The sequence below is a fragment of the Vombatus ursinus genome, unplaced genomic scaffold (genome assembly GCF_900497805.2).
Source record: "Vombatus ursinus unplaced genomic scaffold, bare-nosed wombat genome assembly UNPS02000582.1, whole genome shotgun sequence".
Taxonomy (NCBI): Eukaryota; Metazoa; Chordata; class Mammalia; order Diprotodontia; family Vombatidae; genus Vombatus; species Vombatus ursinus.
The window spans coordinates 15297040-15369128 of record NW_020940360.1 but is presented as its reverse complement, the minus strand read 5'-3'; the positions used below and the strand labels follow the sequence as shown (position 1 = coordinate 15369128).

The window sequence follows — 72089 nt, the reverse complement described above, 5'->3', positions numbered from 1 at the left end:
TTGTTTTTCTGCCAGATTGCTGCAAAAACTCTAGATCTAGTTAACTATCTCTTAAAATAATAAGAATTAACAGTAACAACAACAACCAGTCTTGCCAAGGACCTCTGTCCATTGTGTGATGATCCACCTTAATTCTTATGATCAATTTTCAGGCTATTTCTCTTGACATAACCGTAATATAGTAGTTACTTCCTTTGGGTGTTCTTAGTCTATTTGCTGTCATTTGCTTTTTAGGACTTGTTCCTATTCCCAATTCTTCTGCATAAACTTTCCTTTGTGAGCTCAAATTACTTTCCTGGGAATATTTCAGGAGCATCCATATATTGCTTCACCTCCTGTCATATAGCCCTACTTCAATCAACCCAATTGCCTATGATATTCTCTCTCCACTTAAAGAGGAGGAATTTAAGTGGGATATAAGACAGAACTTTAAGATCAAAACTTTCTGAAAAATGACCAAAGATGAAGGATTCTACCTATGTCTTGACAGGGAAGCAATGGACCACTCCCCCCCCAAAAAAAAACACAACAGAATGAGGAATATATTTCTAGAAATGGCCAATGAAAGAATTTGCTTTATTTGACTGTTTGCATTTGCTATATGTTTTCCTTTTTGATGTATTTGGTGTGAGATAAATGAAATGAAGAGAAAATAAATATTTTTTCAAAAATAAAGAGGAATATGAAGGACTAGAAAAAACCTCAGAACTTCATTGCACATAGCAATATTAAAAAAAAGATTCTGTAAGGGGTTATTTAGAATAGTAGAGATGGCAATGGATCAAAGATGACTTTGTATTAGGCTTCAAGGCCAGAGAATGGATTATAAGTTCCTTCTAACCTCATAAATTCAATAGGGAAATAGTTACCTGCCCCTCTTTTTGCCTTTGGAAAGGAAGGCAAAGCCAGATTAATAATTTTTGACCTACCTACAAGCAAACAGTTAAGTCTTATGTAAAAGACAATTACTAAATGAGGTCCCTGGCTATTAATTATATGCCAGGAAGGACATCCACTTCCTGATTGATGACACTTCAGTGTAGAAACTACTCTCACCTTCTTTCCTTTTGGGATTCGACCACCACATTATCAGTGCTGCACCTGCATCTTTGTTGTCCCTTGCAGAAATATTCTGTGATACCGTCATCATTTTTAATCATTCTGTGACTATGGGAACCTGCTGGATTTTTTCCAAGGCCAGAGAAGGACACATTATACCCATTAGCCTTTTTCTTGTTTAGATTTTAAAGGCAAGATAGTTAACATTGGACTATCTGACAGAATCACTATCAAGTACTTTTTACGGTAACAACAAATGCACTCTCTGTATGGAGCGCACTATTAACAAGTAGCTGGAGTTCATCTCCAACATGGGATTACTGAATGCACAAATTAAAGCTTATCTAGTAATAAATCAAGATGTTGCTTCAGTTTGTATTTACCAGCTGAAAATGGGAACTAGAAAGTTAAAAACATAGTGATGATAATGTCCATGCCTGTAACAAACTCTATGAAACTGACAGGAATAGAAAATCAGTTATAGCAGTGCATTTTTCATTAGGAGTCAATAGACTCTGCAAAACTGTCAAATGTTAACTAGCTTACCTTCTGCTCTTTGCAAAAAGGTTAATGGATACAGCACATTTTCCACTTTGACTCTGAAAAACAAAGAATGACAAATGGTAGGTTGTGGTATTTGTTTTCCCTCTTCTTTTTTTTTTTTTTTAAAAGCCAACTGTATGTAAAAACTAGAGAGTGAATACCATATCAAAATTCTAAACTTTAAAAATAAAAAGTGTTAGTGGTCCATTCACCATCATCTCAAGTAAAGATTCAGGTGACCTAGAGATACTTTTTTTTTCTGTAAATAGCCAACATTTCCGACTTCTAAGGTATCTGGTTTAGAAATGGGGATTTTATCTCCTGTGAATATAATTGGACAATTTGGGAAAGGATTTCTCGATCTTTGCCCTGATAGATAGGTAGATGAGAGAGACAGACAGGGAGACAGAGAGAAAAAGAAAGAAAAAGAAAGACACACAGAGAGACAGAGACAGAGACAGAGAGAGAGATAGAGAGAGAGAGACAGAGACAGAGAGATAGAGACACAGACATAGAGAGAATTTATGTATCAAGCACTGTGTTAAGCAGCATGCAGAAAAATTAAGCTCAGAAGTCTTTAATTTCTAATACAATTGTTTTTTCATTTGATCAACATAGACACTACATCAGTCCTCTTCCAGTCTTACAGCACATGAGCAATTATTCATAAATCCTTTGTGATAGTGACTGATTTCCATGCAACATCTTGCGGCAGTTCCCACTGAGGACAAAGGTGTGAAATAATAAAGAATATAAATATGAATACATTTAGATTACACAAAACCCTATCTAATATAAATTTTACAAACTCATATTGTTTTGCAACCTTTCCAACACTTATGTTGCCCATTTGAGTTTCCAAATTATTTGTTTATTCTTTTGTTGATTTTGAACTCACCTGGGAGTTTTGTAGTATTTTTTTTTGTTTCTTATCATCATTTGATAAAGGCCCAATATTTTCCTTTATATTTCTTTCAGTCTTGATATATTAAAATAGTAATTTCTCTCAGTTACCTCCATTTTTCTTGGTCATATAGCACCTTTACTGCATTCCCTTTGTTAAATGATCAATATTACATAAATATTTTTGGGAGAGCTTCTATTTGCATTTGAACCCTTTTGTTTAGCCAACATATTTTTTCATATAATTAAAATTCTTCTTGTGTTTAGGGATAATAAAATCTACTGACTAACATAAATTCATCAAGAGAACATGATATTATTACTAATATCTTATGTGACCTTGATAAAAACCCCATAATCCCCATAGTCCACCACGTATATGGTCAACAAAAATATCATTTCAGAAAAGTGCTAGAATAAATGTTCACATTTTCTAATCCTTTTATCAAATTACTATTTTCAGTATAATTTAAATGATATTTCATTACTATCATTTGCAGATTCTATTCTATTCACTTATTGAAAAGGGCAAAAAACAAAACAAAACTCTCATCGCATATAATATACAAAAGATGCACAAGTACATAAAACATCTGAATTGTATATAATGTACATCAAAAAGAAGTTTACAAGTTACTATAGAGTCCTATGTAGAAATATATTTAGTACCCTGCCCTGAATTTTTCAGTGAAAATGCATTTGTATGCAAATTATACTGTACAATGTACACCTGAAAATGTGTTGCTTTGCATTTTTCCTAAGCCTAGCAAAAAAAAAAAAAGTAGTTGTAGGACATCTGAAGGATATTTGATTTGAGAATGCTTTTGGATAAGATTATAAAACAAAATCTAAAAGTCTTGTTATGACTGGCACAGTAATGATATATGATATATTCAGATTGTTTTTAACCAGAATGCAATAAACAAGTCATTTCCACTAGTTTTCTTAACTTGCATTATAACTCATGTCCATATCTATTATGCAATTTAAAAAAGTTTTACATTGTAATTACTATCATATAAACTATTATTTCACAGTTGGAGGTCAGGGGTTCCTGGATAAAAGATGAAGATATCAGAGATTTAAATGAAATTTAGGGGCAGTTTAGCTGACTGATGGGGGTGAAATTATTTTACAGCAAACCTGTTTAGGTGCTTATTGTATCTAAGGGTGTGGAATAGAAAACTACAGGAACATGTGCCTTCATGTTTTGTTCTATTATGAACTATATAGCACGCTGAAAAATCTAGCAAACATATCTGGTGAGTTCCTTTGGAAAAATATAGGGTTTTATTTCACTTACTCTCAAGTTATAAATAAGATTTAACAAAAAAGTCAGATTTTGCCCTATGGTAAGCATCTATCAACAAGTGTCATATGTGAATTATAGTCAAATAAACAAGAAGACAAAATATGCTATCAACATTTATACTGAACAAAGACTTCTTTGCATAATTTGATTGTCTAAACAGTAATATGGAGGGAAATGGGCACTTAAAATTTTCTTTGTTTAACAGATCTGCTTTCTAAAGGCTTAAAGTCAATTGATTCAACTGTCTGGTAAATGTACCATATTTTCCCTAAAATTCATTAGAGGTTGTAGATAAAACTAATGGAAATTTAGTACCTACCAAAATAATTTGAGATGCGGAAATAGAAATTCCATTAACAATTCACATGGTAACACATTAAGATACTGACCATAAATTGTGAGCCCTGGCCCATTACACACGCAGAGCTCTTTACAAAGCCAATGATAGCCCAGTACAATTCACAAGCCCACAGGGAAATAAATCAAGAGGAATAATGGCTACAATACACAACTGTTCATTTTTTTAATTGAAAGTACATATTTCATATCCAAGCCACTGCTTCATTCTATTGCATCCTACTTCAAAGCTGCTTTCTCAGATTTATGGGTAGAGGAAGCCTGCAAAATAACTGCTTGGATACTCTTAGATCACACTTTCTAGACACATTCAATTGCATCATCATACTAAGAATAGAAAAAGAGATTAGATGGTATGAAATAAAGAATATAAGTGCACATGCACACATATATACACACAAATGCACATATGTATATAGACATGTGCATGCATGGGTATGTGTGTATATATGTACATACATGTGTATACCCACTCTTTGCAAGGTCAAGGTTCTTAACATCATTGCATTTATTATTACAGTGAGTAAAGTTTACTATAGACATTCATATCTTCTAGGGGCAGATTTAATCAATTTAATTGTGAGTTACAAAAATACATTGTTAATATTTTACATATAAAAAGAAGCCTTAGAATGGAATTTTTTTGTAATTTAAAGTTCAACTTGATTTATCTAGGCAGATACCACCATGTTGATTGAGGAAGGAAGGAAGGGAGGAAGGAAGGAAGGAAGGAAGGAAGGAAGGAAGGGAGGAAGAAAGGAAGGAAGGAAAGAGCAAGGGAAGGAGGAAGATGTAGAGGAAGGGAGGAAGCAAATAAATACAAGGGATACATAAAGTTGCCAATAAACATAAGAATAAGAATAAATCATTTGCTACATTCCAGGCATCATGCTAAAAACTTTACAAATATTAATTAATTTGAGTCTCACAACAATCCTGGAAAATATGTATTGTATTAATCCTATTTTAAAGGTGGGTAAACTAAGGCAAAGAGATGTCAAGTGACTTATCCTGGGTCACACAGCTATTGTTGGAGGGCAAATTTAAATTCAGTTTTTTTTATTCCAGTCCCAATACTCTATTTGTTGTTCTACTTAAGAGCAGTTTAATTCCAGATAGCTTTGAAAAATACAGTTTTCCAAATATAAATTAAAATAAGCTATTGCTGGTATTTCTGGGTATTTTTTATCCTCATAGTTATCCCAAGTATTCTTCTTCCACCCCTTCCCAGAGAGACATTCCATGTATCAAATAGCATTTTTTTAAGATAGGAAAAACAGCCAAACTGATTGTTATATTTGAAAAAGCCCAGAAACATGCAATGTATAAAACCTGTGGATCACCAATTTCCATAAAAGGCTGGGTTAGGAATGTTCTGTCATATCTCTTCATTCACATCCTGCTTGATCTGTATAATTTTTGATTTTTAGGTATCTAGTTGTCCTTTCCATTTACATTGTTATAGTTACTGTGCATATTATTTTCTTGTCTCTTTTTTCAACTTTTCTCTAAATTAGTTCATATAGATCTCATCATGTTTCTCTGTATTCATAATAGACATTATTTCTAACAGCACAGTAATATTCTGTTACATTCATGTAACACAATTTATTCAGTCATTCTCCAATTGATGGGTATCTACTTTGTTTCCAATTCTTAACTATCATCAAAAAATTCTATAATTATTTTAGATATATGGGAACTATTTTATTATTCATGGATTTCTTGGGATGAAAGCTCAGTAATGGAAATTATGATTCCAATTTCAGACATTTTAGTCACCTTATTTGCATAATTAAAAATCATTTTTCAAATGATTGTGCCATTTAACAGCTCCATCAACAATGTATTAGCATTCCTATCATCCCACAACTCTCCAGGTTTGATTATTTCCATTTTGGGACATTTTTACCAATTTGCAGGGTGTGAGGTAAAATCTGAGGACCATCTTGATTTGCATTTATCTTATTCATAGTTTGGGGCACTCTTTTAAGGAGTTGTAAATACTTTGCAATTCTTCTTTTGAGAAATGTTTGTTCATACACTTTGACCACTTATCAATTGGGGGAGGGGTGTGTGTGTGTGTGTGTGTGTGTGTGTGTGTGTACCGGCCGCGCCGACCTTGTGCCGGCTGCGCCGTGCACTCTCCTCCTATAAGGAGCAGGCTGCCAGAGTCATACTTACCAGTCTTCGGTCCTCAACCAGATAAACACAGAGACAGCCTACCAGGAGGTGCCAACACCCGAGCTTTATTCAGAGGCCATCACAGCAAGGCCAAGCAGGAAGGCCAGAGCAACAGAGCAGGAGCAAAGAGAGCGCGTGATCGGACCACTATCGTTCCTTAAGTACCTACTTAGCCCCTCCTCCTCAGCCCCACGTACTAGTCAATGATTGTAGGGTCAGATACCGTATGGGGCTGTCTGAGTTTAGCGCACCAAGGGAGAGGAAGTGACGCAGGAGGCTAGGACTGGATACAGGAAGGAGGCGTCTGGGATTAGTGCATAGACAAAGGGTACGTGACCTAGGAAGTCAGGCCCAGATACCGGGAGGAGGCGTCTGGGGTCAGTGGTACATTCCCTTTGTGTAGATGACCCAGGAAGTCAGGAAGGACACAGGAAGGAGGCATCTGGGGTTGACGTTGCATATAGGGAGGGGACTAAGCAAAGGGAACTCGTCCTCTGCCGTCCCACTCCCACGTGACACAGACCCCTGCCTCAGGAGCACGTGCTCCGCTACTTCCTTGTATCCTGATCCTTCCCCAGCTTCTCGCATAGCACTGCCCACTGCCTCAGGGCTTCTCCGTATCCAGCCCATCCCAGTTCACCACAACTCCGCCTACCACAGCCCCTGCCTCGACTTCCAAATACCCAGATCCTACCCCAATCTTGCCACAATGTTCACCTGGCAGCAGTCAACATCAGACAATCCCTCACATGTGTGTGTGTGCATGTGTGTGTGTATAAAACATATGTATACATCCTTTATATATCAAGAATACCAAAACCTTATCAGAAAAAAACTATATAATTTTTCCCATTTGATCACTTTTTATCCTAGATGCATTAATTTTGTCCATGCAGAAGCCTTTCAGTTTCAAGTAATTAAAGTTATCCATAATTATCTCTTGTCTAAGAATGTACCTCTTAACCATTGCTGTGAGAGGTATATTATGTGTTTCTCATCTAATATTTATATATAGATATATAATTTTTAAGTAAAAGTTCATGAATACACTTGAAATATATTGTGGAATATGGTATAAGAATTTGGTCTAAACTTAATTTCTCCTTGGCTGCTTTCTAGTTCTCCCATCAAGTTTTATCAAATAAGGATTTTTCTTAGGTAATTGATGTTTTCCACTTTATCAACATCAGGTTTTCTGGTTCTTTTGTTTGTGATTTTCTCTTGATTAGTCTATTTCATTGATCTATCTTTTTTAAACCAATATTAGACTGTATTGCTTACTGTTACCTTATTATATATTTTGGGTTCTGAAAGTGATATTCCCCCTTTATCCTCACTTCTTTTCATCATTTACCTTGATGTTCTAAATCTTTTGTTTTTCCAAATGAATTTTATTAATATTTTACCACATTCTGCAAAGCATTCCATTGATAATTTTATAGGCATGACATTCAAAGCGTAACTTAACTTGGATTGTATTATGAAATTTTTTATACTGTCAGAGCTTTGCCATGAGCATTGAATGTTCCTTTAGCTATTTAAATTGTTCTTTATTTCTTAGAGGACTACTTTGTAATTGAATCTATACAAGTTTTGTGTGTGGTTTGGTAGGTCAATCTCAAGATATTTTATATTTATTTGGAACAAGATTTACCTTTCTTTTATTGTTTCTTGTGATTTGTTATTACTGTATTAAGTTGACATGTGAGAATTTTTTTAGACTGTAACTTTGCTGAAGCTATTGTCTCAATTAGTAGCTTTGCTGATTCTGTAGTATTTTCCAAGTAAACCATGACATTATTAGTAAATAACAATAGCTTTATTTTCATTTTACCTATCTAAAATGCCTTCAATTTATTTCTTTTTTCCTATTGTTGCTTCTAGCATTTACAGAACTACATCAAATAATGCTTGAAAGAGTGGGCATCCTTCACTTCCATGTTATTAATCTGGCCTCAGACACTTGACACTTACTAGCTATGTGACCCTGGGCAAGTCACTTAATCCCAATTGCCTCACCAAAGAAAATAGTGGGCATCCTTCACTCCCATATTCATTGGGAAAAGGTACTATTGCAACACCATTAAATATGTTTGCTCTTGTGTCTAAATGGATACTTTTTTATGATATTTGAAAATGATCCTTCTATGCCTATATTTTGTAGGACTTTTATCATAATGAAATGGTGTACTATGCCAAATGCTTTTTCTGCAACTACTGAAATTGAGTATGTGGTTTTAGATGTTTTAATTTTTAATATAACTATGATGATTATTTTCCTAATATTGAATCATCCCAGTATTCCTGGTAGAAATACTCCTTGGTCATAATGAATGATTTCTTGGATAACTTGCTATATTCTTTTCACTCAGGATTTTATTTAAAGTTTTTGAGTCAATGGTGATTAATTATACTGGCTTATACTTTGGGTTTTTTTCTGTGTTTTATCTTTTCCTGATTAAGATATTAGGACTGTATTTGCCTTATTTAAAAAAAGGATTCTGTTAAGGCAAAAATTCTTTAAAAGTTTGATAAAATTTTCCCATGAAATCATCAGGACTGTGATTCATAACATTTAAAATAATGAATGAGATTTATAGTTTCCTCCATTTTTCTCTAATGTTGTTGGGTTTTTTGTGTAATTTTAGCCTATTTTTCTGTAAAAAAAAAACCCAGTTGTTTCATCACTACTATTACCTTTATCTTTTTTTTAAGGTGACCTTGTTTCCACTGGCTCCCTTTTCTTCCTTCCCCCTTTGGGCTTTTTATATTAGCTCCTTCTACTCTCTTACTTTTCTCTGTTTATATAATTCTCCCCTCCTTTTTTTCCCCCTTTTTTTCCTTCTCACTTAGTCAAGTAGATTCCTCTCGCTATCCTTCCCTTTTAATATTTCTTTTCATTAGATTTTATTTTTGTAATCCTTTCTAAAAAGTATTTCTCATTCCCTCAATTATTAATCTTCACTTTCTGTTTACTATAGACCCTGATACTTTAATTTATGACCTTTACAACTATCTAACCATTCTTTTCTGCATTCCTCATGCAAATCAAAGCTTTTAAGGTAGTTTTTCTGTGTTCTCCCCTCTAGACAATTTCTGTCATCGCCTAATAAATATTTCCCCATGGATTCTCCTTTTCCATTATGCTTCAATCCTAAAACATTGCCAATTATTCCAATATTAGGAAAGGTGTCAGAAAAGACATTGCGCCTTGGTAGAGCACTTCCCATGCCACAATCTTGATGATTTCTCCCACCACTAATCTATATTCTCCACTTGTTACCTTTATTTCCTCGTTTGGCTCAAATTTGCACCCTGGATCCATGTTCCCACACTTCTCATGGTGTTAGTTGCCCCTATTATTTCCAATTTATCCTCTCCAGTATTACAGTATTTAAATTTTGCAAGCCTCCTCTCTTCTCCAGTCACAACCAGTGCAAGACCACCATCTCCCTCCACAAATAGTATCTCCTCATCCACAGAAGCATGCTTCTGTGGAACCCACTCTCACAAACAAAGCAAGGACTACTACTTTCCCCCATTTTCATTCCTTACACTCACCCCTCTCCTGTCTTCCTCACCTGCTGCCCAGTAATCTTCTCTTTCTAAAACCAAAGGATTTACCTTCCCCTAATTGTTAGCCCTTTATTTGACCCCACCATAGGACATACTCCTCTCTATTTCCCTCATTCCCTGATCCCCTTTCAATTACATTTCATATTTAATGCAGTTCCCCAAAAATAAATAAAATAAAACCCGTTGACTCACCTGTAATCAGGATGTCACCATGTTTTGTCTATGCAGTCCAATGCCTCCTTCTTCAATGTTACCTTCAACAGACTTCTTCCTTCACCCCTTTCATGTTGTGTACATTCAGAAAGAGGACATTGGTCTCCCTACTCTCACTCACTTGCTGTGTTTGTCCTTGATTCCTGTGTTTATTCACTACTTCTGTATTTCCTCTGTTTGGAGTATTTAAGAAGCAAATAATTTCTACAGTTTGGATTTTCTATCTAAAATTGTTTAAATACCTCTGCATTTTTAAACACATATCTTTTTAATGTATGGTGAAGCTCAGATTTGCAGGGCAGGTCACCCTGGGTGAACTTCATTGCTCTCTAGAACATATTTTTCTATTCCTTCCTACATTTTCTGTTGGGTACGGAATATTCTGTTGTTATTCAAATTTCATTTCTTTTATATTTGAAGGTCTTTCTCCTGATTACTTGCAGAACTTGTTTCTGAATTGAATTATTAAATTTAATCATAATGTATTTTGGAGTTAGCCGCCTTGTGTTGTTTGTCTGTCTGTTTGTTTTTTGGAGGTGATCTGTGAACTCTTTCAATTTTTATTTTATTTTCTAAGATAAAAGTATCTTCTTTTATTTCTTGCATTGTTATTTCAAAGTGTTTTTGCTTTGTCATATTCTTCTGGGAGACCTATGATACTTAAATTACCTCTATGCAACCTTTTCTTCTATGTATTACTTGGGAAGTGAATATATTTTCTGTTAGTGTTTTTTTTTTTTTTGTTCACTTCTAGATTATTCTTCACTTCTATATATCTGCATTGCCAATCTATTATTCTCACTTTAGGTTTTTGTTAAGACTTGCATTGCTGAATACAGCTTTTTTATTTTGCTCATTATTTTTGCTATGCAATCCATACATTCTGCTCTCATAATTCTTATTTCTGTTTTGAACCATTCAAGAACAGTATGTTGTGTTTTGTGTTCTCCTCACTTTCCACAGAGTTCTTCAACTCTTCAAGTGTTAGGTAATTTTCTTTTCTTTTGAAGTATTTATTCATTGATGCCTGAACTCATAGAGTAGGTCTAGAGACTATGTTTCCTTCTGTTGTTAATATTTATCTCTTGATTTATCTGATAATGCTGAAGATCTTATAATTTTATTCTTCATGAGTTCTTTGATAATTTTAGTCCTTTCTTGATTTAATACAATTGCTTTTTGACTCTCTCTCTTCCAGTGATGAATACCTTGGGGACTGGGGCTCCATGCTTCTCCCCTCTTTCTGTGCTGAACAATTCACAGTTCACTAGCTGAGGTCTGTGCCCCAACTGAGTGGTCAGAAGTAACTCCAACTAGATGCTGCCCTCTGTTCCTTAGTTTTCTGGACCAACACTGGCAATTCTGAGAGCTGCTATACTGTTGCTATAGAGTTGCCCAACTCCCATCAGTAGCTCAGAGCTTTGTGGAACTATAGGTCACCATTACCCCATTCTCTGCATATTTTTGTCCCTGGAGTGCTACAGTTTCACTGGCTGTCTTTGAAGGCACAGACAAACTTCCACAGCTTAGAGCTATAGACTTCATGGCCCTGGAAAGGATAAAGGGAGACCAGGGTAAATTGGAGACATTGTTTTAAGCTATTTGGAGTCCTATGTGGTGAAGCGGTGGTGAGTTCAGGGTCAGTGAGCATCAATTCATATTTTGTTTTGTTTCTTAAATTTCTTTTGAATTCTAAGAGTCCTAGACCTTGGAGACATGTGAAGTTGTTTTGTCTTTGGTGCATACTTTCTCTTTTTTAAACATTTGGTATCTCATGGAGATCAGAGAAAATGTCTAGAACTCCATCTTATTGTTCATGTGACCCATAAGTCCTGTTCCCAAAGTCTTCATGCATTTTTAAGCTATTAAGCCTTATAACAGCACTAAAACTTCTGGAGTACCTTCTACATTTTTGTTGTTGTACAAGACACTAAGTGATTCAGCAAAGAATACTCAGTTTATAGCAAATTTTATCTATTTTGTGATATTAATGTTTAGGCACTTAACATATCATCTACAAACAAATCCTCCAATGTGAAAATATCTTTTGCTATAATGACCAGAACCCTAGCCCTCTTCAGTCAGTTGTGCATCTATTGGAACCCTCCCTTTCCTCCTATTCCATTTTAAAACTCATCTAAATGCAGACATTATTCCTCCGATTCTAAGATGAGGTTTAATGAGCATTATCCAGCAATTCCTTACTTATATGTGAATTACTTCATTCTTAATTTATGAAACAGGTTAATCTAGTCGTTTATTATGGTGCTAAATCTATTACCACAAACATTTCATTGGCTGTAGTTACAGAATAGGGAAATATCCGGATTGCTCATGAGACCACACTTGGAAAAAAATGACCCTCTTGGATATCCTGAGCTCAGAAGATTTACTGCAATTCAATAGAGAAATCAGGAACTCAATGAAAGATGGCATGGGAAAACAAAAAGAAGGGGGGGCTAATTATGAAAATCATGATAGCATGGAGTCCGTCTATTAAATAACACACCTGTGCAATTGTGGGAATTTATAGATATATAATAGTATTGTAATATTCATGAAAAGGGAGATAAAACTATGATATGTGCTAGGAAATTTTAAATAAAACCGAGCCATATTTTGAAGATTACAGAGAGATCAACAATGGCTTTAAAGTCATGCACTCAGCTATGTCATTCAAGAGAATGCAAAGATGTAACAAACTCAAACAAGATAGCAACTCATACCTAAATGTCTGCTAAGATCCCATGCAGATTAAAATCTGGGTTCCTATGATCCTTTTGTATCTATTCATTGCATTGCAAATAAGCTTACTGTTATCAAGCATTTCTTTCAGTTTAAAAACTATAATTGATGTCACACACCATGAGGAAAGTATAGATATTAAATGAGAATAGTAAAATCAGTTCTTGCTTCACAAAATATAAAGTTGCTATGGAACTTCTTAGATATTGTACTATAATTCACCCTTGGAAGAGATTTGAGAAAAATAGACATAAGAGCCTTAAGTTTCTCAAAATAAGTCTAGAATTGCCCTTTCAAATCAGGAGATATACCAATGGAATACACAGGGAATGATTTCATTGTATGCACTTCAGGATTCCTGGTGTTAAGAGCAAACCTATAGGCATCAACAACCATCTTCATCTCATGTGGACTATTTATATGCATGTACAATGCATGCTTTAATGTTCCTAAATACAGCCCATTGCAAAGGCCCCAGAAGAAGAATCAGTGAAGATTATTCAGAAAAAATAGGCACTAGACCAGCAGACAATTTTCTGCAAAGAGCAATAAGAAGATACAATAGAAAGGTCATGACCTTCATTCTTCATCTCTCTACTACTTGATAGCTTATTCTTGATTTAAGCTCTTGTAACTAAAACATAGATCTTTAAATTTTTTTTTAAAATGTTACATATTGGGGGCTGCTTGACAAGTTGAGAGAGTCACACAGAGGGTATTGGCTCCTTCTTTGGAACAAAAGTTGTCTTGTGTGATTTACTTTAGAAACCTTCTGAGTACCTCAATTCACCATTTGAGTTTATCAGTTGATTCAAAACATATCAGAACTCAAAGGGAATGTGCATTGTAAAATGGATTTTATAAGTATATTGATTATTCGTGTTTCTTCCATAATGTGCCTTAGACTTGCTATCAAATAAAGTTCCAGATAACTCTAAATGCTTGAAACCAAACTAATTGAGTAGTCAGAAACCACCGAATGTAGAAGTATTTATGAATAGAGGTCTTAAGTGTCAAATTATTAACATTTTTAATGATGTATTTCCACTTGACCATTTACATCTGGCTCATTTGTAATTTCACCACTTAATTTTCACTTTATCATCTTTTTAACTCTTTTTTTTTTTACCTACTACAATAGCCACAGTAGTTTCTGAATATAACTGTAATTCATCTGTTCTTTAAATTGTATTCCTCTCCAAGACCTCCTTGTTTTATTTATTAACATATACAAGTGTCTCCTTACTTTAACAAAATTTTCTTTTGACTTGTTACCTTTTAATCTATTGTCACAAATGCCAATTTCTTTTCATTTCCAAACATCTAGAAGTCAACATTTGCTGTCAACTTCCTCATGATTCATTCCTCTTTGCTCTATTCCAATTTGTCTCTTTTCCTACTCCTCTATTGGAAGGGATCTATTTGACTTGTCAATACCTTCCTGGGTCAAATGTACAGCCATTTATTTTTCTTTAATTTAAAATTTGAATTTTTTAATATTTTCTTTTCTTTGGCAAACTTTTCAATATATAAAGAGGAAAAGAAAAAATTGTTTAAAAAGCTGTTTGTTATAAAGTTTTTTTAAAGAAATATATGCATATATAATTGTGGTACATATACATATATACGTACATATAGCTTACATTTATATATTATTTTTAGGTTTGCAAAGTTCTTTACAAATATTACTGAAAGTCATTTTCTTCTTCTCTGTCCCCAACATAAAGACAGAACTTAAACATAAATGATTGCATTATAAAGGCTATAGTGTCTATTCTCATAAATTATGCATAATCTCCTTAATCATCTAATCGTCTCTCACTACTGTCATTATGAGTTTTGTTTATGGGAGGAACTAAGTAATTCCATTGTTTTAAAGAGCTCATAGTAAGAAAACTTCCCCCATTAAGTTAGATTACAAACAGTCCTGCAATTTATAGTCTTGAACAATTTTCTAAGAGTTTCATCTAGAAATTCTACCATTAATTTGATTAGAAGATTATTTCTATCACAAAATGATTTTATATCAATTGTTTTAATTGCATTTAATGTTTTTCACAGGTCATTAATTATTCATAGAGGATATGCGGGGACAATATGTAGGAGCTGCTGAGGATACTTCTGCGTTCCTGGAATGGGGAGATAATATGGTATAGGATAAATAGTGCTATTGTGCTAAGCTCATTTTCTTTACCTCCCATCCACTCCCTATTTTGCTTCCACTGTTGGTTAATGTAGGAAGCCTAAGGATTTTACAAATGTGCACAGTAATACGGTAAAGTTAATCAGAAGACACAAGTTTAAATACTATCTCTGAAACATTTGAGTTACCTTGTGCAATTCACTTGACTTCCTCAAACCTCAGTTTCAACATCTGAAAAATGAGGGGATTGGTACAGATTGTGACACTGAATAATCATTACTCCATGGTGGTTCAACTAACTTAAGTCTCTAAAGCCCTTCACTCCCTCAAAAAAAAGTACAGTCCAGTGAAAATCCACAGAGAAAGCCCATTTTCTCAAGTACATGTATAGGTGCCTTCCCTGGAGCAGTGTCAGGCCTGGTCAATAAGAGTTCATTTAATTCATAATATTTTGGATATAGGTATTGGATCCGCTTGTGATATCAAGATTCTTTGGCATTCTAAATCATACATTGTATCCGGTCCTCCCAAATCTATCAAATTAAAATATCTATATCTATATCTATGTCTATATCTATATATCCATCTATACACACACACACACACACACACACACACATATATATATATATATATATATTTAAAACCCTCATCATTCTACCTGGGTGTGTGGAAAAGAGGAGGGGAGGGTCAAACAATTTCTGGCTGTGGTAGCTGTAGGCACTGTCAACGTAATCAACAATAACCTAGGGTTATGTCCAGTACCCTGGTCAAAGATCTGGATGTGGGCAGTGATAGATAAATTATAAAATTACGTTATCTCTCTCTCTCTCTCTCTCCATATATATATATATATATATGTGTGTGTGTGTGTGTGTGTGTGTGTATGTATATATATATATGTATATATATATGAAGATAGATAATATAAATATAAAATAAAATATTTTTTAATTTTTTTTAGGCATTTGGGGTTAAGTGACTAGCCCAGGGTCACATAGCTAGTAAGTGTCAAGTGTTTGGTCTGAAGCTGGATTTGAATTCAGGTCCTCCTGATTTCAGGGCTGGTGCTCTATCCACTGCACCATCTAGCTGCCCCAATAAAATATTTTAAAAACATAAAATCTGAGAATTCAAAGTGTCTTTGAAATCATCCTGGCTAAAACACTTATTTTCAGAATTCACTACATAATAGTTCTGCCAGACAACCATCTAATTCCTACCCAAAGCCCACCCATGCCAAAATCACTCATTTCAGTCTTGAAAATCTTTAATCATTACAAAATTACTCCTTCCATAGATAAGGTACTGTCTTCACAGCTCCCATTTTCTGATATTTCCATGCAATATATACATACCCAAACATATACCTATATCTTGATTTTCACACATGCATATATATATACTGTGACAGAGCAGTTGATCCTTAATATGTGCTATAATTTTGCCTGATATAGAATACAAGCTTAATGCCCTTTAATTTGCACACTTCTTCATTAAGTTCCCTACTTCAGTTATCTAATATTTTGTGTTTTCTCTATATGCACACTAATATGAATAAGGTTGAAGGAAGAAAATTGCACTAGTAACCAGATGAGGAAAGCCATGAATCTCAAAGTTGTGGTTTTTGCATATTTTGCATTAGATTATACAGCTGGCAATTATGAAAAAATATCCATACAGTGGAAAATCTATCCAGGAGTCTTTTGTTTGGGTGATATACTGGGCCAAGATGAACATGTAGACTAATGTCTCACCTAGATTCCATAGCCTTAGATTGAAGTGGACTAGTGAATTTGAAAGTCTTATATCCTGATTTCTCTTGGGGGTGGGGCAAGGTTCAGATATAACCAGTATGTTTTGATCATATAAACTTGCCATATATACACATACATACACACACATATATGATATAGGGACCATGATCTCCACTACAACCTATTAAAAAGGATTTTGTTTTCCTTTTGAGAGTTACATGTATTGTGTATACATGTATATATTAAAAGTATACACATATATAAATTTATTACATCTATTTTTATTTGATTATTAGAAACTCTGATGAGAATATTCTCTTTCCAAATCCTTCCCTAATATATATAGTAATGGAGAAGAAAGTGAGAAAAGTAAAATAAAGAAAACAAATATGTAATCCACAGTACCATTACATTTCCCTTTTGAATTTCTATAAATTCTTATTTCTAACGATCCCCTTGTAATTTCAGTAATTAGTATAAATGATTTAAATTAAAGCATTTTTGTTGGCTCAATGACAATTGCCAGAACTGCATCCAACAGTCTTGTTTTCAGGCTATAATTTGCTGCAAATCACTTTTCTGTTTTCCCCCACAGTAATGTTAATTCTGTTCAGAAAATAGTCAACTAAAGCAGTTGTCTCATCATATTAGATTCTCTATTGGAAAAATGATTACTTGAATTCATAGTTAAAATTATATGAACTCCATTACATATCAATTCTGTACCTGTTTAGGTTAAATTTTTTGACTATTACTATTTATTGATTGATTTGATTTTGTAGGGTGATAGAATTTCTTTACTAGAGCATTCCTCCACCCACACAAAATCAAAGATATTGGGTATATTCAGATAAATGTATTGCTGTATTTCCACCCAAGTACGTCATATGATCTAGAGCTAGCCATGCATTCATGAAGACTCTGCCAAAATGTTTTGACACTGGCAGGGCCTACCAACCTGGAAAACTTCCAATATTGGCTTGATCATAAACCATATGTCTATACCCTGAACACTGAACTAACTATACCCTGGTTCATTACCAAAAGGTTGGGCAATAAGGTGATTTTGTTTTATTTTGTTTGTTTTGCTATATTAATTTATGAAATTATCTACTAGCAAAGAAAGGGTAATTATCAATCAATATAAATTAAAGGAGCCTCTTACCTTATAACTCTAAGGAGATATACATTGGGAAGTTCTCTGGATTTTGGCTAAAATGACAAGGATTAAAATTCCTTCTGTCATTATACTTGTATAATTTTGGGAAATTTACTTACTTATTTTCCAGGCCTTGATTTTGGCATCTATAAAATACGAGATGTGGCAATGGGCTGGATGGCCTCTAAGATCTCTTTCAGCTCCAAAGGTTTTGGGTTTTTTTTGTCATCTTTTCACAAGTGGCAAAGTAAGATGAAAATAAATAGAACTTTAAAAACCATGATTGTGTTTGGAGGCTGATTTCATGCCAAATATGTAGACATCACTAATATAGTACCCTCCCTTGAGAAATCCTATCCACTACTAAATTTGAAATACCAAATAAAGTGCACATAGGAAGGGTTTCCATTCCGAACATAGGAGTTGCTATGACCCCTCAGTTTAATGTTGGACCGTGAAAATGTTAAAGTAACTCCTGTGTCATGAATATTGATTAAACCAAACAGCCTTTATTTCCCTGGTATGATGATGGTGTGGCAGGGTGTACTCATTAAAAAAAAGAAACTTGTGAGTGAAATCTGTTGCTTAGCTTATCAAAACACCTGTCAGTTTTTTGCAACACATATGGCATTGTAACCAGAATGCCACATGGGTGTCACTTCCTGGATACGATTTGGCTCTCAGAAACACATCCTGAGGACTCATCCCTTCTAAAATGAGATTGGCATCCAACAATTCATCCATGTGGGTCAGAAAAGCCTTCAAAGGCATTTGAACATCTGTGCCCTGGGAAAGAACAATAATTCTATTACACAGGGTGAGATTCTAATCATTGAAATAAAGCAAAAACTGTTTCAAAGTAGGTCTTATATTTATTAAATTTAGTATCTTACCAAAATGGGAGGGAAGTAGGAAATGCACTATTTTAAAATCTGCAATGGAAAATGTTTAAGTCTCTGCAAAGTACCATATAAAAAACCCCATGAGTTCTCATTATTTTTTTTCTTTTTAAGTCATTTTCATTTGAAGGAATGTCATGGGGTAAGACAGTATACAGTTGCCCTGGTAACTCAATTCTACCAAAAGAAAAACATCTAAGTAAACAATGCTCTAAAATTCACATTTCTGTCTTCTTTTCTGGAACGAAATTATATAGAAGCAATTGGGCTCCAAAGAATCTATTTTCATATATTTATTCTGTTGTCTACTTCCTATCTAAAACATCTAAGTAACTGGGTTTTAATAATAACTCTCCTATTAACTAACTAGGTGACCTTGGCTAATGCACTAAATATCTCTGTATCTCAGTTTCTACATTTGTAAAATTATGGGCTTGTTTTTCTTCCCTGGGGGTAAATGGGATAAGAACTAATATAAGCCTTGGCTGTGGAGAGTGATAAAACCAAGGGCATTTTCTTTTCCTTTATAGCAACATGTGAAGTTGAGTGCTTGGTAATATTATTTCTTCTGTTCCTGTTGTATTTCTTTTTTCCTGAATTTTGAAAATTGAGAATTGGAGATGTAATGGATCAGGTCTAAAACTCCAAATAAAAAAAAGGGGGGGGGGTCTGAATTTTAAAAAAAATTTAGTCTTGAAAGGACTAGCCGTGACCTGGAAGGATCCAGCCTTGTGCAGTGATATACTTAACATATTCCAACAGTAGGTCAACCCAGTAGCCAAAACACCATTTCCTCCTAGCTAAGGAAATATTAGTCCATTGAACATATCACATAAAGAAGTATACTTGGCACAAGGAATGTTCTGTAGGAAACATTCTAAATCTAAGTTCATTTTCATCTGAGAATAAAAACATACTGGGCCCAGTTTAGGGAGGTTTCATTTTTATACTTCTTTCTATAACTTCTCAGTGTGTGTATTCAATACTATCTATGTCTATATCTATCTATATGTGTATGTATATATATACATATATACACATATGTATATGTGCATATATCGATACACACATGCATATGCATATCTTTAGAAGAGATAAATTAAGAAAAAATAATCATAATGATGATAATATTAACAACAACTAATACATATAGTGCTTTAAGGCTTGTAAAAGCACTTTAAAAATGTTTTTTTTCTCATCTTATCTTCACAAAACTACTGGGGTGGGGTGGGGCACAGATGCTGTTATTAACCTGATTTATATATGAGGAAACTAAAGGTGATGGAAGCTAAGTGACTTACCAAGGGTCATACAGCTAATAGGCATCTGAGACAAGATATGAATTCTGTTCTTACTGAATCCATATGTCATACTCTATTCACTGTAAAAGAAGAAAAAAAGAAAGAAGAAAAGGAAGGAAGGAAGGAAGGAAGGAAAGAAGAAAGGATGGAATTTAGAATAATAAAACCCTATGTATACTTGTATGTATACACGTACACAATTATGTACGTGTATACATACAAGTATACATAGGGTTTTCTCATATATATGCCCTTAAAAATCCCTAGCTGATAAAAAATATATATAATGTATATACATGTATATATGTATATATATGTGTATATGTGTGTGTGTGTATAATGTTTTTGCCAGAAATTTTTAAAACATTCAAGGTGATTTTTAAAATTGTCTTATTTACAGAACTTTTACTAAGACATTTTTTGGAACAATTTTTCTAGAACCATGTGTCATTAATTCATCACTGTATTTCTTTAAAATTACCTAGTCTTCTGTCTTTTAAAATTAATTTCCAGATTTGACAAGAAAAACATACTTGTTTATTGATTGTGTTTTTTAATGCTGATATATTTGACCATATATGCTTAATAATAATGTGAACACTCACATTGTTTGGTGATTTGAGCCTGTGCCTTTGTATGTGTCAGGTTTTAGTCGCATCCTACTGAAGGGAGAAAGTTTATTTCTTAATTTGTTTCACACATTTGCTGTCCAAAGAGGGATCAATATGTGTTTGTCCTTAATTTCACTGAAGAGGTCTATGTTTTCTATGCATAGTTTAAAAGAAAAAGCAGCAGGAAGTTAGATTGTGCTTAATGAAAATATAACCTCCAGCTTGAAGTTTCACACATATGTTGAACTCCTGTTGTTTTGCCACTCCTGCTATCCAGTGGTATTAAACCTTAACATGAATACTGTGTACTTGGGTCAATGATCAAATTCAAACAAACAAACAAACAAACAGAAATGCTCATTTCACTGAATTCTCTTCTACTATGTTCAAGGAATTCAAAGAAAAGGTTCCATCCCATCCTGATTGGATATAGCAGGTGCCATCATTAAAAAGCATAAAAGATTAACTGAATATGTCTTCAGGGTATCACTCAGTAAACAAATAAACATTCTTTTAAGAGTCTACTATGTGCCAGATACTGTGCTGAATGCTGGGAAAATTTGAAAAAGAGCAAAACAATGAATCATTGTTCTCAAAGAGCTAACAATCTAATAGTGGAGACAAGTAAATACATACATACCAGTCAGTTATATATGTATGAAATATGAAAAATATGAAATAATTTTTAAAAAAGGAAGGTACTAGAATTATAAGGGGTTAGGAAATGTTTTCTGTAGAAGATGGGATTTTAGTTGAAACTTGAAGGAAGCTAGGGATGCAAGCTGAAGGAGATGAGGAGGGACAGAATTCCAGGCATAGAATATAGCCAGAGAAAATACAAGTAACCTAGAGATGAATTGTCTTGACTGAAGGAAAACAAGGAAGCCAAAGTTATCAGGTCAAAGAATGTGTGAGGTAGAGAACATGATGGATAAAAAGAATAGAAAGATAGGAGTTAGGTTATAAAGGACTTTGAATGTGAAATGGAGGGGTTTTTATTTGATCCTGGAGGTGATAGGGAGCCATTGGATTTTATTGAGTAAGGGCCTGACAAGAATGTACCTACACTTTAGGAAAAACACTTTGATGCCTAAATGGAGATGGATTGAAGTCAGGAGAAAACTGAAGCAGGCAGACCCACTAGCAGCAGGCCATTGAAGTAGTCCAAGAATGGGTTTATAATGGCATAGACATGAGTTGTGGGATCAGGAAAGAGAGGAAGTATAGTGGAGAGAGGTTTCAAAGAGGAAATCAAAGGGGATTAAAAAAAAGATTGGATATGTGAGGTGAGAGATAGTGAGGAGTTGAGGATGACATCTAGGTTTTGAGCCTGAAGGACTAGAAAGATAGTGGTTCCTTGACAATAGTAGGAAAGTTAGAAGGATGAGACGGTTTAGGGAGAAAGATGAGTTCAGTTTTGGATAGGTTGAGTTCACTATGTTCATTGGAAATTCAGTTCAAGATGTCTTGAAAGGAAGTTTGAGATGTGAGATTGGAGATCAACAGAGAGGTTAGAGAAGGATAGGTAGATTTTAGAAATAAAAACACAGAGATGGTAATTAAATCTATGGGAGCTAATAAAATCACCAAGTGAGTAGTACAGAGGGAAAAGAAAAGTGGTTCTAGGGCAGAGTCCTTTAAGACTTCTATGGTTACCTCGATAAGGATCCAGGAAAAGAGATTAAGAAGGGGTGGCTTGCCCAGTAGAAGAAGACTAAGGATAGAATAATGTTCTTAGAACCTAGAGTGAAGGGAGCATCAAGAAAAAAGAGAATGATCAATAAAGACTGCTGAGAGGTCAAGAAGGATAAGAATTGAGAAAAGGTCATTAGATTTAGCAATTAATATATCATTGGTTACTTTGGAAAGAGCTGTTTCAGTGGAATGGTGAAGTTGGAAGCTGTATTATTAGGGATTAAGAAGTGAATGAGAAGAGAGAAAGAAGAGGAACCTATTGTGGTTGGCCTTGCTCAAGGAGTTTTGCCACAAACAGCAAATAAAATAGAGGGAAATACTTACTAGGATGGGAAGAACAATTAAGGTTTTTTTTTTGGAAGGTTGGGGAGACATGAGCAGGTTTATATGCAGTAGAAAAGAAGCAAATTGATAGGGAAAGATAAAGATAAATGACAGAGTGGTGATAACTGACCTAGTAATTTGTTGGAAAAGGTTGGATTAAATGGGATCCCTTATGCTGTTAGAGGGAAGCTCTTTGGGAAGGAGTAAGTCAAATTTTCAAATTATACTGTTATTTATTTCATTAAATATTGACCAATTACATTTTAAAAACTTAATATTCATCTTTTAAATTTTTGAGTTCCAAATTCTCTCCCACCTTTCTCCCCCTCTTGCCCCTTCCCCATTCATTGAGAGGGCAAGCAATATGATATCAATTATGCATGTGAAGTCATGAAAAATATTTTCATATTAGCCTTGTTGCAAAACAAACAAATGCAAGAAAAAAATTAAAAAGTAAAAAGAGTAATCTTCAATCATCACTCAGATTTCATTAGTTCTTTCTCTGGAGATGGATAACATTTTTTAACATGAGTCCTTTGGAACGGTCTTAGATCACTGTCTTTCACAGTTCATCATCCTTACAATATTGTTGTTGTCTACAATGTTCTCCTGGTTCTTCTCATTTCATTCTGCACCAGTTCAAAAATCAGTCTTCCCAGGTTTTTCTGTGACCATTCCTCTCATCATTTCTTATAACACACTAGTTATACACATATATACATATATACACATATATACACTATATATACACAACTAGTATTTCATCACAACCATATACCACAACTGTTCAACCATTCTCCAATTGATGGTCAACTGCTTCATTTCTAGTCCTTTGCTGCCACAAAGAGCTATTAGAAATTTTTTTGTACATAATGGCATTTTTCCTTTTTCTTTGATCTCTTTGGAATACAGATCTAATAGTGGTATTGCTGGGTCAAAGAGTATGAACATTTTGTAGCCCTTTGGACATAGTTTCAAATTTTTCACAGAATGGCTGGAGCAGTTTGCAACTCACCAACAATGTGTCATTTTACCTATTTTTCCACATTTCCTCAAGCATTTATCATTTTCTTCTTTTTCTGCCATGTTAGCCAATCTCATAGTTGTGAGGTGGTACCTCAGAGTTGTTTTAATTTGCATTTCTCTAATCAATAATGATTTAGAACATTTTTCACGTGACTATTGATAGATGTGATTTCTTCTTCTGAAAATTATCTGTTTATATCCTTTAAACATTTATTGATTGGAGAATGGGTCTATTATTTTTAAATAAATTTCATGCAGTTCCCTACATATTTGATAAATGAGGCCTTAATTAGAAAAATTATTGTAAAAATATTTTCTTGCTTTCCTTCTAACTTTGGCTGCATTGGTTTTGTTTGTTCAAAAGTTACAATGCTAATTCTTCATGAGATGTGGGTGAAAAAAAAGATAGTGGCAGAAAGTACTTTAGTAATATGAACTGAAGAAAAGGGAAAAGAGAGACCTCATGGTAAATGCCCTTATTATCTTCTGTAAAATATGAGACAAAGATATCAGCTAAGCAGGTAGGAAAGGGGGAGCCATAATGGTTGGAAGAAGGGTGAAATTGATTAGAAGATTCACTGTGACGAGTAGGATAGTGAGTTGATAAGGGAGGTACAGAAGGATAGCCTAGTGTCAGTGAGGGCCCAGTTTAGGTTACATAATATAAATTTGTAATGAATGCATTCAGATTGATTGTATGATTTTATCAATTTTCATTTAGCTCCATGTGTGTAAGAGGGAAGGTGACAGACAGTCCAAAGCTCTAACTTGGTAGAGTAGAAATAGCAATATGATAATGAGGTCAGGGACTCAACATAAAAGAAGAGAGTGTAGAGGTTGAACTGGTTCACAAAGAGGTTAAGATGAAGAAAAGAGGAAAGAGTGGTTAGTCCAGGGGAAATATCCTGGGAGAAATATGAGGCATCAAGGTAGTAGAGGTCATGGTGTGGAAGAAGTATAGGATTTGGTAAGAAAAAGTGGAGGGAGAGGTGGAAATTCGATAAATTATGGTGAGATATGGAGATTTTAGAATTCTTGAAAATGGAGGCAGTACATTTGTAGGTGATGGCAAGATCTAGGGTCTGCCTATTTTGTGCAAGGCTAAGGTGGAATGGGGAAGTAGTTCATACAAAGTGAGTGGTTAGGGTGCTTGAAGTAGAATCAATAAGTATTTTGAAGTCACCTCATTTGAGGGAAGAATTTGGGAAGGAAAGAAAAATTGTGAGCCAGGTAATTAACTCCTTGAAGAAGGAAGGAACATGACCTGGAGATCTGTAGACAATATCTAGTAGGATTTTGATTCTGTGGTAGATGTGAATTGTGTGAACCACAAATGAAGAGAGGTTGCTGAGTGATGGAGATAAGAAGAGAACCTGGAAGTGGCAATGATAAGCAGGGAGTATTCCAATTCCTCCAACTCAACTGGTGAGCTGGGGGCATGAGTAAGGTACATTCAGCATTGTAAACAGTGGCCAGAAATGCTGTGTCATCAAAGTGCAGCCAGATTTCAGTGAATTATAGAAGATGGAAGAGTGGAAGAGGAAAAGATTTACCATGATTGGAAACTTGTTGTATATGGAACAGGTGTTACAGGGGACACAGTGGAAGGGGTGGGTGGTGTTTTATTGGGACTTTGGAGTAGGAAGGTTGAGGGAGACTGGAATAATGAATCAGGAGAGGGAAGATGAAAAATGGGGCTCATTTGATAATCAAGAAGGGGTTCAGAATCACTGGGATGAGTAGAGTGTGATCAGTTGTGAGAATGATTTGTCTTTGAGTGTAATGTACTACTCTTATTTGAAGAAGAGGCTTCAGATTGAGACAAGCAAAGCAGAAGAATGAAGACAAACATTCAGATGCATGCATTGGTGAGGGGGGAGGCAATTCTCTGTTTCACTTTCCTCAAAAGGCTGGAGATCAGGCAGGAGAAAGTGCAGCAGAGGATGGAAATCAAACCTGCACAGAAGATAGAAGTCCCACTTTCTACTGACTAACCTCTTCCTCCTTACCTCAAAAAACATTCACTGTAGGAGATGTAAGGCCTGAGGTCAAAGGGAAATTTGCACCTTTTTACACCAGAGGATCTAGAGGAAATTGCCTTTTAATATCACAGATGGCTACTGGACCCTAGATGCCTTTCCTCAGGGAACAGTAGCAGCAGATATAGAAAGAATATTGGCTAGAAAAAGGTTTTGATTTCTCTTCCCACCTGAAGTGGTAGATGAGGAGGGTGCTACAGGAGGTAAAAGTCTCCTGTTCAGGGAATGGTCTACTGGGGCAGAAGAATGTTGGTCCACCCTTTGCAGCCTTCTCCTAGTTGTTAGCTTTATACTGGGGGTGGGGTGGGATAGAGTAGGAAAATTAAAATAGAATGCAGAAGATAGTAAAGAGTAATTTCATAGTCCTTAAATCACTAGCTATTTTAGCTAACTTGTAGTATTCTTTTTCCCTTCCCAGTAATGACAATGATAACTTAGCTTGACAAAATCTACTGAAATTCTATATCAATATATGGATCTATTAATAAATTTAAGGACAGTATTTTGAGACAGGAACTCACCTTCAATCACATTAGATAAAGTTAATGTAAAATCTTGGTGATACACTTCAAATTTCTGATTTAGATGAACCAAGCTATTGGAAAAAATGAGACTACATTCTATTATCATGAGCTATATGTAGTTCTGTTAATAAAATATTGGTTTCAACTTTTGAAAACCCTATACAATGTCAGTCTAATTCCTGAGAGTGAAGAGGTGGCCTGACCTCAGAATTTCACTTCCAGCATATTTTCTTTTGTAGTCAGAGTTCTATTTAATACAATCTTTGAAGTATTTCCATTTCACTATATGTAAAAATAACTTCAGAAGTGACTTTTTTCCCCAGAAAATTCTACTTTTTAAAATGCTGTAGTTCCTAAACTTCATTTGAACCATTTTAAAGATGCCCTGATGGTAATGGAAAACTACTTGTCATAAAGGTAGCTTGTGGTATAGAGTACAGAAAATACAGGAAATTCAGCCTGGAAGTGTACCCATTAGTAATACTGAGAATATGCTATTAATATCACCAGTGCAATACAATGCTAGAATCAATCAGATTTTGACAGTGTTTGTGACCCAAATCACTGGACTTCAGAATATTTGACCATTCCACTCATTTTAGATGTCCAGTTTGTATCAGTGCCAGAGCCATGTTCAGCCTGGCATGCCTGGGACTTCGTTACAGTGCTAACATATGAGGATTAGGCTTACTAAATTCCCCAATTTAGTCCACAAAATTCCTAGAGCATGGCTCAAACCCTTGCCCAATTGCAGCCTGTTGGAGCAGGCTGATGATATTTTCTCAACAGAAAAGACTCTCAGTCTTGTTACTTTTCCTGGTATCTGTGCCAAGTGACTGGTCTGGAATAGTGTAAGGACCAACAACAGCTATCCCCTGTTCAAATGTGGCACAATTATTAGGGCATTCATTGTATCTCTCATGCTTCTTTTGCTCTCACTAGCACCATGCAGGAAAGATTAAATAAATTTAAGTTTTTGTGGTAATATTTTGTATATTTGCTGTCAAATTAATGAGCTACACCATCAGAAACTGAAGGGACATTTTCATAGCATCCTTATTCAATCCTAGAGTTAATTTTATTTTTCTATACTTGTTCTACCTTATTTACCATGACTAACAACCCTTTGTATAAGGCTAGAAAATTCAGTCAGTCTACTAGTATAATCATATAATTCAGAAATTTTTTTTCTTCTGATGGACCAAATAACAAACAACAATGACGATGACAGCAACAACAGCAACATCATCATCAACAATAATTTCATTCTTACTACTTTTCCAGACATTCTCATTCCTTCCAGCCTGCTCATACCCTTCCAAACACTGATAATTTTTCTTCATCCAAACTTCTAGTACACAATGTAACCTAGATATTTCTAGAATCCAGCACATCTCCTGGTACCCTCTTTAGAGCTGACTGCTCCTTCTTTCACACCATCTTTTACCTACATGTTCCAGAAGAGGAATTGAAACACTCCTCTCCACCTCCTCATGCTCAGGAATTATAATGATAGTGTAGATGGTTTTTTAAAGTTGAAACCAATATTTTATTAACAAAACTCCATATGACTCATGATGATAGAAAGTAATCTCATTTTTTACTAATAGATTGGTTCATCTAAATCAGAAATTTGAAGAGAAGAGGGGGAGGAGAAGGAAGAAAAGGAAGAGGAAGAAGGAGTGGAGGAGGAGGAGGAGGAGGAGGAGGAGGAGAAGAAGAAAAAGAAGAAGAAGAAGATGAAGAAGAAGAAGAAGTAGAAGAAGAAGAAGAAGAAATTTAAATAGTGCTTGAGGTTTGCAAAGCATTGTACGTATATTATCTCATTTTATCTTCAACATTACCCTGGGAGATAGTTGCTATTATTACCCTTATTTGTAAAATTCATTAATTTATTTTTAGTTTTCAATTTTCACTTCCATAAGCTTTTGAGTTTTAAATTTTCTCCCCTTACCTTCCCACCTCCCTCCCCAAGATGGTGTACAATATGATATAGGCTCTACATTTACATTATTATTAAACATATTTTCACATTAGTCATATTCTGAGGAAGAATTAGAATCAATAGGAGAACCCACAAAAAAGAAGAAACAAAACAAAACAGAAGAAAAAAAAGAGCAAATAGCATGCTTTGATTGGCATTCAGACTCCATAGTTCTTTCTCTGGATGTGGATAGCATTTTCCATCCTGAGACTTTTGGAGATGTCTTAGATCCTTACATTGCTGAGAAGAGTTTAGTCTATCAAAGATAGTCATTGCACAATGTGGCTGTTACTGTGTACCATGTTCTCCTGGTTCTGCTCTCCTCACTCAGCATCAAGTCTTTCCAGGTTTTTCTGAAGTCCACTTGCTCATTATTTCTTACAGCCCAATAGTATCCCATTACATTCATATACTACAACTTGTTCACCCATTCCCCAATTGATGGGCACCCCCTCAATTTCTAATTCTATGCCACCATAGAAAGAGCTGATATAAATATTTTTGTACATGTGGGTCATTTTCCCATTTTTATGACCTCTTTGGGATCCAGTCATAGAAGTGCTATTGCTAGGTCAAATGGTATGCATATTTTTATAGCCCTTTGGGCATAGTTCCAAATTGCTCTTCAAAATGGTTAGATTAGTTCACAAGTCCTCCAACAATGCATTAATGTTCCAATTTTCCCACATCTCCTCCAACATTTACCATTTTCCTGTTTTGTCATGTTAGCTAATCTGATTAGTATGATATAGTACCTCAGAGTCATTTTGATTTGCATTTCTCTAGTCAATAGTGATTTAGAGCATTTTTTCATATAACTATAGATAGTTTTGATTTCTTTATCTGAAAACTTCCTGTTCATATCCTTTGACTATTTATCAATTGAGGAATGCCATGTATTTGTATAAATTTGACTCAGTTCTCTATATATGTGAGAAATGAGGCCTTTATCAGAGATACTTATTGCAAAAATGTTCGTTTTCTGCTTTCTTTTTAATTTTGGTTACATTGATTTTGTTTATGCAAAAACTTTAAAAATTTATACAATCAAAATTATCTATTTCAAATTTTGAAATGCTCTTGAAATTTTATTTGGTCTTAAATTCTTCCCTTATCCACAGATATGACAAATAAACCATTCCATAATCTCCTAATTTGCTTATGGTATTATCCTTTATGAGTAAATCGTGTACCCATTTTGATCTGATCTTGCTGTACAGTGTGAGATGTTGGTCTATACCTAGTTTTTGTCATACTGTTTTCCAATTTTCCCAGCAGTTTTTGTCAAATAATGAGTTTTTGTTCCAGAAGTTTGAATCTTTGCGTTTATCACATGCTAGATTACTATGGTCATTATTGCATGTACCTCATCTATTCCAATGATCCACCACTATATTTCTCAGTCATTACCAGATTGTGTTGATAAAAACCACTTTATAATAGAGTTTGAGATCTGGTATGGCTAGACTACCTTCCTTCACAATTTTTTTCATTTATCTCTTTGATATCCTTGACTATTTGTTCTTCCAGGTGAATTTTGTTATTATTTTTTCTAGCCTTATGAAATACATTTTTAGTAGTTTAATTGTTACAAGGTCAGTCATTTTTCAAATGAAATATTTCACGTTTTCTTTCACTTTTTTCCATTCTTTTGACTTTGTTTCATTGTTTCTGAATGTCCCATGGAGTCATTAGCTTCCACTTGCCCAATTTTTAAGGAATTTTTTTCACTAAAATTTTGTCCCTTTCCCCCCATTTCTTATTTGGCATATTCTGCTTTTTAAGTATTTCTTTTCTTCAATGAATTTTTGAGACCAGTTGGCCAAATTTCTTTTTTCAAAGTATTATTTTCTTTTTTTTAATGGTAATTTTTATTTATTTTTTTGTTTTCAACATTTACTTTCACAAGATTTTGAGTTCCAAATTTGCACCCCGTCTCACCCCTCCCCCCACCCCAAGATGGCATGCATTCTAAATACCCCGTCCCCTAGTCTGACTTCACTTCTATCTCTCCCCCCTTCTCTTATCCCCTTCCCCTTCAATTTTCCTGTGGGGCATTATGGATTTCTGTACCCCATTTCCTGTATTTCTTATTTCCCAGTTGCATGAGAAAACTTTTTTTTAAACATGTGTTTTTAAAACTTTGGGTTCCAAATTTTCTCCCTTCATCCCTCCCCACCCACCCTCATTGATAAGTAAAGCAACTAAATATATGTTATATATGTGCAATTATGCAAAACACTTCCATAGTAGACATGCTGTGAAAAACTAACTCTATTTCCCTTAATCCTATCCTGCCCACCCATTTATTCTATTCTTTCCTTTGAGCCTGTCCCTCCTCAGAAGTTATTTGCTTCTGATTACTCCCTTTCTCAATCTGCCCTCCTCTCTATCATTCCCCTACTCTCTTGTCCCTTCCCCCCCCCCATTTTCCTGTAGGGTAAGACAGATTTCCACACCCAATGAGTGTGTGTGTTATTCCTTCCTTAAGTCAAATCCTATGAGAATAAGAGTCACTCATTCCTTCTCACCTTCCCCCATTTCACCTCCACCGGAAGAGCCTTTTCTTTTCTCTTTTTTTTTTGTGGGATAATTTACCCCATTCTACCTCTCCCTTTCTCCTTCTCTTAGTATATTCCTCTATCACCCCTTAATTTTATTTTTTAGATATGACCCTTTCATTTTCAACTCACCCTGTACCCTCTATCTATCTATCTATATCTATATATACATACATATAATTTTTTTCCCCTCCAACTACCCTAATACTGACAAAGGTCTCATGAGTTGCAAATATCATCTTTCCATGCAGGAATGTAAACAGTTCAATCTTAATAAGTCTCTTATGATTTTCTCTTTCCTGTTTACCTCTTCATGTTCCACTTGAGTCTTGTATTGGAAAATCAAATTTTCTATTCAATTCTGGTCTTTTCATCAAGAATGCTTGAAAGTCCTCTATTTCACTGAATGACCATTTTTTCCCCTGAAGAATTATACTCAGTTTTGCTGGGTAGGTGATTCTTGGTTGTAATCCTATCTCCTTTGCTCTCCAGAATATTATATTCCATGCCCTGAGGTCCCTTAATGTAGAAGCAGCTAAATCTTTGTGTTATTCTGATTGTGTTTCCACAATACTTGAATTGCTTCTTTCTGGCTGCTTGTAATATTATCTCCTTGACCTGGGAACTCTGGAATTTGGCTCCAATATTCCTAGGAGTTTTCCTTTGGGGCTCTCTTTCAGGAGGAGATTGGTGGATTCTTTCAATTTCTATTTTGCCCTCTGGTTCTAAAATATCAGGGCAGTTTTCCTTGATCATTTCTTGAAAGATGATGTCTAGGCTCTTTTTTTGATCATGACTTTCAGATAGTCCAATAATTTTTAAATTCTCTCTCCTGGATCTATTTTCCAGGTCAGTTGTTTTTCCAATGAGATATTTCACCTTGTTTTCTAATTTTTCATTCTTTTGGATTTGTTTTACAGTGTCTTGATTTCTCATAAAGTTACTAGCTTCCAATTGCTCTATTCTAATTTTTAAGGAAGTATTTTCTTCAGTAATCTTTTGGACTTCCTTTTCCATTTGGCCAATTTTGCTTTATAGGGCATTCTTCTCCTCATTGACTTTTTGGACCTCTTTTGCCATTTGGGTTAGGCTATTTTATAAGGTATTATTTTCTTCAGTATTTTTTTGGGTCTCCTTTAGCAAGCTGTTGACTTGTTTTTCATGATTTTCTTGCATCACTCTCAGTTTTTCCTCTACTTCTCTTACTTGCTTCTCAAAATCCCTTTTGAGTTCTTCTAAGGCCTGGGACTGATTCATATTCTTCTTGGAGGCTTTGGATGTAGGAGCTTTGGCTTTGTTGTCTTCTTCTAGTTGTATGTTTTGATCTTCTATGTCACCAAAGTAAGATAATATAGTCTGTCTCTTTTTGTGCTGCTTACTCATGATCCTGGCCAATTACTTGAGTCTTAAATTCTTTGTAGGATAAAAGTCTGCTTCCAATGTGAAGAGTGCACTGTCCCAAGCTTTGGGGTTTGTACAGCTATTTTTGGAGGTACTTCTAGGGACCTGAAAATTTTCAGTTCTTCCAAGGTGGTATGATAAGGGGTGAGGTGTTTTCTCTCCACACCACAACAAACTCCACTACACCAGCGTCCCTCCCTGCCCCAGGACCGCCCCTCAGAACTGTGACCCACATCCAAGCACTGGTAAAGCAAGACATTCCTGCCTCAGCACTCGCAAAGAGATTCCTGCAAGCCTCCTCTGATCAGTCACTCAATTCCCCCTCAGTCTGTGGGCCCAAAGTTCAGGAAAAAGCCGCAGCCCCGGACCACACTCGAGACTTGCAGCTGAGACCTAGCTCCTCTCTCACCACAGTCACAGACTTTTCCCACTGACCTTCTAAGTTGTCTTTGGTGTTCAGGGGTTGAGAAGTCTGGAAACCACCACAACTGCCCGCGATTCAGTCCTCTGAGGCCTGCTCCAGGTTCACTGTGGCTTGTGCACCCACACCGAACTGTGCTCCTCTCCCCATCTGGTGCGATATACCTTTCCCGATCAGCCATCCAGGCTGTCTTTGGCTGGAAATTTGTCTCACTCTATTTTTTTGTGGGTTCTGCTGCTTTAGAATTTGTTTAGAGCCATTTTTTAGGTATTTGGAGGGCTTTGGGAGACAGCTTAAGACAGTCACTGCTTTCCCTCCTCCATCTTGGCTCTGCCCCAAAGTATTATTTTCTTCAGTATTTTTGTGCCTCTTTTACCAAGTTGTTAATTCCCTTTTTAAATTTTTTTGCATCACTTCAATTTTTCTCTCTTTTTTTTCTTCAATCACTCATCATTTTCTTTAACTCTTCTGGAAATTCTTGTTGGACTTCTGTCCAATTGTGATTTTTTTTTAAAAAAGATTTTGGATCTTTTGTTTTAGCTGTTTTCACATTTGTGACTTTTTTTTTTAGGCAATTGGGGTTAAGTGACTTGCCCAGGATTGAGCAACTAGTAAGTGTCAAGTGTTTGATCTGAGGTCAGATTTGAACTCAGGTCCTCCTGACTTCAGGGCCAGTGCTCTATCCACTGTGCCACCTAACTTCACCCCCCCCTTTTTTTTTGCTTCTTAGTGAGGCAATCAGGGTTAAGTGACTTGCCCAGTGTCACATAGCTAGCAAGTGTTAAGTGTCTGAGGCTGGATTTGAACTCAGGTCCTCCTGACTCCAAGGCCAGAGCTCTATTTACTGCACCACCTAGTTGCCCATTTTTTTTTCTTCATCTGAATTTGTGTCTTATTTTTCCCTGCTACTGTACCTTTGTATAGTCAAGTTATTTTGTTGTTGTTTGCTCATTTTTTCATCTAATTCATAACTTTGAATTTTATGTTAAATTTGGACTGCTTATGTGAGAGTAGGGAGTCACTGCCCTATTCTTCAGGATTTTTCCTTCTGCTCTTTTCAGAGCTAATTCTTGGTATCTGCAAGTTTCTTGGTGTTTTCTAGGTGGTGTAATTGGGGGACAAGTGTGGCCACACTCTCCTGCTCTACACTCTGGTCTTTACCCAGTAAAGGTCTCTGTTCCCCTACATCTGCAAGTAGTAAAACATCTTTTGGTCCCAAAACTGTGAGCATGTCCCTTTCTCTCCAGAAATTGCAAGCACTAGTGCTTCTCTTTGCTTAGGAATTGTGACTGGGGTCCCTGCTCCCTTGTGATAGATCACAAGTGTTCATCTCCCCCCATGAAACTGTGCACCAAAACTATGTATGGGCAATAGAGTTGCCAAATAGTGCCTAGTTCCATACCCAGTACCATTTCAGGGTCCCCTGTAATCTCTCTCTTACCAGTTGTCTAATCACCTTATCATTTCTGGGCTGAGAGCTCCAGAAGTTGCAACTGCTGTCACAGCTACCTCCATGGCCCATTGCTGGTGTTGCTCCTGCATGTTCTCCAGGGAATCCCTGACTCCTGTGTCAGAGACCTCTACTGCTGACCTCTTAAGATGTCTTAGGGTGGAAAAAATAACTCAAGCTGAACTTCTGTTGTCTCTACTGCTCCAGAACTCAATTTGAGGCATTACTATAAAGATGTTTAGAAGGAAATGGGAGATTTCATGTGGGTTATTGACTCTACTTTGCCATCTTGACTCCTTCAATCAGTATTTTTCAAATACAAACCTTGAACTCAATTTTTTCACCTTTAAAGTCAATTCTCTTTCTGCTATTCCAAACTGCCACTGAAATTTTTATTTCTTTTAATCAATTAATTTTTTAAATTAGTTAAGGTTTTTGCTGTCTCCAAATGACTCTAAATAAAAAAGATAACATCACAGTCAAGTCACTAAGCATTTATTAAGTGCTTTCTCTGTCCTCGGTGCATCAGAAATAATATTGAGCTTAGAATTTGAGCATTTGGGTTCAAATCCTAGCTCTACCCCTTACTTACAGGATACTCTTTTTTCAAGAATAGTTGGATTATTGCAACAGTTACATTTTGATGCCTTGCATCAGTCAAGGGCACAACTGATAATCACATCAGGAACAGATGGTCTACACTGTCAAATATATAAAATTTTCTTTTATATTTGTTCAACACTGGTCAGCAAGCAGATTCAGTCCATAGTTAGTCTTGATTCATTTACTGTGTCAACCCAAGCTTCTTCTTCAGAGACTCTAGCATCTCAGGTAGAGGAGAACGGGGAAGTCTGAAACAGACTTTCATGGAGTCATAGATGAATCACTTTAGTGCAGTCAAAGTACCAATCATGATGGTACAGGTAAATAGCGCCTTCTATACATCTTTGAATCCAAGCCTTTGGAGGACTTATGAAGCTGAACCGCACTTTTCCTTCTTCAGCATAGATACCATGGAGTCAACAGTGTAGGACATGATGCCACGGAAGACAATGGCTATGTAATCTGCCATGAAGATCACCACTAGCTCTTATCCCTTTGAGAACTCACTCTGGGGCTTCAGAACAAGGTACTTGTACCGGGCCTCAACAGTGCACTCAAAACAAGCAAACTTCATCCTGGTGTATGGAATCTGTCTCACCCATAAAGGAGCAACACCTTTGTAGAATGCAAAGAGGCCTTCTTCTTTAAACATTTTTGGAGCAGCCTCCCTCAGGATGTTGGCATAACCTGACTGGGTCTGAATTCTGACCTTGGCAGCTTCCATATGAGCCAGGGCAATATTAGCAAAGAATTCAGCATTGGCTGAGGCAGTCAAATACAGGGATGTATGGCAGAGGTAAGAGTTTTCCTCACCAAGAATGTTGCTATACAAGACTTCGAAGACTTCATAAAAACCAAACTTGCAGAGTCCCCGCATTGAGTAGCCAATGAATGTTGGAGCCCATCCTTTAGCCAGACCATGAACACCATCTTCTCTAAGTGTGATGGAGAATCCATTAAAGATGCCCTTGTATTTCTGAGGGTCCACATGCATCCTGCATTTCACTAAGTCAAGGGGTATAACAGCAATGTGTGTCAGGCCACAAATTAAGTTCCCACCAATGCCACATAGTACATAAAACTTCATGGAGCCATATTCACAACTGTATTCTAAGACGGCAGAGACACAGCTGACCATCCACTATAGCAGGCTGTGACTTTCCAAGAATCATCTTTAACAAGATGCCTTTTGTATCTGAGTCTCAACTTCTTCATTTGTAAAATGGGAGAGTTGGAATAAATAGCTTCTGAGGTATCTCTTCTAGGTACAAAACATAGAAGTAATTTGACAACACTAGAATCACAGATACTAGCACTTATGGGCATACTGGAGCCAGCTAGTACTGTGTTTGAAAGAGTTGAGTATTAAATTTTCAGTGTGAATATTTACGCCCCAGAAATAGGCACACACTAGAAATTAGGAATTGATTTATTAATTAGCTGATTGTCTTGGCTTAATAAAGTGATTGAAAAATATTAATAATGTAGTTTAAATTTAAAAGTTTATAGTAGCTACATTTTTTTCAGAGAGCCAATATTTAAACATTTAAGCATATTTTTGTCTGCTCTATTTAATTGGAATTTGAGACTGCAACTTGCAAATACCATGCCCAGAAGTCTTGATTTGATTCATTTTAATGGTAGGTTTTTCGAGATAATATAAAAAGTCATTATAAGAAGCTGAAGGAAGTGGAAGCTTCTCAGTCTAATAGGAGAACCCAGAAACTAAGTTCTAAGATTTCATCAAATATAATTTCTCTCTGGAACAGATCAAATACTTTACTGGTAATGTGTGATTTTGACTTGCAATTCTCTTCCCACAATAATAAAGGATCATTTTAAACACATTCTATAAGTGAACACAACTGTATCCTCCAAATTGACTAAAAATAATACAAGAACTTCATTTCTTTATAGAGAAATTGGGATTTTTTAAGAACTTTTTTCCTGAAGTTTTTTTTTTTAATTTCAAATAGCTCTGAAACACTTTACAATCCGCTCAGTTTCTTTTGGAAAATAACAGCTGGATTGAATTGAACACTTTAGAAGATATTTCATTTCTTGGCACTTAAAATCAATATTTTTCTCACTGTCATGAATATTTTTTGTAGAAACCTTGGCAGCTATTTTTGTTCATTGTAATTGTGGCTTTACTGTAGGTGAAGATGGAATACCTTTCTCTCATTACTAAGAGCTTAGTAGCCCTGAGCTAAAGGCTGTGATTCTTCATGTCACCACTGTGGTGGCAAATGAGAATTTCCATTTAGTTTCTAGTAACCTCATTTGTCAAGAAGACTGTATTTCAAGTTTATATAGATTTAAGGAAAACAAAAACCAGACAGCCAAATGCCTCTTTTGTCATAAATCGCATCCATCTATTGGTCAAAAGTTAAACTAATGTGATGTTAACTTTGCTGACACACTGACCTATTTCAGACTTTACTTAAAGACGTATGAAACTAACTTAATTCCTAAATCAGTTCTCCACTGAAGATGATGTCAATATGCTGCCAATGCAATATAGCATCCATGGGAATGACGTCCTAAATAGAAGATACTGAAAGTTCCTAAAACTTTACCATGAACACTATAGAGTCAGAAATATATAAGAAGAATTTCTACATAGAAGGTTAAAAAGATTTATTTTTTAAGAAAAAAAAGATTTGAAATTGTTCTCATCTCCCTTGCTTTCAATTTTAGTGTGATATAATCAAGATAAAAAAAAGTCATGCTTGAAGATATCTTAAATCTGTCTTAATTTTTAAATGACAAGCCTTTTAAGTCAAGTGACTAAAGCTCTTGGAGACTGAAAAAATGCACAGTGGGTCACATGGCAACTGAATGAACTTAGGGTTTCTAATGAATTCTACTGTGTACAGACTAGTTTTACAAGCTCTATCTGAACTCAAATTATTTTTCAGCTGTTTCTGATTATCTTGCCAGGAACTCACAACTGCTGGACTTTAGCCTCAAGTTTCTGACCTAAAGCTATTGAAAATTCAGCAAAAGCATGAAATTGCTAATGAGTCACAAAACCAACTTAACATAGCCTACTCCCAGCATAACCTCATGTTCTGACTTCTCCACCCCAATCATTGAATTTGTGAATTCTGCTCTTCTGCAGATCAGGCAACCTCATTGAAAAGACTATTGTGAACATAATTTCTTCTTTGTTATTCCAACATACAGAGAGGTCTATGACTTTTTATGTTTTCTTTGTACCTCTCAGGTCTTGCTTATATTAGCTAACTTGCTATCAATACCACATTGATTTCTCCAACTCTAATCAATGTTTTTTTCATTCTTCCATCAACCCATCAATCTAAATTAAAGTCTAAATGTTTCTATATGTGTTTGGATGGCAAGATATACTGGAGAAGGGAACAGGAAAATTACAAATATTGTATAGCTTCCTTTGTATCTTTATTCCAAAATGACTTCCATCTCTTTTCAAATTTATCAGCTAAAAAGATGTTTCTAAACTGCATATAATTCTTTATATTTAATTGGTGCAAAGGAAAAGTTCTCTAAAATGTTTACATTCTTTTAAAAAATAACACAAATATGTTGTTTTTGTATATTTAATATATTTGAATATTTGAATTATGTAAGAAGATTCCTCAAAGTATTTTGTATCAATGTAACAAATTATATTCAACACAACATACATTTATTAAGTTTTTACTATGGGTCAAAACACTACTAGAAGTGCTAGGAATTCAAACTTGAAATGATTCATTTGCTCAACGATGTTACTTCTGCTGGGGGAAAATAATATGTACCCAGATATATGTCAAATATATATATAATTGCCAGTACAAAGAAATTTCATTTGGTAGGGAGGGAAAAGGAAGAACTAACAACTGGGATTATCTTTTAAATTATTTTTATTTATTTTGTTAAACATTTCCCAATTACATGTGTTTAGCACTTATTTTTTAAAACTTTTGATTTACAAATTATCTCTCTTCCTTCCCTCCTCCCCTTTGAGAAAAAAAGTTTGATATAAGTTATATGTGTGAAGTCATGCAAAACATATTGCCATATTAGCCATGTTGTGAAAGAAAACAGGAACAAAATAAAACAATAAAAAGAAAGAAAGTGAAAAAAGTAGGCCTTACCCCATATTTAGAGTTCATCAGTTTTCTCTCTGGAGGTGGATAGTATCTTTCATTGTGGCTCCTTTGGAATTGTCTTAGATTATTGTCTTGATTAGAGTAGCTAATTCTTTTACAGTTGATCATCTTTACAATATTGCAGTAACTGTGTACAATGTCGACCAAGTAGTGCTGACTTCACTCTTCATGACTTCATATAGGTCTTTTTAAGATTTTTCTAAAACCATGCTGATCATCATTTCTTATAGCATAATCTTCCATTATCACACTACAACTTGTTCAGTCATTCCCCAATTGATGGGCATCCCCTCACTTTCCAATTCTTTTCCATCACAAATAGATGTACTTATACATTATTTGTACAAATAGGCCCACTTCCCACTTTGATCTTTTGGGGATATGATCCTAGTAGTGATAGTCAAAAGGTATGCACAGTTTCATAGCACTTTGGGCAAAGTTTTAAGTTGTTTAGCAGAATGATTGGACTAGTTCATAATTCCACCAGCAATGAATTAATGTCCCTATTTTTCCACATCCCCTTCAGCATTTGTCGTTTTATGTTTATGTCATGTTAGCCAATCTGATAAGTGAAAGGTCTTATCTCAGAGTTGTTTTAATTTGTATTTCTCTAAGCAGTAGTGATTTATAGCATTTTTCATGTGACTATCAATGGCTTTGATTTCTTTTTTTCTGAAAACTGCCTAAACATATCCTTTGACAATTTATCAACTGGAAGATGGCTCTTATTTTTTTTTTTATAAATTTAGCTCATTTCCCTATATATTTGAGAAATGACACCTTTATCAGAGAAGTTTGCTATAAAATTTTCAGTTTCCTGTGATCAAAAATATCTATTTTCTTTTTTGTAATTCTCCCTATCTCTTCTTTGGCCACAAACTTTTACCTCAACCACAGATCTGGCAGATAATTTTTTTTTCTATTCTTCACTAATTTACTTATGGTATTACTCTTTATGTCTAAATCATTTACCCATTTGACCTAACCTTAGTATACAAGGTGAAATGTTGGTTCCTGCCTAATTTCTGCCAAACTACTTTCAAGCTTTCCCAGCAATTTTTGTCAAATGGTGAATTCTTACCCCCAAAACTTGGATCTTTGGGTTTATAAAATACTAGGTTACTATGATCATTTACTATTGTGTATTACATACCCAATCTATTCCACTAATTCATAACCCTATTTCTTAGCTGGTACTAGATTATTTTAATGATTACTAATTAGTAATATAGTTCAGAATCTGGAACTGCTAGGTAATCTTCCTTAATCTCTGCCTCCCATTAGTTCCCTTAATATTATTGACTTTCTATTCTTCCGAATTAATTTTATTGCTATTTTTTCTCCCTGTATAATAATTTAATGGTTTGGCTGGTATGGCAGTGAATCAGTAAATTGATGAGTAGAATTTTTATTTTTATTATATTGGGTCAGCATACCCATGAGCAATTATTATTTCTCCAACTTTTGAAAACTATTTTTATTTGTGTGAAAAATGTCTTGTAATTGTGTTCATATAATCTTTAGGTCTTGGCAGACAGATTCCCAAATGTTTTATATTGTCTATAGTTTTTTTTCTTTAAATAATATTTTATTTTTTCCCATAATTACATATCAAGAAAAAATTTTAGCATTCATTTTTATCAAGATTTTGAGTTCCTATTTTTTCTCTCTCCCACTATTCCCTTCTTCTGAAAATGGTAGGCAGTTTGATATAGTTTATACATATACTGTCATGTAAAACTTATTTCCGTATTCATCACAGTTACCTATAAAAGTACTTCACAGGGTGAAGTGACTTATATATTCAAGATAAATTTCTCAAAATAGCTCTAATATGAGTTCTGAATTCTCCTGAGAGTGGAGGGCAAGGTTTCCAGGAATATGTAACCCACAAAGAGGCCATACTGCAAAGAAGGATATTGCTCACAATAGCTCCAATAGTATTCAAGTGTGGGAAACTGAAAATAAGAACCACAAATAAAACTATTCTAAGTTTTCAATTGATCTCAAGCTAAAAGCTAGAGACCTACTAACATGCTCCTCAATTCTATGCAACTTTTTTTTGCCCACATCTGTGATTCCATCAGTCTAGGAAGTTTCCATGTAAAGAAATTCCCTTTACCAATAGAGATTGGCAATTTTTTTTTTATTTTTTAAGAGACTGAAGAAATAGACACCAAATTGCCAACATTCTCTGAATTAAAGAGAAAGCAAGGGAGTTCAAGAAGAACATCTACTTCTACTTCATTTACTACACCAAAGCCTTTAACTGTATGGACCACAACAAAATGTGGCAAGTCCTCAAAGAGATGGGAGTACAAGATCATCTTGTTTCCTGAGTAACCTGTAGGTAAGCCAAGAAGCAACAATTTCAACCAACCATGAAACAACTGATTGGTTTAAAATTGGAAAAGGAGAATGACAAGGCTGTATGTCATCTTATTTATTTAACTTACATGTAGACTACATCATGTAAAATATCAGGTTGGATGAATCAAAAGCTGAAATTAAGGTTGCCCAGAGAAATATCAATATTCTCAGATGCAGACAATACTACTCTGATGAAAGAAAGTCAAGAGAATTAAGAAGCTTCTTGATAAGGGTGAAAGAGAAGAGTGTAAAAGCTGGATTAAAGTTTAACATAAAAAAAAAACACCTAAGATCTTGGCCACTGGTCACATCACTTCTGGGAAATAGAAGAAGAAATGGAAGCAGTAGCTGATTTTATATTCTTGGGATCAAAATTGCTGCAGAGGGTAGCTGCAGTCATGACATTAAAAGTTTCTTGCTCCTGTAAAGGGCAACTATGACAAATCTGTACAGCATACTAAAAAGCAGAGACACCACCTTGCCAACAAAGACATATATAATCAAAGTTATGATTTTTCCAATAGCAATGTATGACTGTGAGAGTTGGACTATAAGGAAAGCTGAGTGATGCATAATTGATGCTTTCAAATTGAGGTGCTGGAGAAGACTTTTAAGAATTTCTTGGACTGCAAGGAGATCAAATAAGTCAATGCTTAAAGAAATTAATTCAGGCTATTCACTGGAAAGTTAAACACTGAAGCTAAAGCTTAAATACTTTGGCCAAATAATGAAAAGGTGGTACTCATTGGAAAAGACCCTTATGTTGGGAAAGATTGAAGGCAAAAGAAAAGGAGTTGGTAGAGGATGAGATGGATAGATAATATCATGGAAACAACAAACATGAACTTGTGTCAACTTCAAGAGATAGTGGAGGACAGAAGGGCCTGGCATGCTATGGTCCATTGGGTCACAGAGTTGGACAGAACTGAATGACTGAACAACAACAACAACAAAAATCTCAAGGAATATATATGCTTCTGCAAGTTCTTTCAGTGATATGAGATATAATAATGGGACAGGAGATGTTATTTAATTCAGCCCATCTATGGTCAGGACCAATTCCTATAGAAAGCAATTATTGTACATAATTAAAACCTAATTGAGTATTTTGCTACTACTCAGGACCAGTCCATCCTTCCCCTTCAGCCCCTTTCCATTTTAATGTATTATTGATGCGATGTGACAACTTAGTACTCTATGCATTTCTGTAGTGGTACATAAAGACAAGTTATAATGGGAATCTCTAGCCTTGAGCCATGCAATATTGCTCCCACCTCACTCTCCTGTCTGTGTGTCTCTCTAGGGGTGTAGATCTCAGGTACTAGTTTAAGAAGAATTGAGCATTATTTTTTTCTTGCTCCTGGGAGGCTATGGACCTAGTTGGACAGTGATGACAGGAAAACCTATTGTGATATAAACATAAAGAATTAGGAAAATGTATTAACATTTTTCAGACTGTTAGATTTGGAACCTGCTGATTATAGCTGGTTTCATTCTAATTAACAGACTTTTATGTGATCATATAGCCCTGAGACATTTGCTCCACCTTAATATCAAAACCACATATGTACATACATACATACATATATACATACACACAAAAAAAATGAGGAAGAAAGAGAATCCTCTCAATTATATAACATAAATTCAAAAATGATGCAGTTAATTTCTTCTAAGATTAACATTCCTTCCAGTCTTTCTCTTAGAGTTGTTGATTATTAGGTCTAGAATAACAATTTCTGTCTGTAACTCCCTCTACCTTATGAAAGATTAGGTATTCCTCAAGCAAGTCCAAAATACTCAATCTCTATGTTTTTAGTAGGGTGAAACTAATCAGATAATTCAAAAAACTAAAGTACCCTATCCCTACAGTTTACCTCTTGTATCAATTTTTATTAATGTATTTTAAACAAATATGTAGTAAAAGAAAAAGAAATATTATAAACTTGAGTACTGAAATACAAAATAAGAAAAGACAAAAAAGCATTGACATGTGCACAGAAGAACATGAGAGAAGATTCAAAATATACCACATATAATAAATACTACACATTGTGTTCTGTGTTGTCCATCTTTTTTTCCTGCCTTTTAAGTTTTCTTTTGTTCTCTGCTTTTGATTTCAGGTCATTTTGCAACACAATCCTGAAAGCCCAGAAAGTCAATGAATATCCTTTTTTTTTTGTTTTCATTCAGGATTATACTTAACATTTCTTGGTATATTTTCAGCCACAACCCAGTTCTTTTGTTCTTCGATATACAGTGTTCCAAGACCTGTGGTCTTTTAATGTAGCCACTGCTGGTCTTGTGTTATTCTAATTGTGCCTCCACCATTTTTGAATTTTTTTTCTTGTTGCTCATAATATTTTCTGCAGGTTTGGGAATCTAACTATGATGTTCCTGTAGATTTCCCTTGTAGGATCTCTTTCAGGTGGGGAACCATGGATTTTTTTTTCTATTTTTATTTTACCATCTTGTACTAACACTTCAGGACAATTTCCTTTAATTATTTCTTGTATTATTGTATCAGAATTCTTTTTTTAATTGTAACATTCAGATAATCAGATTATTCTTATATTTTCTTTTCTTGATCTGTTCTCCAGATCAGTTGTTTTATTTTCTTATGAAATGTTTATTTTCTCTTCTATTTTTTCATTTTTTATATTTGTTGTTTGTTTATTTTTTTATTTCTTGGTGTCTCATAAATCCACTGGCTTCCCCCTGCCCAATTCTAATTTACAAGATGTCATTTTTTTCTTAAAATTCTGGATCTCCTTTTCTAGTTGGTTGACTTTTGTTCCATAATCTTGTTTTTCTTGGATTGTTCTTACCTTTTAAATTTATTTCCTCAATCTCTCTCATTTCATTTTTAAAGTATTTTTAAGTTCTTATATGAATTCTTTTATGGGGAGGGAAGTAACCATTTGACATTACTCTTTGGGGTAGATGAGGCTTTTTTTTTGCTAAAATATCCTCCTCTGAAGATGAACCCCAGTCTTCTCTATTGCCATAGTAACTTTCTATGGTTGGGGTCTTTCTTCTTTGCCTGCTACTTTTTATTATTATTTTTTATTTATTTATAGGAGCTTGTTGTAATTATCTCTAGTCCTAGAGTATGGAAAATGGTGTCTCTGGCCTCAAATCCTTCTTCATTTCTTCCCTCTGGCCAGGCTTATGCTGGTTCCTTCTCAACCAGCATCACATCTCAGCAGCACAGCTGGACCTGGCATCCCTTATCAGCAGAGGTTCCCTCAATATTCACCTACTCAGTCCTACAAGTGAAAATTCCTGTGGCTGAGGCCAAGGCCACCTCCCAAACCAGCACTCACCATTTGCTATTTCAGTAGAACTAGCTTAGATATGTTTACACTTCACAGGGACCAAATCTCAGATCTTTTCCAGTTGTCTCAGGAGAACCAGTGTTCTGCCCTAACTCTTGTTTATTTTTTACCACTCTTTCACCCTGAAGTGCTATTTCATCTTATTTGTGGAGCAAATCTGGAAAGCTTGGAATTTTCTGACCAACTCTGCCAACTTCCTCTGCATCAGTTTTATAATGTGTATCAGGTAAGAATCATTAACATCCTTTATTTTTTCAGACAGTTTCTAATATAATCACGATTTTGGTTATATAGTATCATTTCCCCACTATTCTATTTTAACCTAAATCCTCTTCATTAAGTTTCTGCCCTCAGAATTATAGGTTTTTTGCATGAGAATATATTACCTTGGTATACAGTTCTTCTCTACTTGTGTTCTATCAAATCTGTTTCTTCAAAACAAGCTGTACTCCATTTCTGAAATTTTGGCATGAGTCATGTCTTATAGAATCTCAGTGATATATCAATAAGGTCATATGTAGCTCCATGCATTGAACTCTCAAATTCACTTTAATGTATCTATTTCATGCATCAATATCTGGGACTTTAAACTTCCAGTGTTTTTGTTATCAACTGTCATTCCTAAAGTTTATTGTGTGAAATCTTTCTACTTTTTAACTTTCATTTTGGGAGAATTTTTATGTTTCTATGTTTTCTACTAACCTATCGGTGGAGAATTTATTTCTTTAGTTCTCATTCCATTTCTAGAAACAATTTGTATTTCATCTATCCTTTATTCTATAGGTATACCAATAGATATGTGTTCTGCAATTGTTTTGGCTTTGTGATAAGTGCTGCACAAGTTGTGGTCCATTTAACAAATATGATCTCATGCACTGTCAGCATATGTGTACTCACTATAATTAAAATGCAATAACAAGAAATGCATAGCAAATGAGTTTTAAATCTCTGCCAACATATGAAATAACTTCTCTCTTCCTGGGTCAATTGAACTCTACTTTATACATTACATTCTCACTTATTCTGTACTTTATCTTTATGTAAATCTATAATATTAAAAGAGGAAAGATCTTTTCTTATTACAAAAGAAATTTATAAGAAATTCAGATGAAAAGAGGACTTTAACAAGAAAAACAAAATTATCCCAATATTAATGAATATAATTTTTTCCATAGAACTTACTCCATCCCACTCCCTTACACTCCCTATAAATTTAATTTATCATTGTGGGTGTTATCCCATCTCCATATATTTAAACTTGCTCTCTCTATGCCTATAATTCTCTTCCTCCATATTTCCACAGGTTGATGTCTCTGGATTCCATTAATTTCAAACATGAATTTTCTAAAAGGCTATCTTCCAGGGCTCCCCAGCCACTTGAACTTTCCCTTCTATGCTAGGTTCCTTTAACTTGATATGCATCTTTTGCATTCTGTCTCCCCCATCATATTTTCATTATGTCTCCCCCATTAAAATGTAAGCTTCTTGCAGAGAGGAACTGTATTTGTTTTTCCTTGTATCCCCAAAACTTAGCGTAGTGTCTGGTAGACAGTAAGCCATTAATAAACACTTGAATTAACCACACTGATCAACTATATCAAATACATGTAAAATATGGTAGGCCTATCTCAAGTCAATAGTTCTTACATTAAGAGTCTTTGATAGTAACTATAACTACAGCATCTCAAAACATTAAAATAGAAAGTGAAAAATTCAGCCGACTTGTTCTAAAAAATTCTAAACCACTGGGATTTAAAAATATCTAAAGTGTTATTGTTTGTCCATCCATATGAATGATCAGTTTCTTTTTGATTTTTTGTTGTTGTTTCCTCACTTGTGGTCATATATATATTTTCCAAAGAATATGTTTCTGAAGCACAAGGATCTCACAGGGGAGAAAAATGAAATTAAAATTACTTCTGTGATTTACATAATAGGGCTTTCTGAACAATTAAAGCATTTTCACAGAAACTTATGGAATTCATGACCAAGGTGTTTTGTCCTCATGAAGATGTTGCTTTGTTTTCAAGGAATAAGGGAAATCATTCATTTGCCTTGAAAAAAGGCAATAAGATATTTAGCAGAGGAAAGTAGATCCTTATAGGGGAAGTATTTTCTTAGACCTAGAAGCAACTCTATTCAGATTTTTGGCATTCAAATTTTTATCATATTTACAAAGTGATAGCAAAGGATAAATATTGGAGAGCAACCCAGAACAGAAGATGACTATTCTACCATTGTTTTAAAACTGGATTTGGAAAGAAATTATTGAACTTTTCTTTGATACAAGATCGATTATAGAGAAAGATGAGAGTCACCGGAGGAGAGGGGGATAGGAGACAACTCTGAAATTTCATCTTCACTATAGTGTTTTCTAATATTTATGTGTTCCTTTAAGCTTTTCAAAGTACTTTACAAATGTTATTTCATCTTAGAGGAAGCTAGGTAGCACAAAGTGCTGGGCCTGGAATCAGAGAAACCTGATTTCAAATCTAGTCTCAGACTCCAACTAGCTCAGTGATCCTCTCATTTAAATTCAGTTTCCTTAACTGCAGAGTAGTAAAAATAATAGAATCTAACTTCTCTGATTTTTGTGAGGATTAAATGAGATATTATTTGTAAAGTGATTGGCATGTAGTTAGTTGGTATTTTATTAATGCTTATTTCTTTTTCTTCATTATTTTCACAATATCCCTTTGAGGTAGATGCTATTATTTTACCCATTTTAGAGATGAGGAAACTGAGACAGCTAAAAATTAAATGACTTGCCCAAGGTCATTCAAGTTAGCAAGTATTTGAGAACAGATTTGAACTCAGGTTTATCTGACTCCAGGTACAATATTTTATCCACTTTGCCACCTAGATACTTATTTACTAGTGTAAGACACTTTTTGCTACTAATGCAAATAATTAACACTACTATTACTTTAAGTCTCAAAAATCTTTCTGGGTTATTAAGAGGTTTAGTGGAAGATGGCAGAGAGAAGCCAAGAAGTTTCCTGAGCTTTCCCAAATTTCCCTCAGAAACAACATAAAATCAAGTCTCTAAATTGATTCTGGAGTGATAGAACCCACAAAAAGATGGAGTGAAACAATTTTACAGCTTAAAAAAACTGAGAAGGACTTCAGGAAAGTCTGTCTCATTTGGGTAAAAGGGCAGCACAGCACAGCATAGATGGTGCCCAGGCAAACAAGTGGGAGGTTCTTAGCCACAGCACAGATCAGCAACTCAGGCCTCTTGGTCCTAGATCAGCAGACTAATAGCACAGCAGGCTCTCTGTGAGGCCTCTAGCCCCAGCACAGAAGGCAAATTACCAGCTGCTGAACCCTGGCACAAGAGATACAACTAGGCAAGGACACTTTAGCACAGTGGGAAAGCTGCAAGCACCTGAGGCCCAGCATGGAAAACCATTAGCCAGGTCACTGGCTCCCAGCTCAAGAAGCTTGAAAGGGTGGCCCCTGTACCCCAGGAACAGAACTCAACTATTTAAAATGAGCAAAAAAAAAAAAACAAAAAGAGCCCAGATCATAGAAAGAAACCATGGTAACAGGGAAGATAAATACACAAACTCAGAATAGGACAACAATGTCAAAATGCCTAGATGTGAAGCTTCAAGAAGGAATATTAATTTGTCTCAAGCTGAAAAAATCCTGTTTGAAGAGCTCAAAAAGGATTTCAAAAGTCAAGTAAGAAAGGTAGAAAAAAAATTGGGGGAAAGAAATGAGAGTTATGCAGGAGAATTATGAAAAAAAGAGTCAACAGCTTGAAAAAGGAAGCACAAAAATTGACTGAAGAAAACAACTCCTTAAAAAACTGAATTGGTCAAATGGAAAAAAAAAATCCATTGAAGAAAAAAAACTCTTTAAGAAGTAGAATTGGACAAATGAAAAAGGAACTACAAAAGCTAACTGAAAAAAATGATTTCTTAAAAATTAGAATTGAGGAAGTGGAAGCTAATAACTCTATGAGACATCAAGAAATCAGTCAGTGAAGCCAAGATGGCAGAATAAGAAATAAGTCACTCTTACCATCCCTTATTAACCTCTGAAAGCCCAGACAATATGGCCCCAGGAAAAACCCTGGAACAGCTGAGCCATCAGAAAGATGAGGTGTGGGAGTCTGTTAGCCCAGGTAGTTTGAAGGATTAATGGGAAAGACCCCTCTTGCCCTGGGGGAAAGGAAGCAGTAGTGAACAGGGGGCATCCCAGCAAGCTAGCAGAAATCCTCACCTCAGCATACCAGGGGAAGATCCTGAAACCAAGGTGGCAGAGCAGGCAAACACCAACCCAAGGACCCCCAAAATGCCTCAGTAAGGGCAGGGGAACTGGTGGAAACCAGGTCAAAAAACAACCATGTGCCTCGTCATTCTACAGCGACCAAGTCTCCCAATGCCTCAGCAAAACTCTGGAAAGTACCCCAAGGGACCCCAGGTAGAGAAACATCATGCAACACACATCTGAAAGGAGCTGAAGAAAGCAAAAGGAAGGAAAGACCCCGGTGAACAGTCAGCCTCCAGGGGCCACACTACTCAATCCCACCCCTAGAGTTCCAGCATTGCTGATTCCAGCCAAAGACCAGGTAAGCTGCCAGAATCCTACAGCCTCCAACTGCCAACACCGGAGGTACCAGCACATGAAGCCAGTGACCAGACCCTGGGCTCCCAACACAAGACCATGGGTCAGTGCCCCATGCTCCCTAGCAGAAGAGTTCAATCTCTTTAAAGGCCAGGAAATAAGCAAACGCTGTGACCAAAAAGAAACATATGATATATTCCTATTATGGGAACAGTAAAGATCAATTCAGAAAATCTGAAAAAGACAACATTGTCAACAAACCCATGTCTGGAACCTCAAAAGGGAATTTGAACTGGTCTGAAGCCCAAAAAGTCTTCTTGGAAGAGCTCAAGAAGGGTTTTAAATGTCAAATAAGAGAGGTAGAAGAAAAATGGGAAAATAAATGAGAGGTATGCAAGAGAGAGTCAATAGTTTGGAAAAGGAAGGACAAAAATTAACTATAGAAAACAAGTCCTTAAAAACTACAATTTTCCAACTGGAAAAAAAGTACACTGAAAAAAGCAAGTCCCTAAAAAATACAATTGGACAAATGGGGAAGGGGGTACAAAATCTAATAGAAGAAAACAATTTGTTAAAAATTAGAGTTGGGCAAATGGAAGCTAATGAATCTATGAGAAAGTGAGAATCAGTCAAATAGAAACAAAAGAATGAAAAAAAAATAGATGAAAATGTAAAGTGTCTCATTGACAAAACAGCTGACCTGGAAAATAGACCGAGGAGAGACAATATAAAAATTCTTGGTCTACCTGAGAATCATGATGAAAAAAACAGCCTGGACAGCAGCATTCAGGAAATTATCAAGGAAAAATGTCCTGACATCCTTGGTAAAATAGCCACAGAAAGAATCCACAGATTACCTCCTGTAAGAGATCCCACATTGAAAACACCAAGGGAGATAGTAGCCAAATTCCAAAATTATTGGGTCAAAGAGAAAATACTGCAAGTAGCCAGAAAGAAATAATTTAAATATTATGGAACCACAGTCAGGATTACATAGGACCTTGCAGCTTCTACATTAAAAGATCATAGTGCATGGAATACAATATTCTGTAAGACAAAGAAGCTTGGATTACAACCAAGGATCAACTACCCAATGAAAATGAGCATGATCTTTCAGGGGAGATACTCAATGAAATAGGGGACTTCCAAACCTTCCTGATAAAAATACCAGAGCTCAACAGAAATTTTGATCATCAAATGCAAGACTCAAGAGAGACATAAAAAGGTAAATGGGATAGAAAAAAACATGTTATTAAGAAGAGCAAACTGTTTACATCCCTACAAGGGAAGATGACACTTGTAACTCTTGAGAACTGTATTGTTATTACACTATGTTAAAGGGGTATATATGGAGTGGGTGGGTATAAATTGACTTTGATGTAATGATAAAAAAAAATCTAATCATTGGGTTAAATGGATCCAAGTAAGTGGATTAATCTGATCTAAGAAAATATACTGAGAGAAAAGGAAAGGAGGAAGCAGACAAAGGTAAAGTACTTTCCAGGAAAAGGCACAAAAATCTATTACAGTAGAGGGAAAGAAGGGAAGGAGATGAGCATTGTTTAAACCTCACTCCCATCAGATTTGGCTCAAGAAGGGAATACCATAATTAGGCATAGAAATCTAATTTGCACTAGAGGCAGTAAGATGGAAAAAGGGAAATAAAAGTGAGGGTGGACAGAGGGAAGGGAATAAGTAGTGAGGGTAAAGGGGAAGAAAAGGGAGGGGCTAATGGAAGGCAGGACTGAGGAAGATAGTGGTTGAAAGCAAAACACTAGTTAGGAGGTAAAGGGAGAAAGGAGAACAAAATGCATAAATGGGGGGAAATAGGATGGAGAAAAAGACAGATAATAATCATAACTGTGAATGTGAATAGGATGAATTCTCCAATAAAACTGAGACTGATAGTAGAATGGATTAAAAATCATAATCCTACAATATTCGTTTACAGGAAACACATTTGAAACAGAGGGAAACACACAGGGTAAAGGTAAAAGTCTGGAGTAGAATATACTACATTTCAGCTGAAGTTAAAACAGAGATAGCAAGTCTGATCTCAGGCAAAGCAAAAGCAAAAATAGATCTTATCAAAAGAGATAAGGAAGGAAACTACATCCTGCTAAAAGGCGCCATAGACAATGAAGTAATATCATTACTAAACATATATGTACCAAATGGTATAGCATCCAGATTCTTAGAGGAGAAGTTCAGGCAGTTACAGGAAGAAATAGACAGCAAAACACTGCCAGTGGGGGACCACAACCTCCTCCACGCTGAACGAGGTAAATCTAACCATAAAATAAACAAGAAAGAAGTTAAGGAGGTGAATAGAATATTTGTAAAGTTAGGTATTGTAGACCTCTGGAGAAAATTGAATGAGGATAAAAAGGAATATACTATTTTCTCAGAGGTACATGGCACATGCACAAAAATTGACCATGTACTAGGACATAAAAACCTCACAATCCAATGCAGAAAGACAGACATATTAAATGCATAATTTTCAGATCATGATGCAATAAAATTATATGTAATAAAGAGCCATGGAAAGATAGACTAAAAATTAATTGGAAACTAAATAATCTCATCCTAAAAAATGATTGGGTCAAACAATCCTAGAAACAATCAATAACATCATCCAAGAGAATGACAATAATGAGACAACATACCAAAACTTATGGGATGCAGTGAAAGAAGTTCTTAGGGGAAATTTTATATCTGTAAATGCTTACATGAATAAAATAGAAAAAGAGGAGATCAATTAATTAGACGTACAGCTAAAAAAAAACTAGAAAAAGAACAAATAAAAAATCCTCAATTAAACACCAAATTAGAAATACTGAAAACTGAAAGAGAAATTAATAAACTTCAAATTAAGAAAACTATTGAAGTAATAAATAAAACTAAAAGCTGAAAAATAAAAGAACAAATAAAAAATAAAAAAAACTAAGGACTGGTTTTATGGGAAAAAAAAACAAAATAGATAAACATTTGGTTAATTTAATTTGAAAAAGAGAGAGAAGAAAACCAAATTACCAGTATGCAAAATGAAAAAAAGTGAATCCATCACCAAAGAAGAGAAAATTAAAACAATAATTAGGACCTATTTTGCCCAACTGTATGACAATGAATTTGATAATCTTAGTGAAATGGATGAATATTTACAAAAATATAAATTGCCCAGATTAACAGAAGAGGAAGTAAAATACTTAAATAACCCCATCTCATAAAAAGAAATTGAACAAGGCATTGATTAACTCCCTAGGAAAAAATCTCCAGGGCCAGATGGATTTACAAGGAAAATCTATCAAATGTTTAAAGAACAATTAATTCCAATGCTATGTAGACTATTTGGGAAAATAGGTGAAGAAAGGGTCATATCAAATTATTTTCATGATACAAATATGGTACTGATACCTAAACCAGGAAGAGTCAAAACAAAGGAAGAAAATTATAGACCAATTTCCCCAATGAATATAGATGAAAAAATTTTAAATAAAATATTAGCAAATAGATTATAGCAACTTATCACAAAAATAATACACTATGACCAGGTAGGATTTATACCAAGAATTCAACAGTGGTTCAATATTAGGAAAACTATTGGCATAATTGATCAAATCAACACCAAAATTAACAGAAAACACATGATCATCTCAATAGATGCAAAAAAAGCTTTTAACAAAATACAACACCCATTCCTATTAGAAACACTAGAGAGGATAGGAATAAATGTAGTCTTTCTTAAAATAATGAATAACATCTACCTAAAACCTTCACCAAGCATCATACGTAATGGGGACAAGCTAGAAGCATTTCCAATAAGATCAGGGGTGAAACAAGGATGTCCAATTTCACCACTGTTGCTAAATATCATACTGGAAACATTAGCTTTAGCAATAAGAGAAGAAAAAGAAATTGAAGGTATTAGAATAGGCAAAGAAGAAACAAAGCTATCACTCTTTGCAGATGATATGATGAAAATAGCAACAAGATTCATTTAGAAGAACAAAAGGTCCAGAATATCAAAGGAACTAATTAAAAGAAATGCAGGATCAGTGGAAAGGGTTAAGTATGCCAGACACAGTAGTCAGTGAATATAGTTATCTACTATTTGATAAGCCCAAAGACCCCAGCTTCTTGGATAAGAACTCACTATTTCATAAGAACTGCTAGGAAAACTGGAAAAGAGTATGGCAGAAAGTAGGCATAGATCATAATCTCACACCAGATACCAAAATAAAGTCAAAATGGGGTCATGATTTAGAAAGAAAGGCTGATACTATAAGCAAACTGGGAGAGCAAGGAATAGTTCACCTATCAGATTTATGGAGAACAGAAGAATTCATGACCAAACAGGAGATAAGACAACATTATGAAAAGCAAAATGGATAACTTTGATTACATTAAATTGAAAAGTTTTTGCATAAACAAAACCAACACAACCAAGATTGGAAGGTAAGTGGAAAATTGGGAAAGAGTTTTTATAACCAGTCTCTCTGATAAAGGTCTCATTTTTTTTTTACAGGTTATAGATGTGTAGTCATGCAAAACACTTCCATAGTAGTCATGTTGTGAAAAACTAAGTATATTTCCCTTCATCCTATCCCACCCCCATTTATTCTATTCTCTCTTTGGACCCTGTCCCTCCTCAGAAGTGTTTGCTTGTGATTATCCCCTCCCCCAATCTGCCATCCCCTCTCTCATCCCCCTGCTCTCTTGTCCCCTTCCCCCCTTATTTTCCTGTAAGGTAATATAGATTTCCATGCCCAATTGTGTATGTTATTCCCTCCTTAAGCCAAATTCTATAAGAATAAAATTCACTCATTCACCCTCACCTTCCCCCATTTCCCCTCCACTGTAAAAGCCTTTTCCTGTCTGTTTCATGTGAGATAATTTACCCCATTCTACCTCTCCCTTTCTCCTTCTCCCAGTATAATCCTCTCTCACCCTTTAATTTTATTTTCCAAATATCACCCCTTCATCTTCAACTCACCTTGTGCCCTCTCTCTCTCTCTTTCTCTCTCTCTCTTCTCTCTCTCTCTCTTTCTCTGTCTCTCTGTCTCTCTGTCTCTCTCTCTCTCTCTCTGTCTCTCTCTATCTATATGTACATACATATAATTTTTCCCTCCCACTACCCTAATACTGACAAAGGACTCATGAGTAACAAATATCATCTTTTCCTGCAGGAATGTAAACAGTTCAACCTTAATAAGTCTCTTATGATTTCTGTTTCCTGTTTAACTCTTCATGTTTCACTTGAGTCTTGTATTGGAAAGTCAAATTTTCTATTCAGCTCTGGTCTTTTCATCAAAAATGCTTGAAAGTACCCTATTTCACTTAATGACCATTTTTTTCCCATGAAGGATTATACTCAGTTTTGCTGAGTAGGTGATTCTTGTAATCCTATCTCCTTTGCCCTCTGGAATATTATATTCCATGCCCTCCAATCCCTTAATGTATAAGCTGCTAAATCTTGTGTTATCCTGATTGTGTTTCCACAATACTTGAATTGTTTCTTTCTGACTGCTTTCAATATTTTCTCCTTGATCTGGGAATTCTGGAATTTGGCTACAATATTCCTAGGAGTTTTCCTTTGGGGATCTCTTTCCAGATATGATCAGTGGATTCTTTCAATTTCTATTTTGTCCTCTGGTTCTAAAATATCAGGACAGTTTTCCATGATAATTTCTTGAAAGATGATGTCTAAGCTCTATTTTTGATCATGGCTTTCAGATAGTCTAATACTTTTTAAACTCCCTCTCCTGGATCTATTTTCCAGGTCAGTTGTTTTTCTAATGAGATATTTCACATGGTTTTCTATTTTTGTCATTCTTTTGAATTTGTTTTACAGTGTCTTGATTTCTCATAAAGTCACTAGCTTCAAATTGCTCCATTCTAATTTTTAAGGAAGTATTTTCTTCAGTAAGCTTTTGGACTTCCTTTTCCATTTGGCCAATTTTGCATTTTAGGGCCTTCTTCTGATTGGCTTTTTGGACCTCTTTTCCCTTTTAGGTTAGGCTATTTTTTAAGGTGTTAATTTCTTCAGTTTTTTTTTGGGTCTCCTTTAGCAAGCTGTTGGCTTGTTTTTCATGATTTTCTTCCATCACTCTCCATTTCTCCTCTCCTTCTCTTATTTGCTTCTCAAAATCCTTTTTGAGCTCTTCCATGGCCTGGCACCAATTCATATTTTTCTTGGAGGCCTTAGATGTAGGAGCTTTGGCTTTGTTGCCTTCTTATGGTTGTATATTTTGATCTTCTTTGTCACCAAAGTAGGATAATATGGTCTGACTCATTTTGCACTGCTTACTCATGATCCCAGCCAATTACTTGAGTTATAAACTCTTTGTTAAGGTAGGGTTCTGCTTCTGGTGTGGAGAATGTACTGTCCCAAGCTTTGGGGGTTTTGTGCAGCTCTTTTCACAGATACTTCTAGGAACCTGCAAATTTTCAGTTCTTCCAAGGTGCTATGATCAAGGGTGAGGTGTTTACTCCTTTCTTGTCCTGTGCTCTGGTCTATGAGTGACCACAAGCACTCTTTTCTGTCTTGGAACTGTGAGGAGGATTTCCTCTCCAGCACCACTACAAGCTCCACCGTGCCAGCACTCCTCCTCACCCCAGGACCACTGCCCAGAACTGGGACCCAGATCCAAGGATGGGCAAAGCAAGAGAATCCTGCACCAGTAGAGAGATCCCTGCAATCCCCCTCTGATCAGCCACTTGATTCCCCCTCAGTCTGTGGGCTTGAAACTCAGGAGGCAGCCACTGCCCTGTGGCTGAGCTGGGGGACTGGAGCTGAGACCACCACGCTTCTCTCTCTCACTGCAGACCTAGACATTTCCCACTGCCCTTCTAAGTTGTCTTTGGCATTCATGGTTTGAGAGTTCTGGAAACCACCACAGTTGCCTGCAATTCAGTCCCCTGAGGCCTGTTCCTGGTTCGCTGCAGTCTGCGTGCCCAAGCCGAACTGCGTTCCTCTCCCTGCCTGGTGTGATAGACCTTTCCTATCACCATCCAGGTTGTCTTGAACTGGAAATTTGTTTCACTCTGTCTTTTTGTGTGTTCTGTTGCTTTTGAATTTGTTCAGAGCCATTTTTTCAGATATTTGGAGGGGTTTGGGGGAGAGCTCAAACAAGTCACTGATTTTACTCCTCTATCTTGACTCCACCCCCCAGGGATTTCATTTTTAAACTATATAGAGAATTAAATCAAATGTATAAGAATACAAGTCATTCTCTAATTGATAAATGGTCAAAGGATATGAACAGGCAGTTCTCAGATGAAGAAATTAAAGCCATCTATAGTCATATGAAAATATGCTCTAGATCAGTATTGATTAGAGAAATGCAAATCAAAACAACTCTTAGGTACCACATGGTACCTACCAGATTGACCAACATGACAAAACAGGAAAATGATAAATGTTGGAAAGGATGTGGGAAAATTGGAACACTAATGCATTGTTGGTGGAGTTGTGAAATGATCCAACCATTTTGGAAAGCAATTTGGAACTATACCTAAAGGGCTATAAAATTGTGCATACTCTTTGACCCAGCTAAATAGCACTTCTAGGGCTGTATTCCAATGAAAGCATACAAATGGAAAAAGGATCCACATGTGCAAAAAATATTTATAGCCTCTCTTTCTGTGGTGGCAAAGAATTGGAAATTGAGAGGATGCCCATCAATTGGGGAATGGCTGAACAAATTGTGATATATGAATGTAATGGAATACTATTGTGCTATAAGAAATGACAAGCAGTCTGACTTCAGAAAAACCTGGAAAGACTTGTATGATCTGATGCTGAATGAAGTGAGTAGAACCAGGAGAACATTGTACACAGTAACAGCCATGTTGTGCGATGACTAATATTGATAAAATTAGACCTTCTCAGCAATGCAAGGATCTAAGACATCTCCAAAGGCCTCATGATGGAAAATGCCATCCATATCCAAAGAAAGAACTATGGTGTTTGAATGCAGAACAAAGCACACTATTTGCTATTTTTCTTCTTCTGTTGTGTTTTGTTTCCTCTTTCTCTTGGTTCCTCCTATTAGTTCTAATTCTTACTTACAACATCACTAATGTGAAAATATGTTTAATGGAAATGTGTACTTTTAGCCTATATCAGATTGTATGCTGTCTTGGGGAGCGACGTGGGGAGATAGTGGGAAAAATTTAAAATTCAAAGCTTATGGAAGTGATTGTTAATAAATCAAAATAAATTAATAAAAAAAGAAAAAAGAAAAAATAAACAACAATGCAAAAACAAAAAAAAGAAATAAAAATAACAATTTTGGGGGGGAAAAAGAAATCAGTCAAACAAAGTCAAAAGTATGAAAAAATCAAGTGAAATTCCTCTAGAAAAACAATTGACCTGTATAATAGATCCAAGAGAGATAACTTAAGAATTATTAGACAACCTGAAAGGTAGGATTAAAAAAAAAGAGCCTGAAAACATTTCTTTTTTTTTTAAAGCATTTCTCGAGAAATTATCAAGGTAAACTTCATTGATATCCTAGAACCAGAGGGTATAATAGTCATTGAAAGAATCCCCTGATCACCTCCTGAAAGAGATCCCAAAATGAAAACTACATGAAATACTGGAGCCAAATACCAAAACTTTCATGTCAAAGAAAAAATACAGCAGGCAGCCTGAAGGAAACCAAATACCCAGGAGCCACAGTCAAGATTACTCAGGTTTTAGCAGCTCTACATTAAAGAATCAGAGGGTTTGGAATATGATATTCCAGAAAGCAAAGTAGTTTGGATTACAACCAAGAATCAACTACCCAACAAAAGTGAGCATAATCTTTCAGGGGAAAAGAAGTATATTCAAGGAAGTAGGGGACTTTCAAAATTTCCTGATGAAAAGACTAGAGCTGAACAGCAAATTCGATCCTCAAATATAGAACTAAAGAGAAGCATATTAAACCTTTGGTTAATTTGATGAAAAAAGGAAAGAAAGAAGAAAACCAAATTACCAGTATCAAACATGAAAAGGGTGAATTCACCACTAGTGAAGAAGAAATTAAAGCAATAATTTTAAATGTTGTTTTGCCCAACTGTATGCCAACAAAACTGATAATCTAACTGAAATGGATGAATATTTACAAAAATGTAAATTGTCCAGATTAACAGAAGAGGAAAAAATTACTTAACCCCATTTCCAAAAAAGAAATTGAACAAGTCATGAATGAATTTCCTAAGAAAAATCTCCAGGGCCAAATGGATTTACAAATGAATTCTATCAAACATTTAAAGAACAATTAATTTCAATATTGCATAAACTATTAGCAAAAATAGGTGAAGGAGTCCTTCCAAATTCATTTTGTGACACACATGTGGTGCTGATACCAAACTGGGAAGACCAAAACAGAGAAAGATAATCATAGACCAATTTCCCTAATGAATATTTATGCACAAATTTTAAATGAAACATTAGGAAAGAGATTACAGCAATTTATCAAGGGGATAATACACTATGCCCAGATGAGATTTATACCAAGAATACAGGTCTGGTTCAATATGAGGAAAACTATCAGCATAATTGACAAAATCAATAACAAAACTAAAATAAATCATATGATTATCTCAATAGATGCAGGAAAAATACTTTTGACAAAACACTGCACCCATTCCAATTAAAAAAAAAACACTACAGAATATAGGAATGAATGGAATTTTCCTTAAAATCATAAGCAATATCTATCTAAAAGTAATTGCAAGCATTATGTGTAATGGGGATAAGCAAGAAGCATTGCCAATAAGATTAGGGGTGAAACAAGGATGCCCATTATCACCATTATTGTTCAATATTGTACAAGAATCTTTAATTTTAGTGAGAAAAAAGAAATTGATTAGGCAATCAGGAAGCAAAACTATCACTCTTTGAAGATGATATGATGGTATACTTAAAAAGCCCTAGAGAATCAACTAAAAAACTACTTCAAACATTTAACAACTGTAGCAAAGTTGCAAGATATAAAATAAGCACACAGAAATCATCAGCATTTATATATATTACCAGCAAAACCCAGCAGTAAGAGATAGAAAGAGAAAGTTTATTTAAAATAACCATAGAGAATACAAACTATTTGGGAGTCTACCTTCCAAGAAAAACCCAGGAACCATATGAACACAAGTACACAATACTTTTCACACAAATAAAGTCAGATATAAACAATTGGAAAAATACCAGTTGCTCATGGGCAAGCCAAGGTAATGCAATAAAAGTGACAATTCTAACTAAATTATTTTTTATTCAGTGCCATACTAATCAAACCACCAAAAATTATTTTATAGAACTAGAAAAATAATAATAAAATTCATTTGAAAGAACAAATGATTAAGAATATCAAGGGAACTTGGAAAAATGCAAAGGAAGGTGACATAGTCACACTAGATCTAAAACTATATTTTAAAGTGACAATCTACAAAACTATTTGGTACTGGCTAAGAAATAGAGTAGTGGATCAGTGGAATAGTCTAGGTAGACACAAGAAACAGTAGTCAATGGCTCTGATAATTTAGTGTTTGATAAACCCAAAGACTCTAGTTTCTGGGACAAGAGCTCACTATTTGACAAAAACTAGGCATACCCCAACGTCTCACACCCTACACCAAGATAAGGTCTAAATGGGTACATGATTTAGATACAAAGGGTGATACTATAAGCAAATCAGGAGAGCAAGGAATAGTTTACCTGTCAGATTGATGGAGAAGGGAAGAATCTGTGACCAAACAAGAGATAGAGAATATTATTAAATGGATAATTTTGATTACACTAAATTAAAAAAAATGCTTTGCACAAACAAGGTCAATGCAACCAAGATTAGAAGAAAATCAGAAAGATGGAAAACTGTTTTTCCAGCCAGTGTTTCTGCAAACATATAGAGCATTGAGTCAAATTTATAAGAATACAAGTCTTTCCCTAATTGATAAAGGGTTAAAGGATATGAACAGGCAATTTTCACATGAAGAAATTGAAGCTATCTATGTCATACGAAAAAATACTCTAAATCACTGATTAGAGAAATACAAACTAAAACAGCTTTGAAGTACCATCTCACATCTATCAGATTGTCTAATAGAACAGAAAAGAAAAATTATAAATGTTGGAGAAGATGTGGAAAAATTATAAAAACTAATACATTGTTGATGGAGTTGTGAACTGATCCAATCATTCTGGAGAGCAATTTGGAACTGTGCCCCAAGGATATAAAACTGTGCATCTCCTTTGACCCAAAAATACCTCTTCTAGGTCTATATCCCAAAGCAATCATAAAAACAGAAAAAGGACCCACATGCACAAAAAATGTTTATAGCAGCTCTTTTGGTGATGGCAAAGAATTGGAAACTGAGGGGATGTCTATCAATTGAGGAATGGCTAAACAAATTATAGTATATGAATATAATGGAATACTATTGTTCTATAAGAAATGATGAGGGAAAAAAAGAAAAAAAAAGATGAGCAGGTGGATTTCAGAAAAATCTGAAAAGACTTACATTAACTGATGCTGAGTGAAGTGAGCAGGACCAGGAGAACATTGTACACAGTAGCAACAATATTGTGTGATGATCAACTATGATAGACTTAGCTCTTCTCAGCCATACAATGATCCAAGACAATTCCAAAAGACACATCCAGAGGAAGAACTATCAAGTCTGAATGCAGATTGAAGCATACTATTTTCATTTTTTTCTTTTTCATGATTTCTCCCTTTTGTTATTATTCTTCTTTTACAACATGACTAATGTGGAAATATGTTTAACATGATTATACTTGTATAACCTATATCAGAATCCTTTCTCTCTTGAGCACAGGGGAGCAAAGGGAGGGAGAGGAAAATGTAGAACTCAAATCTTATAAAAGTTAATGTTGAAAACTATATTTACATATAATCAGAAAAAAATACTATCAAGTTAAAAAAACATAGTAGGCTTAATAAAGGCTTGTTCACTGTGGGCAAAAAGAGGTTTAGTGATTTGCCAAAAGTCACACAGCTAAATCTCATGTCATACTTAATCCAAGCTCAACTATCTGGTCACTATTCTATGTTGCTTCTTTTTCTTTTTATCATATCCATTTTTTTTTAAGTTGCAAAAATTTCTTGCTAAGATAGAAGTTATCTTGCTTTATATATGCATATATACACATATTATATGTATGACATGTATTTACACATGTGTATATATACACACTATATATGTTTACACACACTATGTATATGTGTGTACACATACACACATACATATGTGTATACACAAACATATGACAAATAGTGTGTAAGTACTTAAATAGAAATAACTAAATTATTCCTCAATTGAAACATAACCATGCATTTTCAAATTTTGAAGGGATATCAGGGAATATCTAGTATAATCCTTAAGTGAAATGTGAATCCTCTTCCTTAATCTTCTTGACAAGTAGTCATCTAGACTCTGACCTTCAGTATCAGGAAAAAATTTGCATCGAGGTTCCTGTTCAAGAGATTACAAAAAGCTAGTAACTCTTCTATGTACACAATCTTGACCCAGATATTAGATATCAGATATCAGACCCAGATATCAGAGTTAATGCAGTTTCTTTTTTTTCTTTTTAGGCAATTGGGGTTAAGTGACTTGCCCAGGGTCACATAGCTAGTAAGTGTCAAGTGTTTGGTCTGATACCGGATTTGAACTCAGGTCCTCCTGACATCAGGGCTGGTGCTCTATCCATTGTACCACCTAGCTGCCCCTGAGTTAATGCAGTTTCAAAAAATACTTAGAGGTGGGGATAAAAGTAGACTCACTAAAAATATTTATCTTCAACCTTCTTATTTATCTATTCTATTTTTTTTTAAATGTCACTCTTACTCAGGAACCTGAGACCATAGGGTACAAAAGATGAAATTGACAAAAAGAAACAGGGAGCCAATAGGAAGTCTTGAAAGTTAAAGAGTTTGGAAGTAGAATGTTGAATAAGGAAGCTGGATTTTTTAATGGCACTTCATCAACATGTGATGACAAGAGTAATTCAGGTAGAAGCAAGAAGAAAATAGAAGTTAGATTAAAGGCCTAGAGCACAATTTTAATGGATACATTAGAGAAGCTTTACTTACCATCTTGTGTTAGAAAGAATTCAAATGTGTAACAAAAGCAAAATCAGTAAGCATTGATATGGAGATTATGTACCTAGATGACAAGAATGATGACAAGCTATTTGAAGAACTTTTGGGCTTTGGGTATATTCCTGATGAATAGTGCTCTCTTAGTAAGAATCATATGACTAAGATTGATTGGTGATCAGAAATTAACCAATGACACTGTTTCACAAATGGGAATGAGAAATTTATTATGCCATGGCATTTGTCTCCACACTACTTTGATAACATAGATCTATCTTTAATGCTGAATAATTTAAAAAATTACTCTACATTAAATATTTAACCCATCCAAAATTATCCTGTCCTAAATAGATCAATTAAATACATGCAATATAGGCAATGCCACTTTTATTAAACCAAATTAAATATTGAACCAAATTTAATAATTAAACTAGATTTCATATTAGATCAATTTAACATACAGTGTAAGAAGTTCAGTTTGCATAAGCATGAAAGAGAAACAGGAATAATGTTGAATGGGTTAAAAATAATGAAGGTGAATTTAGCTAACAAAAGAATCCAACATTGAAATTTCAAAAGGAAAAATGTGTTTTCTTTAGAATCAGCATAATGATTATATACATACACACAGAGATGTTTGTATGCATGTTTGTGTATGTATATGCACATACATGTACATATATATATAAATATACACATACCCCACCCCCACCTACCCATACCAACATATGCGACTGTCCACACACGCACGCACATACACACACACACACACACACACATATAACAAAATAAGCATGGTTAACATTTAATATTGTTTAAAAAAACTTAAACAAATTAATCTAAACATCCTAAAAATGGCATAACAGTCAACTTATGCTATAAAGTGTATTGTTGCTATACCATCAATCCATGCACAATAGTTGCATTTAAAAGATAATTTTATATTTTTAAAATTCAAATGAGTGCCTGTGTCATAATACATACACATACATATATTTATAAACATATACACTCATATCAATTAGGTTGCAGTACTATGATGGCTATTTGATTATTTTGCTTAAGTCAAGGTGATTGAAGAACTTGGACTTTTGCTTTTTGAGATATTTCTAAAAAACCTACTTTCCTTCCCTATTAAGTAGGAGTTAATTAAAAATAATTGTATCTTTCTTTGAAGATTGAGATTTAGAAAAGCATCTCAGAATCATATCTCTAAGCTCTGATTCTCATAGCCCAAAATGTGTACTATACTAGTAAAATACAGTGCAAGGATAGAGTAAACTGAATCAGTATTGAGCTCTGAAGAGACCTCAGAACTTGATTTCATGACTCAATTCCCACCATCAATTTTTGGGGGGATCAATTTCTTCAATATTTTAAAAGTCAGGTACAGCTAATTGTCTAGTTGGATCCTGGTTAATCTAAGCTCAACTGCACATAGAATACTGGAATGCATTATTTCTACTTCATAATTCTAAATTAGAATGAGATTTGAAAAATTCTGTAATGCATTTTTCAGTGGAAAAGGATGATTTCCCCATAACTCCCTCAAGCTCTACTTAACACATCAAATTATTAGCTCAAGAAACACTGCCAATATTACACATTTTAAAGTAAGACATAGAAATAAAGAGTATTACTTTTTTATGATACAGCTATGGTTCTGATATCTAAATAATAGAGAAATAATAATAGCTAATACTTATATAGTGATTACTATGTGACAGGCAATAAGCTATGAACTATACAATTATATGATTTATATAAACAAATAAATAAAAGTATATAAATCAATATCTAAATTAAATATCAAGGCAAATAATCAATTGAAGGATTTAGTGACATGTTAAATAGATTATATACTTTGACCAGGTTGAGTTTAGACTAGAAATCAATGGTTGATTCTATATTAGAGGCACTATAAACATAACTGACATAAAACAAAAAAAATCATATCACAAAAGCCAATAAAATTCTAATGACTACATCAACAGAAGCAGAGGAGCTTTTCAAATATCTTATGCCCGTTTATGTTAGAAAAAAAATGAAATGCATAGGAATGAAAAGACCTTTCTTTAAAATAGCGAAATTGTCTATCTAAATTTTATAATTGGTATTATACATAAGGGGTATTATGTTAAAATTGTATCTTTTTCTGGACCCCCTGAATAATCCCTCCCTTCTATGTATAGGTTCTTTTACTTTTTTTTTTTTTAGTTCTTTTGGGATACAGACCTAGTAATGGTATTGTTAGGTCATGGTTTTATCGCCCTTAGGGCATATTCCCAAATTGCACTACAAAATAATTAAACCAGTTCACAACTTCACTGACAGTGAATTAATGTCTCATTTTCACCACATCTCCAACATTTGTCATTTGCTTTTTTTGTCCTATTAGCCTATCTAATAAAAATGAGGTAATATCTTAAAATTGTTTTAATTTGCATTTCTCCAATCAATGGTGAGTTAGAGTATTTTTCGTATGCTATAGGTAGCTTTTATTACTTCATCTGAAAACTGATCATATCTTTTGATCATTTATCAATTGGGGAATGGCTCTTATTTTTATAAATTTGACTCAGTTCTCTTTATGTTTGAGATATAAAGCCTTTATCAGAGAAACTTGCTTCAAAATTTTTTCACAGTTATTACTGCTGGCTAAATTTCCCTCCATCCTACTTCTCCTTTTATTATATTCTGCCTCTAGTGTATATATACAAAAATATTCATAGCATCTCTTTTCTGGGGACAAAGAATTAGAAATTCAGGGGATGCCCATCAATTGAGGTATGGCTGAACAAGTTGTGGTATGTGATTTTGATGTAATACTATTGTACTATAAGAAATGATGAGCACGATGCTCTTAGATAAACCTAGGAATACTTGCATGGGCAGATGCAAAGTGAGATATACTGTGAACAAAGTAATAGCAATATTGTAAGATGATCAGCTGTGAATGACTTAGCTATTCTCAGCAATACAATGATCCATGACAACTCTGAAGGAATTATGATCAAAAAATGCCCAGAGAAAGAACTGATGATGTCTGAATACAGATTGAGGCATACTTTTTTAACTTTATTTTTTCTTGAGTTTTTTTTTCTGTTTTCTTTCACAACATGACTATTATGGATGTGTTTTGCATGACTACACATATATAAGCTATATCAAATTGCTTGCCTTCTTGATGAGGGTGGGTGGAGGGAGGAGGGGAGAGAATTTGGAACTCAAAATGAATGTTAAAATTGTTTTCACATGTAACTGGAAGGAACAAAATACTAAATAAAATTAATTAATTAAAAATTTAAAAAAGAAACAGCAGAAGTAATTGAGGTACTCATTTCAGGGTTCTGGGCCTAAAATACGTAAATTCCAGACACATTCTGGATTTCTACAGCTCCAGAGCAGCACAACATGAAAAACATGCTGATAACTTGGAGATATGTCTGAAGTTTTACTTAGAGCTTGAGAAGACTTGGATATGTTAATGAACTAACCCTAAGGTGGAAGATAGAAGTTGTTATGTTTCTAAAAACCATAAGAACGATAAAAATTAGACTTCAAATTCCTGCCCCCAAACACTCATTCATTTTCAAGGGTTCATGAGGCCCAAGTGCTCCCAACTTCAATCAGTGGTCATGTAAGTGACTCATTCCCTTTCTATCCTCTTTCACACTCTGCCTTTCTTTCTTCACCATCGCATCCCCCCTCTCCCCACAAGTCCATTTCTATATCCCTACTTTTTGCCATTTGTCTCTATTTTGTATAATGTTTGATTCCCACTCCATTTCCCGCTGCCTGTCATGGCTGTTCCAGGGAGTACCCAAAGATCTTGGGTGTACCTGCCCTGTTTCATAAATTAATTATCAAATGGTATTATACATAGTTGAAGAATACTACAGGTTTTTGTAATAAGCTAAAAAAATCTAGTAGCATTATGCATAGTTGAAGAATACTACAGGTTTTTGTAATAAGCTAAAAAAATCTAGTGGCAAAGAAAGCATGTCCATTTTCATGACCATCAGATCCTTCATCTCTATAAATGCAAGTTATAGAAATAAATAATAAAAATAATTGAAAGAATAAATATAGGAAAACAGTAAAAACTAATTATCTTTTCAAGGTGATATGATTACTTATTTGGAGAACACTGAAGATTCAACTAAAATTAATTAAAACATTAATTACATTTATGTAGCAGGCTATAAATTATATGCATATAAATCACTTTTTTTAACATAATACCAACTTATTCCAGAAAGAAAAGATTAAAAAACAGAATACAATTCAAAACAATTACCAATTATATAAAGTGTCTGGGAGTGCACCTACCAAGAGATGCTCAGGAGTTAAATGAATACAACTACACATACACACACACACACACACACACACACACACAACTTATAGAAATAAAGGCTTAAGTAAAATGGAACTTATTAAGTGCTCATGCTTGTGCCCTACCAGTGTAATTAAAATAGCAATACTATTTAAATTGATTTATAGATTTAAGGCCATAGAATCAAGCTGCCAGAGGGTTATCTTATAAACTAAATAAAATCTAAACAAAACTCTAGAGGAAAAAAAAAATGGACTAAAGTCTCAAGGGAAATAATGATAAAACAAAGTAGATGGAAAAGGTATGAAAAGTATCTTATCTCAAAGTATATCACAAAGCAGTAATCCTCATGAATGGCTGACAGTAGTTTAAGTACAGAAAACTTGACCAGAGGGATAAATTATTTACACATGGCCCAGAAAGAATTTAATGTAGGTGCATGGTATTTGACTGAAGGACACAAATTACTTATTATTTTGACAAAAATGTTAAGAAAAACATAAAGCACCCTAGTAGAAATTTCATTCATCATCACCACCACCATCATCACCATTCATTTATTTCACTATTACTGATGGCAGAGAGCTCTTGACCAAAAAATGAGGTATATATGTTTATAAAAAGAAAGTTGATAATTTTGATTACTTAAAATTGAAATTGTTTTCCATTTACAAAATCAAAGTTGCTGAAATTTGAAGGGAAATATTAAACTGAGAAAAGTCTTTGTGATACATTTCTATAATAATGTCTACTATTAAAGATATAGCTTTAGAGAAGATATAGGGAACTCATGAAAAAATAAGAAAAGTGTCTTCTCATCCCAGTGGATAGTCAAAAGATATAAATAGTTTTCAAGATGAGAAATGTAATATGTCAAGAAACATATGAAATCATTCATATGAAAAGAAATGTAAAACTAAAACACTCTGAGGTTCTACCTTTCATCCTTAAAAATTACACCAATGATTAAAAATGAAAATCACAATGATTAGATTTGCTACAAGAGGACAAGTACACTGACATACTGCTGACAGAGCCATGAATTGATTCAACATTTCTGAAAAGCAATTTGGAATTATACATAAAATTAAACAAATTGTCTTGCCTTTGACCTACTAGTACCATTACTATGTACATACCCACAAAAATGTCAAAGACATAAAGGAAAGGACATTTAGCTACAAACATATTTATAATAGTACTTTTTGTTTTAGTAAAGGGCTAGAAATAATATGAGTACATATCAATTAGGAAATGTTTGAAGAAATTATGATATGTGAATAAAATGGAATATTATTTTTACTTAAGTAATGACAGGGTCTTCAGAGCAAGCTGGGAAGACACATTCAATGATATGGAACAAAAGAAAAAGTAAAGGAAAAAAGACAACAATTTATGTAATGGAAATAATAATGTGAATAAAAAAAGAAACTTTGAAAGACTAGCGCTGTGATAAATGAATGCAATGATCAGTCAAGACTTTAGAAAACCAAGACCAAATTAAAGTTTGGAGATTTTTTTGTGTGTTTCAGTGGTAGCATTTTTAACATTAGTAATTTTTGATATCTTATTTGCTATTCTAACATTGTTTCTGGTGAGACATGTTAAAAATTAAGTTATTTGTATTATTAATTGTTGATTACCATTAGTTGTGGGACATGGTTTTGTGAAGAATAGGCCAATGTAGGAATCAGCAGGGCCTGAGTTTTTAAGTCTTATCTCTCAAACATGCTGGCTATGTAATGCTAGGAAGTGAATTAACCTCTCAGAGTCCCAGGTACTCATTCATTATTTTAAGTTACAAATGATTTTTACCCATGACCATTCATGATTTCAAAGGACTAATGCTTAGCTATGCTGTGTACTTCCTGGAAAAGAAGTGGTGGTCCAGGGGTCCGGATTGAGATAGATTGTTCTAGGACCTATTCATATTGGGAATTTGTTTTGTGTGACTCTTCATATTTGTTTCAAAAGTTTTGTTTTAATTTCTTTACAATGGTTGGTGGGAAAGAGTGAGAGAGATAGATTTTTGTTCTTGGAAAAATTAAATTAAAAATTGTCTTGCATTTTTTTTTACCAGTCAGGGACATTTCTACACTGGGAACTCCTTATGTCATGAAATCACAGGTTTGGTTCAAAACAAAACAAATATCATGACTATCTATCCAATTTCTCTGCATTTTATGTTTAGTACTACTTTTTGTCAAAACAAACTTTTCAGTACATTTTTTCCATCCCACGTATCACTTTATTCCCTTTACTAAATAATAAAAATATGTTTAGGGAAAAAAAGAACTTTTGTTCATCTCTTAGAAATGTAGTGTGCTAAATGTTCAACTCATATAATTCTTGTTTATTCAAGGTCATGAAGAACCCTTTTTGCAACTGGAGAAGAACTTTGAATTTCCTTTTTTGGTCACAAATACAAATTAACAGAAGCACCATGCCTCCAGATAAATAATAGGGTGATATAAAGAAATAAAGTTGTCAAAGTAACAAATAAAATCAAATATTGATAATGTCTTATAGCTACAAAATGTGTCTTCATCAGAAGAATCATGTTGCATCATCATGAGAGGTTCCAAGCTTCTAGTAAAGGTGATATCAGGCCCAAATTTTGCATAAATAAGCTACATGACCTCATGTTAGAAATCTGACAACTTAGTGCTTCAATTTGCCCATTTAACAATAGGCACATTGACCAGATCATACAATGAGGGCTAGAAGGAAACTTAGAGGGTATTGACTCCAACCTACTCATTTTGTAAATGAGGAAACTGATCCTCAGAGAAGTAAAGTAACTTGATCAAAGTCACATAGCTGGTAAGTGTTTGATGTGAGTTGCAAACTCTGATTTTTCTGATGCCAGATCTAACATTCTCTCTACTCTATAACATCACTTTTCATACTTGTTTGACCCAAGATAAGTGGTCCAGAAAAAAATGTAGTTTATTGAATGTTTTTAAGTAAATAGCACAAAGTACATATAGAGAATTAATATCATTGACCAATAAGATCTGAGTTAATGAAGGTTGGATAGTGTGACACTTACTGTGAAGAACTTCATTCTAAACAAATATAAATATCTTACAACATATTTCCTCTTTCACCTTAAAGGAATTTTTCTTTCTCTTAAGTTTTCTGATTTCCAACTTTTAAGAATTATAAGATAGCTTCCATTTAGGACTCAATAGCTAGTACAGAAGGAAAAACATAGCTAAGAATAATTTTCGGATGAAGAGTCATTACAATCTGCTGATGTTGGGTGTTTGAGGTAGGGGAAATAGGCATTACATGAGTGATGGTCATCAATTTTTGTGATACCAGAGAACCTAGTTTTCAATACTGGAAAAATAGAAACTTACACAAAAGGTTTATGGAGGTAAGAACATGTGGTTCTTCAAATTATTACATGCTAGGTGGTAGTGGAGTCTCCTAAGAGAAATGTACTGAAAAGAATAAGAAATAGTGATCTCAAAAGAACATTAGAATATATTTAAGGAGCATTAAACTTGCAAATGAATTAATTAGAAAAGCTTTCTAATGGAGGGTATTTATAGTTATTTTTAAAGGACCAGAAATTATCACATAAATTATCATTAATAATATAATATCTAGCATTCTTATAGTATTTTAACTTTCCCAAAGACCCTTTTACACATCTCATTTTATTTTCAAAACAATACTGGGTAGTAGGTATTATTATTTTTCCCATTTCATAGATGAGAAAACTGATACTGACAAAGATTAAGTGACTTGTCTGCTTAGAGACAGATTGTATCTGCTAAGGAACAAATTTAAAGTCTGATCTTCTTAACCCTCTTCACTGTCACCTAACTGTCTACACTGTTAAGTTATTACATCTGTTAACACCCATATTTTAAATTATTATAGTTAGTGCATTAGTATACTGGTAGTGCAGATTGATATACTGCATGGAACAGTAGATAATACAGTATAAGTAAATAACAAAACAAAACAAAACAAAATGAAAAGAAAAACAAAACTAAGTTTGAGTCTTGACTCTGAAATTTGCTAGGGGTATAATGTTAAGCAAGTTTCTTGATCTCTCTGTGCCTAAGGTCACTCATCTATAAAATGAAGGAGTTAAATCTCTAGATGCTTGTAAATATCCCTTTCTAGGTCCAATAAACTTGAATCTATAAAAATTAGATTCTAGGATCAAGAGATCTATAGTATGAAAAGATCTTTAAAGGCCATTTGGTCCATCCTATATTTTTTGTTTAAAATTTATTTAAGTGATTAATATTTAGAATATTTTCATTTGCAAATATATGTGTTCCCCAACCACTAGCCAGAGAACCATCTCTCGTAACAAAGGATCAAAAAGAAAAAGAAAAACAATTAATAAAATTAACCAACATATCAACTGAGTCTGAAAGTATATGCAATGTTCTGAACTATATCTTCAAAGAATGAAGAGAAGTACATTTTCTCACCACTTTTTCAGAGACAACTTTGGCTGTTATAATTATACCATATTTTGTTTTATTTTGTTCTTGTCATTCTTTCCCTTTATCTTGTTATCAGAATTTATTATGGTGTTTCCTTGGTTTTGTTTACTTCCATTTGTATCATTTTTAGGCCTTTCCATGACTCATTGTATTATTCATATCCAACATTATCGCTGTCAGAGTAGTATACCATCACATTCATATCCAACAGTTGTTAAAGCTATTTTCCAACTTACCGGTATCTATTTTCTTTCCAATTTTTTGTTCCTAGAACAAGTGTTGTTCTAAATGTTTTCATATTCATTATATATTGCTTCTTCTCATTTACCTACTTAAGGATCAATGGGGAGTAATGGATGAGGAGCTTTTCTCAAAGACAGGAGAACCTGGGCTAAAATCCTACTGAAGCATACTACTTGGGGAACTCTCAGCAATTCACTTAAACTCTTAGTTCTTCAGTTGACTTTCTTTTTTTTCCCAGGAAATTGGGGTTAAGTGACTTGCCCAGGGTCACACAGCTAGTAAATGTCAAGTGTTTGGTCTAAGGCTGGATTTGAACTCAGGTCCTCCTGACTTCAGGGCTGGTGCTCTATCCACCGCACCACCTAGCTGCCCCCAGGTGACTTTCTAAGAGCATAAATGAAGGTAATGGGCCAATTTGTATTGGTAGAGGGAAAAGCCTCACCTGAGAGTTCCCAATATCAGAGAAATCATAGGTCCAGTATATATCTCTTTGAATCTGTATGCCTAGAAGTAGGATTTCTAGGCCAAAAGGCATGGGAATTTTAGCTACTGTATCAGCATAATTAGGATGATCATACCAATTCATAATCCTACCAACAGTTTATATGTATCTGGTTTTTCACAACACCTTTAACACTGCCACCTTTTATTTATGCCATTTTGCATGATGTAAATGGGAATGTTAGAGTGATTTGAAGAAATTTTTAACGTGGC

General features: G+C 34.6%; 1 pseudogene; it reads right to left on the bottom strand.

Moving 5' to 3' along the window:
* Positions 1-34971: 34971 nt before the first annotated feature.
* Positions 34972-35928, bottom strand: LOC114037456 (annotated as a pseudogene).
* Between the last annotated feature and the right edge of the window lie 36161 nt (positions 35929-72089).